Source organism: Nicotiana sylvestris, chromosome 2, assembly GCF_000393655.2.
Source record: "Nicotiana sylvestris chromosome 2, ASM39365v2, whole genome shotgun sequence".
Lineage (NCBI taxonomy): Eukaryota > Viridiplantae > Streptophyta > Magnoliopsida > Solanales > Solanaceae > Nicotiana > Nicotiana sylvestris.
In genome coordinates, this window is record NC_091058.1 from 63,492,602 (window position 1) to 63,564,690 (window position 72,089).

The following is a 72,089-nucleotide window of genomic DNA, read 5'->3' on the forward strand; positions in this document are numbered from 1 at the left end:
GCTCCACATTTGCTGAATGCAACATATAATCTCATAATAGAAAGTCTGAAGCTTGTGAAACCTTGTATGTTACATTGTTTAAGAACTGCAAGCGTAGAACACATGCCTCTTTATAGAAGTGCTATTGTTTTTCTTCAACTCTTGTTCCTCATGAGTTATTCACGTGAACAAAGTTACTTTTGACTAGGATTGGACAGCTACTTACGCATTTGGGATGTCAAGTCACGGCAACTTCTCTCTGCGGTATGTTATTTGTCCATGCTACAGATTTTATAAGAAATGAGTGGACAATTCAATAGACAGCTATATTTTGGCTGAGCTATTGCTTAACCCCCCAAACACACACATACACACAATGAGTGGCTGTTGACTGCTCTCCTTTTGCTCTTCATATCAGTGCATTGCAACATTTTAGAACTGAAACTCAAATTTGACTTGATGTCTCTTTGGGTTGGTTTAGCTCTTAGGACTGTCAGAGTTAAAAAGTCAAGGCTCTAGATGTACAGAATACAAGTTCCATTCCTATCACATTAGATTAGATTGGAACTGAGTTTTTGTGAGATTTCTTGAGACAGAAACTGTCACTTTTGTAAGGATCCTGTGTTACTCACTGCACTATTTTTGTGCTTCTTTTGTTTCAATAAAATGTTCACTTATGTACCAGCAGAAAGTTTCTTCTTGAAACACTAATTTTTTATGTCCTTTATTTATTGGACAATCTACTTCCCATTATTCATCAGGGCTCTTTTGATAAGCTTTTTGTTTAGAATTCCTCAAAAACTTTGTCTGTTTCGGCAAATTGAATTGTTGTCTTTGAACACTCACTTTCACCTGATATATTATCGTCCTTCGACTTCGAACTGTTAAAGTTAAAACTTTCCTGACTTAGCATTCCAATTTGACCAAGTCATACTGGATTAGTAAACAATGGTTCTAGTGTCTCATGTTCTGTGTATAAAGATAATTGGTGATGTTTCTAAAAGAAGAGGTTATTACTTAAGAAAGAAACCCTTTCTGGCTTTCATCTTTTCGTTTCCTGCCTTTTTGGTTGACATAATTATTTGTCTTACATCATATGGGTCTAGATGTGATGAATTTTTGTGGTCAGATGCTATCTTGCTTTAACAGAGCTACTTTTTCCCTGTTACATGTTACAAAATAGTTAGCTGGTTTGATAAAAAAGATTCAAGTTTAACATGTGCTGCCTACCCATCATTAGCACCATGTAGCATGTATTGTAAGTCAGATCAAGAGTGGAATGCCATAAATATTCGTAAGCATGCATATATGCAGAAACACTACTAATGCGAGAATTTGCGTACTCCTATTTGTAAAAGCAAAATCTTTGGCTGCGACAACAGATAATGAAATGATAGTTATAGTCCATGGTACATAACATTGGGATTAATTTGGGTATAAAAGAATCTCCACCTATGTCAAAGCACAGCGTTTCCGAAGCCCGGATAAAAAGTAGGGTATCGATAGTGTAGAAATAGGTAAACTACGAACAAAGGATTCATATAGCCAAACCTGTACTACTTTGGGATTTAGGCATAGCTGATGAATTACGAACATGTATTTTTTATTTATCTTAAATCGGCACGAGACATAGATCCTCAAGTACTTAAAGCTGGAATTTGGATGCAGGTTTTCTTGAAGCAGCATCTTAGCAGTGTTGTTTTTGATTCAAAATTTTCTGCGAGAGATAAGCTTTCTTTCTACTTCTCCTAGCTCTTCGGTGATAATGCCTTGGTTTGTATGACTGTATCTGTGTCCAGATAGTACTAAATATTCTCTTTCTTTAGACATCAACGAATTTTCTTCAACTTGGATTTCCATCTGCCTTGTTCTTATGTTTCCCCTCTGACTTGTGGAATATAATTTTCTTTATACGGTCCAGTACACTAAATCCTTTTAGAATTTAGTATAGGAATTTGTCAGGAGAAATGGAGACAGAATGAAGTTATCATTTTTATATATTCTGGGTAGTCTCCCATACCATATTAGCAGGCTTATGAGCATATTTGGAATTCTTTGGTCGATTTTGTGCACTACTTTTCTCTTTGATTGCCCTAAGAGTTCTTTGATTGTTTTTACTTTTTATCCATGTTTTTTCCCCCTTAGTTTAATAGATTCTACCAATTACCAAGACTATTTTCTACCTAGCTTTTTCGTCTGATCCACATACCTTCCCCTCCGTTCCTTGTTTGCCTTTTCTTCTCTTTAAGATCTAACTATCCTAACAAGTAGATGTGTCATTATGCTTGTTCAGAAGCTCAGGTACCTCCTCGGCAACAAGATCCAGATGAAACATTACAGATGGAAGAGGAGGAAGGGAAGCCGGTTAAAAGGAAGAAAGCATCAAAAGAACACGTCGGAAGCAAGAAACCAAAGACCAAGAAAAAGAGTAAAAGGTCAAAAGGAGACAGTAGCGATGCTGCTGCATAATCAGTTTACTTCCTGGAATCACCTCGATGACCTTTTACTTTACGCCACCTGTTAAGCTAAAGGACCGTAGCATATACCAGAACGCGGTGATTATCAGTGAGAATTCTTGACTTGGTTGCATTTGTATGTGCAAGTATAAAGAACACGGAAACTTGAGTGGGTATTTGCTGAATGTAAGCGCCGCTTTGTGGTTCAGGAGGGGTTTTTTGTATTATTTTTCCCAAAAAAAGAGAGGCAGGCTGAAATTAGTACCTGATCATCTTGTTTAGTCTTTGTAATGCTTGATTATACAGATGACGAAATATTATGTATTCCCATTTGAAAGGCATTTTTGGAAGAGTTTTTTCTATTTTATAAAGACAATTGAGTTGGTTATAGGCGGCTCTGGCATGTGCTTTGTTCAAGCTAAACACCAATCTTTTGAGATTAAAACAACTATTTGAAAGGGGTAAAAATGACAAAAGAGAAAAGGCGCCTGTACTTTTACGACCACAACATGATATTTTTTTTCTCCCTAAAACTATCAACTTCTCATATCGATTTAGTAATTATTTTGGAAAGTATAAAAGAAATGATGGCATTTTCTCTTACGAAGAATATCCCAAGTGATCCATTCCAAATAGGAAAAATCAATTAGGGCCTTAAAGAAAAGAGAAACGGAAAAGGAGACTAAAACAAAGTTGGACACGGATTCTTAAGATTGAATTTTCGCCAAATTCTAACGTGAAGAGAAAAAATAGCCATGTAATACACCTGCTGTAAACCTTTTTTTACTAGTCACTTTCCGTCAATACAACCAAAATTTCCTAATGTCACCAACAGTCTCTTCTTTTTCTTTAATTTTCAGCAAAGGTAAGTACAAATGAAAAAGAAGAGACTGTTTACAATTATCTTTTCATATCTTGGTGACTCCTTTCTTTTTTTATTTTTTATAACCATGCTGGATCATGATAATTGTCTAAACTTTGGTGTATCCCTTCTGGGTGAAGGTGTGTGCAAAGACATGTAGAGTTCTTATTTTTGGAATTGTTTTATGAGTTTTGCTGTAACTTACAACAATATGTATTTTAACGGGACCTAATTTGAATGGACTTTTTGGAAGGTAGTGTGGAACTAATGCTGGTTACTCCTACTCTGCTGCAAATAAGAATATGGCTGTGATGTGGGAAGAAAAGACTTTGTATGATTATTTGCTCAACCCCAAGAAGGTATGGTTAAAGTTTATCATTATGCTAGATTTTTGTGTTTACATTACCACGGAGACACGGTTGTCTGATGGGACAACCTAACCTAACCTAATTGCATAACTTTTCTTGTGGAAATTGCATTTCATATCATATCAATGTTGTAGTTCCTTTTGTTTTCTGCTTTCTTGTGTTTCCTTCCATTAGAATCCGCCTTTCCCTTATTGGCAATTAATTCTGTTGATTGTTTCTACAGTACATACCTGGAACAAAGATGGTTTTCCCTGGTTTGAAGAAGCCACATGAAAGTGCAGACCTCATTGCCTACCTGAAATCTGCTACTGCCTAAGGAATTACCGACATATATTTTCTATTTTGTAGTCTGATAGGCATGTTTTGTTGTGCGGAGGAGGATAAACCATTGGTTTTTTAAAGTAATAAGTTGACCTCTTTTGGTCTGACTCATTTGTTTCCAGAGCACTGGTTCATACGAAATTTTTTGTTACCTTCTGAAGAAGAGGTGAAAAACACTTGGCAAACAATGCCAATTTTAATATCATTCTCTAATGATTATGTCTTTGGTGGTGTGTTGCTTTTCTTGGTCTTTTCTCCTTTCTCTTATTCGATGCAAATTTAAAGGTATAAATGATCCACTGCATAATAAGTTACAGGTATATGCATTGATGAATTATGTCTTATAAGTCCAAGAAATGCAACATTCTGGATGAAAGAATGTTGCTCTAGTTTATTTGAGTTTTTAGGGTTTCAAGTTTTTAATCGATATATTTCAGCTTGAACCTTCACCTTTGCTAAAATGGAGCACATATAGTCTTGTTAAGAGCAAACCCAAACAAATTGCACAAAACTAACGGCTTCTTTCCATGTGCAATGTATGTGACAGTAGAAACGAGACCCACATTGTGACGACCCGGCCGGTCGTTTTAAAAATTTACGCCCAAATCCCCCATTAACTGCTTTCCCCAAGTTTATTTATGCTATTTTGATTTGCCGGGATGTACGGTTTTGAGTTTCGGAGAGTTTTGGGACACTTAGTCCCTAAATGAGAGCTCAAGTGTTGGAAAGTTGACCGTAGTCGGAACAATGTGAAGACGGCCTCGGAATGGAAATCTGATGGTTTCGTTAGCTCAGTTGGGTGATTTCGGGCTTAGGGGCGTGTTCGGATTGTGTTTTGGAAATCCGTAGCTAATTTAGGCTTGAAATGCCGAAAGTTGAATTTTTGAAGTTTCCGGTTCGATAGTGAGATTTTGATCCGAGGGTCGGAATTCCATTCCGGAAGTTGGAGTAGCTCCGTAGTGTTTAATGTGACGTGTGTGCAAAATTTCAGGTCATTCGGACGAGGTTGGACAGACCTTTTGATCGAAAGCTTATTTTTAGAGTTTTTGGAATTCTTAGGCTTGAATCCGATGAAAAATAGGTGTTTGATGTTGTTTTGAGCGTTCCGAAGGTTGGAACAAGTTTGGTTGAGGTCCCGAGGGCCTCGGGTGTGTTTCGGATGCTCAACGGACCATTTTTGGACTTGGGGAAACATCAGATTTTTGCTGGTATGTGTTGCAGACTTTTCTTCATCGCGATCGCGTGGGAGGATCGCGATCGCGAAGGCTTAGATGAGGTAGAGGGAATTTTGTCCTTCGCGTTCGCGTGAAGAGGAATGCGAACGCGTAGCTATGGGAAATGCTGAACCGCGAACGCGTGGGCTAGGCCGCGTTCGCGTAGAAGGAATAAGGCGGCAATGGGTTGTTATGTGTTTCTCTACGCGATCGCATGGAGTCAACCGCGGTCGCGTAGGTCTGAGGGAGCTCAGTATCGCGTTCGCGGACAGGGTTCCGCGTTCGCATAGAGTAAATTTGAGGCGCGTGGTCTTTGTTCTTCGTGATCGCGTCTGGACTTCCGCGATCACGATTAAGGGAAAAGCTGGGCAGAATATAAAAATTTCAAATCGAGGGTTCAGCCATTTTTGAGAAAACTTAAGCTTGGGAGCTCGGATTTGAGCGAGATTTTGAGGGATTTTCAGAGATATATATTGGGTAACGATTCTTAACTCCTTTTTGCTTGCAACCCATTAATCCAAACATGAATTCATCATTTAATTTCGGATTGGAGATGAAAATTGGGGAAAAGTTGGAAGAAAGTTTTTAGACCTAGAATTCGACTTTTGATTGGCAATTTGACCTTAGATTTAGATAATTCTGGTATGCATGAACTCGGGATAGTGTGAGGATTCTAAAAATATAAATTTTACCCGATTCCGAGACGTGGGCCCGAGGGGCATTTTGGTTACTTTACCTAATTTCGCGTATTAGCTTAGAATTTTATTTGTAGAATCAGTTACTTGAAGTGTTATTTACGTTATGAAATTGAATTGAATAGATTTGGGCCATATTTGGAGTCAAGTACTCGTGGCAAGAGCGTGGTTTCAGATTGATTTTGAGCCGGCTCGAGGTAAGTGACTTGTCTAACCTTGTGTGGGGGACCTTTCCCTTAGGATTGGTATATTTGGTAATTGAAATACCTTGTACGTGAGGTGATGAGTGTGTACTTGTGCTTAATTGTTGGAAATTCGGTTTTCATTAAGTAATCACTAGTATGTTCCTTTCCTGTTTTTATTACTTGCATTATTAAGCCTACTGTTAGCTTAGGAAAGCATGTCTAAGTGACTTAATTGCTTTATTTTCTCAACTTGCCTTACTTGAATTCTGTGCAGCATGCTAGGTTAGAATCATTTGTTTCCTTAATATGAAATGGACTACGGAACGAGATTTCGGTAGATCCCTGCGCACTATGAGTTGGACTACGGGACAGGATCCCGGGAGATCCATTGGATATGTATATATGGGACTACAGGACGGTAACCTGGGAGATCCCTGGTTGTTATTTTGGTGCTAGGTCGCATTTCTTTCTGTGTTTTGCCTTGTCTTTGTAATATTTGTTGTTGCCCCTTTTTATATCCTGTGTTACTTTCACTGCTGTATTTATTTATATTGTTCTGTTCTATAGTGTCAAACTTTATACTTTATTTAACCTCAGTAGGGCCCTGACCTTCCTCGTCACTACCCGACCGAGGTTAGGCTTGGCACTTACTGAGTACTGCTGTGGTGTACTTATGCCCCTTTTGCGCATGTTTTTCATGTGCAGATCCAGGTACTGCGACTCAGTCCTATCACCCTTGAGGCGAGGCGACTGCTCCAATGACTTCGAGGTATATCTGCCGCGTCCGCAGACCGAGGAGTCCATTTCTATTGTAGTTTTTAAACATTTGCCCTTCTGTATTTCTTTCCCTTATTAGATATTCTGGAGTTAGACCTTGTAGATATCCAAAGGCTTGTGGTTCCGTGAGTTTTCGGATTTTGGGATAGTGTACTTGATTCTGAGAATGTTGTGTTGTATATGCCGAGCGGCATTTTAACTATTATTTTCATTCAGTTATTTTGGGTTTTGATTATTTCTTCCGCAAGTTTCGTTTATGTTCTGCATTTGTTAGGCTTACCTAGTCGTAGAGGACTAGGTGCCGTCACGATGGTTTATGGAGGGCGAACCGGGGTCGTGACACACATAGCAGCCCATTTTCTTCAAATAACCAATTCACCTTAAGGTCCGTAACTATGAATTTTATGGCTGCAAAAGCAAAACCGCGTTGATAATTTTATGGCTGCAAAAGCAAAACCACGTTGATAAACCAGATGAATTTCTTCTCTAAACACAATGTGCAATGAAGGATGCACATGACTAGTGACCATTGTTTTAAAAGGCATTTTCGGGGCGAGCTCTGGGGCGAGGCGCATCAAAAATGCCCCGAGGCGATGGTGTGTGGCGAAAGTCTCAAGAGGCGTTACGCCCGGGCATACGCCCAGCAATTTAGGACGTATGCCCCAGGCGTTTGAGGTACGTTTTTGTAGTGAGGCGTAAGCCCTAGAGACTTTTTTAAATTAAAACAAAATTTGTTGAATAAGTCTTTCATATAATACCCAAATTCTCAAAAGTCGGCTCGTAATTACTCAAACGTTTTAAAAAGGAACTGAAATGTATTAAATTTAAAAGTAAAGACCTTTTTTATTGCTTGAAGCCCTAATTTATAGTCTTTTCAAATTCTTTATCTTGTCCGCTAGTCTGCTAATATCTCCCGAAAGCAGCAAATATTCACTTTTTTTACAAATACAAAGAGACCTTCGTAGCATCAAGTTCAAAGTTCAAATTGCAGGTTAATCATCCTTTTTGTTCTTCCATGTAGTAAACTTTATTCTTTTCAACTCAAGTTATTTATGCTTATAAGTAGCGTATAATAGATTGTTTTGATTGGTTTTTTGTGGAGATGGAGCACATCTATATATATGTTTTTCACATATTTATAGTTTTCTTTAATTTTTATGCAATTTTACTTGTTTATAAATATTTACTGTAATTATATTATTTTATAAAATATTAAAAATTAAACACCCATGGGGCTTATGCCCCGTGCCTCGGGGCTTATGTGTAACGACTCGGCCGGTTGTTTTGAATAGTACAATCATGTTTCCCCATTTACTACTAAATTCATACTTTATAGTTCTTATGTAACTTGCTGCGGTAATTGGTTTGGGTCGGTGAGGTTTTGAAATGAATTGAGATACTTAGTCTCCAAGAGGAGAGCTTAAGTTGAATTAATTAATCGGATAGTGAAAAATGTGTAAACGACCCCGGAATGGATTTTTGATGATTCCAATAGCTCCGTATGGTGATTTCGGGCTAAGGAGTGTGTCCGAATATTTATTTCGAGGTCCGTAGCTAAATTAGGCTTGAAATGGCGAAAATAAGAAATTTAAGTTTGGAAGTTTGACAGGGGGTTGACTTTTTAATATCGGGGACGAAATCCAGTTCTGAAAATTTTCATAGCTTCGTTATGTCATTTATGACTTGTGTGCAAAATTTGAGGTCAATCCGATTTGATTTGATAGGTTTTGGCATCGAATATAGAAGTTGGAAGTTCTTAGTTTCATTAAGCTTGAATTGGGATGTGATTCGTGATTTTTGCGTTGTGTGGTGTAATTTGAGGTTTCAACTAAGTTTGTATGATATTTTAGGACTTGCTTGTGTATTTGGTTGAGGTCCCGAGGGCCTCGGGTGAGTTTCGGGTGGTTAACGGATTATTTTTGGACTTTGGATCATGGCTGATATTTACTGGTGTGATGCTGCTGGTTTTTCTTCATGATGTCATAATCGAGGTCATGATGATGTCATGGCCGAGGTCCAAATCGAGATCCTAAAAATCAAGGTCCAGATCCAAAATCGAAGTCCTAAAATCGAGGTGGTCTAAAATCGAGAAAAATGCCTACTAGTGGATTAAATTGGAGCAAGTCGAGGTAAGTGACTTGTCTAACCTTGCGTGAGGGACTTTTTCCTAGGATTGGTATTAATGTGATAATTGCAATGTGTTGAAAGTCACGTACACGAGGTGACGATTGTGTACACGGACTAAATGTGGAAGGTTATACTTTTAAATTGTGTAGATCACTGTTGCATATTAATTATATCATTTATTCATGTTATATTCATCATCATTGATTTATTTTCATATTCTTAAAAATTTGTCTGACATTTTCTTGCTATTTGCTTACCTGTTTAATTGAAACCTTGTTCCTTTTATTTGTGCTCATTATTTGAAGGTTGAGTTTCTTAATTTAATTATTATTAATATGAAGTATTTGACATTTTTAGAATTTGTATTGAGTCAAGGTGTTAAATTTGTGGAATATTATTTGTTGAGATTTTTACACTCATTGTGATTAAGCCGTGAGCTCCTTATTATGGAAAATATTGTTGTTGTTGATTTATTTTGGCAAGTGAAAATATTTGCGCATTTGAGGTGCAGATTGTGATATATTGTAATATTGATATGCATGCGGCGGTATAAGGTCTGAGTGTTGAACCGCATGCGGTGAGATAAGGGTGGCTTGATATGCATGGCTAGTATCGGTGAGATAAGGGTGGCTTGATACGCGTAGCTAGTAGGGAAACTTACTAGAAGTCATGCGGTGAGATAAGGGTGGCTAAAATGCGGGATGCTATTTCGGGAAAAATATTTTCTTTAAAATTAAATGTGAAGGCTCCCGCGGTGATATAAGGAAATGAGATATTGTGAATTTATTTATGACTTGGGACTACAAGGCGGTACCTCGGGAATGTCCCTGTTGATATTCCTTTATGGCTGCATTTACTTTCCAGTTATTCTACAATTTCTTTATTTATTAAATTGACGATTTCCCTTCAGTGAGTTATTATTTGCTCTTATTCTGTGTTGCTAAATTTTGATACGTTCCTTATATGACTCTTTCCATTTTCATTACTGTTGTTATATTATTAAACTTCTTGCCCTGTCTTTAATTATTTTCCAGTAGGGCCCTGATTTGACTTCGTCACTACTCAACCGAGGTTAGGCTTGGCATTTATTGGGTATCGTTGTGGTGTATTCATACTACGCTTTCGCACATCTTTTTGTGCAGATCCAGGTACTTCCTATCAAACCAGGTTTCAGTGAGCTAGTTGTACGTAGAGACTTTAAGGTATATTGCCAGCGTCCGCAGACCTCGGAGTCCCCCTCTATCTTTACTATGTTGTTTCTTTATCTTCATGAGACTGCTATTTAGAGCTATTTAGAACTCCTTCTAAGAGCTTGTGACTTATATTTTCACCGGATTTTTGAGAATTTCTTTATGTACTGAATGGTTGGGCTTTTTAAGAGTTTTTAAATTGTTATTTGATTATTCCGCATGTTAATAGGCTTACCTAGTCTTAGAGACTAGGCGCAGTCACGATATTCTACGGAGGGAAATTTGGGTCGTGACATTATGCCTTGCTGAAGCATATGTAAAACGCCTTGCCTTACGCTCAAGCCTTTTAAAAAAGTGCTAGTGACATAATCCCAAAAATGGGCAAAATTAAACTATACCATCAGTTCTTATCTTAAAAGAAGTGTTGAATTTTCGCTTTAAAATACTTTTCTCCTTTTTGAGCTTTCTTTCATGACTGCAAGATAAAAAGCATGTAGCTTCGCATGTCATTAGGGATTAAGGGTGAAGAGAGAAAAATGGTGATCTAGGAAGACAAACCTCTATTTGGCTCATGTTTTTACTGTCATTTGCAAATTGCAATACACATGTGATGGGGCTGTTAGTTACATGCATTCTGTTCGTGCCTGTCGTTAAGTTGGTCTCATGTGCTTCATTTTAATAAAGATAAATTTGACAATAAGTGCTCAACGTGAAGTATCAAGTACAAAATTAGATCTAGTCCTATACTTAAGGGATAATTTTGGTTAAAAACTCGTTTCGAAACATTAAACATTCCCTATGAGGAGAAACGTACCTGCATACCTCTTGGCTTTGATAGTTGTATGCTCAATGTCAATGGGTTTGATGATTGTGACTCAGGCAAAGGCAAGGATCAGCGTGTTACTAAAAGAATCGGACAAATAAACCACTACGCCAAATTCTATTGTCACACAACCGCATGTGAGACGTTATGATTCGACTCGCTGTGAACCAAGTGCCAACCAAGCAACCTCTTTTTTATGTCAAGTATCATGAAAACAAGAGCGTATGGTTAGTATCATTCATATGGATAACCAGTAAAAATAACTTTAGTGACATTGATAATTAATGTTGTTGAATCATGGAAAGAACTTGTGTTTTCAATCCTTGAGTTCCTCAGCTTTAGAGATGGTTTCCCTCGAGACAAGCAACTGTACAAGTTTAATCTTGAAGAAACAAAAGGTGACACTTTCTTAAATGGTCTTGTTTGCCAAATCGAACATTTATTATAGATGACAACTCTATGTACAATTTCTATTAAAACATTCGCCTACATGCTCCCAAAGGATCCTCCGGTGTAAGCAACTAGAAGTTACAAATTGGAACTATTAAATTCTTATTCCGCAGCAGTCCAGTATTCAAGGTTTTGACTGAGGGGGTCGACGAAGTCCAGGTATCTGCAAGCAAAGTCACGTCAAAATGCATTGTTAAAGAAAGTTGTAAGAAAATGATATGCTTACATGTAACATTGCCAACAACAACTATGCCTCAAATCCCAAACATGTAACCCGATTAAACTATGCTTTATTCCCAAAGGAAACCAAGATATTGAAGAGCAAAAGCATTTGGAATTCGATGAGGAACAGCCTAGTGATAAAGACCATCCACCTCTAACAATAAAGCTGGAGGTTTGACTTCACTATGGTCAAAGGGACATGGGGTGGAGTCTTACCATACCCAAAAAAGTAAAATAAGGAGAAACAAAAAACTTTTTGGATCTTAAAATATCATGTCAGACACTTCAAAGTAGTTCGAAACTAACCTCAATTCCATGTGGGCCTATTCGATTATGGGAAATGAAATTGAGTAGCAAAGTAGCAAATTCATCAGGAACATCTTCCTGCAGTATTCAAAGGACAAGCAAATATTCAGGAGTTGCAATTTCAGTTAAAACAACTGGCATCTTAAGAAAACCAAAATGGACCTGTATAGCGTGGCCTGTGTGTCTGACAACCACCATTTGGAACTTCCCTTGCATTTGACCTATTGTGAGGGCTCTGTAACAATAAATGGACAAATTAGTTAGAACACAAACGAGAAAGATGTAGTTCATGCTTCTAGCTTTAAGCGTTCCCAGTAGCTACTACTTAAGCTTTTATAATCTTTTACTAGAACAAAATGAAATCTATTTTAACTGCAGATTCTATTTTGGAGTATCTCATTGATGACAATGGGTTGCAAAATACATTATATATGGACAAATATATTGATAGAGTCTAACAAATTCAATGGTATATCCAAGCTTTAAGCTAGAATGGAGACTTCTTTTTCTTCCTTTTTGGGGTGAAAGAAAGTAAGGTAGTTACAATGAAGGGTATTCCCACCAGAAAACTGTTGGTGTGCAGTAAAAATCACAGAGACATCTATCTACTGAAAACTAGGTAATTTTCACTTACATGTTCTGAAAGTTAGTTGTTTACGTGAGATTTGGTTGGGAACCCTATATAAAATGGTTAAAGAGTGTTAAACACAAGCACACCGTTTTCTCTAATATCTTTGTATATCTATTTCAGTTACATTAGTGGTAGTAAGAAGAGCGCTAAAGGAGAATAAACTTTTCTGAGAACAAATGATAAATTCTTGGTTCATGGACATGCAATGGCAATAATAGGAATGTAATCCTTATGCGATTTGATAGACAAATGGGAGCCCTTTATTACTTCCACTGATAATTCCTCTGTTTGCTGCTTGTTTCTTCATATACTGAATAGTGACAAGTCTCAAGAGATTCTAAGCAGACTTTGGCAATTCTGCTTTGTGTAAGCAGTTAAGAATAATACATATTCCCAACTAGTAAATAGTTAACTGGGAGAAATTGGCTGGCATTTAGAGATACTTTTGCCAGAAGGAATGGCCATGCAATTCCTCATTACAAGTGAATCTGCAAGTACTATATTGTTTAGGAAAGCCATGCGCATCAATTGTTCCAACATGACTCACTGAGAAGTAAGATCAGAAAAGGAATATACAGAAGAACCATCTCTTACATAACCACAGAACAGAAAAGGAATATACAGAACCATGTCTCATACATAATCACATAATGTTGAAGCTTCGCATGCATGCTAACAAGCATATGCAATTATAGAATTCCACATGACCTTCGATACAGAGAGAAGTACACAACCTGTCAAGTCTGTCTGTCCCAGCTAACAACAATATCTTTGGAACAGGAGATGACAAAAACTTTTCTGAAAGGCCTTCGTACCTGAAACAAGAGCATTATAATTTGGGAAAATTTCACATAAGAACAACTGGGCTCCCTACTTTTCAACTTTATAGCCCACATTTCAATTTACAACCAACTAGCCCAAAAATAATAGGCTAATACTCAAACATTCAACTCCAATAGATTCTCAAAATTCCTATTTAATTTTTAAAAAAGATTGCTCCAGCTTTAAGTTAATTTTTGAATCTATAACTGTGACTCAAATATTAGTTCAACAAACCAAATCCATTTGAGCGGTGAAAATTAGATTTTTAACAAGCTTAAATATGTGGGTTTAAATTTCGAATTTGATTTTGTAAGAAATTTAGAGTGGGTGTTATTTAGACTTGTTAGAAATAGTATAAAGAGGTTATATATAAAATTTGAAGTCATTTAATGGAGATTTGGACTGGTTTTGAACAAGAATTGTAACTGAAAATCGTGGAAGAAGTTCGTCTACAAGCGCCTGTATAAATGTGTATAAAAGTATATAATAGGGTATAAGATGTGTTTATACACTCATATACACTATTATACATAATTATACAAAAAACCGACTTCGTCTTCTACCTTGCGTCTTTTTTGAAATTTAACTCAAATCTTGCTCAAATCACTTCAAATTTAAATTTTGAACTCCTTTTGATATTTTCAATCTATTGGAACAACACCCAATCCAAACAACTAACAAACTCAAAAAATCCTATTTTCGAAAGCAAAGCTTTGAATGGCCTTCAATGGTGGACTTCTACTCTTCAATTTTCTGACATTGCAAATAGGGGGAGAAGCAGAAAATACAATGCCCCTTGAAGCATATGTAGAAGAGGTGAGAAGAAGAGAGAGTGAAACTAATGGTTGTGAGAATACAGATTTAACTCCATAGCTTTTAGAAGCAATGGTTGTAAGAACACAGATTTTGAATTTGCTAATGCTTTCAAAATATGTACAATATGGGCTAGGTAGGGTAAAACTTAAAAATATGGGTCATTTTTTGTTATGGTGTGAAGTCATGTGTATTTTCTTGTAATTCTTTCTTATAATTTCAGGTTCAAATTGACATATGCTAGAAAATGGAAAACAAGATGCTCAGCTTCCTGATCAGCACTAGGTGTCAGACCTCTGGAAGCATGACACAGACTGCAAAATTAAGAGAACTTCTCGGGTCTACATATAGTCGATGCCATTCTAAAAGGACCGTAGCAGTTAGAGAAACCCTGACGGAATAAAAAGAACAAATTTAATTGAAAAGGAGCTTTAACTTGTGCAGCAGGTGCTATATTGTGAGACTAACTAAGAGATTATCAGTCATTTGTTTTGCATTGCAATCATGTGATTAATTTGAGCGAACACACACTTAGAGCAGGACCACAAGCTTGGGGCTCGACGATCATAAAAATTTAACAATTAGTCCTTTTCATTCTGAGTGCTTTTAGTGTTCATAATAAATGGCAAAAGTATCTTGCTCTACTACCTTTTGGTTTGGTTTTCTTTAAAGGAAAGAGTTACAAGAATACGCACTTCTACCAATGTAGAACACTAAGCATTTTGCAGACAATTCAATGATTGAAGGCCACTTCAATTATAACTCAAAGTAAGGATAAGTTGCTGTTGGGATTGACTTTGTTTGGGCAACATAGATGCCTTCCAATGTGAAGGCAGCTGTAACCAATTGGGTCGGAAAGAAATCATTGGTGTTCTGAAGAAAGATCAGAAGCAATATCTAGTGTAAATTTAGAAGTCTTCAACTAATGAATATTTGGTGTAGTAAGAAAAGTTACATGATTTAATCAATGTATCGAACTTCAGAGGCCCCTTACATATTTAAAGGAGCAAGTCCATTAAAATCTGTAACTTCCCAGTGCTTTCTTGGTGCTGTTTAAAATATAATTCATGTCTTACTTATCATAAAAAGACTAAATATTCATTCTGTTTGACGTAATAATTTTCAGCGTGACCGCTATCTAGCTGAATGAATGACGACCATAACCTTCAAGATCACAAGCAAAGGAGAATAAAAATAAAAAAAGGCTTTTTCTTTTTTAAATTGTTAGAGAACCAAAAAACATTTTTTTTTTTGATGAAGAGAATTTCATTAAAAGGCATCAAGAAGATGCATAGCAAAACAATACAACATAAGAGTCTTCTCATGTACAAAAACTTACTGAATAGCTAAAGAGCAGACACAAACTGAGGCATAAACTGTGCAGACCAGAACGCAGTTTTTTCCCCCATAAACTGAGGCTAATTGCAAAAAAATTGATGCAGCACAGTCCCAAATGGTCTCCTAGGACCCTAAATACAAGATTTAGTGTTTCTAAAACAGCATAATATGTCAGGATATGCAAAAGATCTAGATTGGGCAAGCAAAAAAGAATAGCTCGTACCATTCTCTCCAATACTGCTCAGTTTCTTCCAGTCTTGCTCTATGCGTGTAACTGCAGTATCAGTGTTTGGTGATGGGAATTAGCAGCATCAAAAACCAACACCCAAAAAAAAAAAAAACATACAGAAAACCTATTCTAATCACCAAAGTCCGAAAACAGAACTGAAAGAAAGAAATCCAGCCCCCTTCCCCAGTACCATCCCAAAAATAAAAAAGAAAGAAAGGAAGAAATGCCAAACATATGACATGGTTACGTACCATTTTTTTGATTCATCATATTTCAATGTGTTGGGGATTGATACACGAGCAGAGTCAATATTTCTCAAAGAGCCTGATTTGACACTCCATTCAATCTGTAGATGCATAAAACTTCCAAATAAAAACTTGAGAGCCTCAACAGATCTAAGGACTCAGAGGAGCTTAAATAAAACTCATATCCTAAGTCTAACCAAGCAGAAGCTCAATATAGGAAAAACAAACATAAACCATGATGTTTTCTGGATAAGTCAGATAAACCGTGATATGTTAGAGGGTAGGAAATAGCTTTATGAGTTAAACTTCACAACGCAATGGTGTCGAAGTTACCTAAGATGACAAGAAAATGTCATATCGTAAATTTATGTAAGATTGTTCACCTGATTAAATGAAATTGGTATTGGTGGTCAGACTGTCTTTTTCAACAAAAAATAACAAAAATAAGTGACTAGATTGATTATCTACTCAATGACGTGCACTTATTATGATGCGATTAATCAAGCATCTGTTATATACAACCTTATGTTAAGAAAACAGCAGGAACATAATATACATAATGAAATAGAGACTACTGCATTGTACTCCCTCTTGCTGATACTGAATTTCATATTTTCACGGCAAAATAAGTTTCTTTTTTTGGTTGGGCGGGGGAGGGGGCGGGGATAGATTAAATATAAAGCGTTCCTGAGAAACAAGGCCACCTGAGTAAAAAACAACATAATAAAAAATTTGCTCAATATGATAAGGTGAGCACGGCTGCTTGTCACAAAAAGGGAAGAAGTTCTGAGCATTGGTTACCGCTTTTTCAGGGGTAGAGAAATGCTGCATTCTGTTCGACAGAATCTTCTGCATATGAATCAACGATGCCATTGCTGAACCCTGATAACTCCGGAAATCAGTACATAAAAAGGGCAGCCCGTGCACAAAGCACCCCGCATTCACGCAAGATCTAGGGAAAGGCTGCACCCCAAGAGGCGTGATATAGATAGACTACCCTAATGCAAGCATTAGTGGCTGCTTCCACGGCTCGAAACTGTAACATATAAGTCACACGGAGACAACTTTACCGTTGCTCCAAGGCCATTCTTCCCGGAAATCCGTACTTAATGAAACAAAAATCATATCTCTAACAAGTTAGAAAGATTGACAACCTCAACAACGTCCACAACCACCAAGCCAGCCAAACTTGGAAATGATTTTTTTGCAGCAATGTGAACTGCAACTGCACCTCCCATACTGACATAATCAGAAAACTCTAAGTCCAACTATTTATTGTTAAAGACTAGAATGATATGTGCACACACATTACTCACAAACAGAAAAGTGAGACAGAAAGAAAGAGAGAACAATTCACAACTTATTTGTGGTACAGAAAACTTCTAACCTAAGCATGCAGTTAATTAAAATAAAAAGCAGAAATAGTTCATTCATAGCAGGACTAAAACTTCTTTTGAGGGAAAACGTACAAAGGTTTACATCCTATTCTTATACCTATCAAACCATTTTCATTCTTGGTAACAAATATATGGGAACAAATGAAAAGAATCCAGACCAACCAAGAAAAGGAGAAAGGAAATAAAGATACATTTCAGGACTCTTCGGACTGGAAGAAAACGGGAAAAGGCGAAGAAATGCGGCACATCAATGAGTTAAAAGTTCTAAGCAACTATAGATCTGATGGATGCAACAGAGATCGATTTGGTTTACAGACCACTGCAACACTAATACAACTAACTCCATTATTAAATTACTGAGCTAGCGCTCTTTCTCACAAAATAAAAATAAAAATACTGAGCTAGCGTAAACAATGCCAGGGAAAATTGCGTGCAAGTGAAAAGCTCTGTGCCTCGTAGCTTGCAGCTACTTAGCAATGATATAACACAATATCTTTTATTTAGCTAAACACAACAGAGATGAGAGCGAGAACATCCTCCAAAAAATTTTGCATGAGCAGAAATGGCTTCCTTAGATTTGTATACCAAGGCCAGAATGTAATATACTATCTCCGAAGAACTGATCCTTTATTTGTCCTAAAACTGTTAACCTAAAACTTATTTGGTACTGATCTCCTATGTGTTGTTCCACTCAGCAGTGCATAAACCTTTAGTGCTATAAGTAGACATTTCACTACTAAATAAAGTTATTCCAAACATAGTAACTAGTCAAACAAAGGTGTGAAAATTTGAATGCGAACTAACTTCATGAAGAGAGTACAACCTGTGGCCAACAAGCACAATTGCAGGCGGAGCATCTCCATACATTGTCTTCAAAACAGAAAACACATCACCGCATAGCGTCTGCAACCAACAACACCACCATAACATGGAAATTGGGAAAAAAGAGTTTCTCAAAAGCATCAAATACTGAAGCTCATAGTAGTAAGATACATCTTTCGAAAGTACCTCAATGGACAAATCAACGTCATTTTGCGTAGCTGACTTTCCATGTCCCCTGAGATCCATGGCTACTATCCTAGCTTTCTCCTTAAGTTTGCTTGCTGCCAATGCAAATGAGAGCCTGAGAAAATAAAACCGCACAGATTTAACATAATGTTTCTCGTTAATTGCCATTTCAAAACTGATGCTTAGCTACAAGATATAGATAGACGAGAGAGCAAGCAAACCATTCACCAACAGGCTCTGTACCTTCCAACAGAATACAAATTTTCCAAGCATCTAGGAATTAACTAAGGAATTCACCAGAGAACTGACCACAATGAATAAGAACATTGGCACAAAGAATGTCCTAAGACTGTTTACTGACATCTATTCTCCTAAAAAGGGAGTCAATAAAGTTGATTCTTGAACAGAAGAGTGTTGGCAAAGCAACATAACTGACATTTAAGTGAAACCCATAAAGTGGTTGTATTATATTCGACTATATTCTCAAAGACACCATGTAGATTTTTACTAGCTCCTTTTCTTCATTAAGTTTCTCATTCGTAAGATGAAAGCTTCCATATCTCCTGAAAGTTTCTTGTGCCTTTTTGGGAATAAATTAAATAAACTTCATTTAAAGCACACCAGATGATGTCAAGAGCATATAAAATATAAATTTTTGGTTCAACCACAATTGGAGCTACGGACGTTGGGCTTCTCCTTGTTCAACGTCTCTTGGGTTCTCTCAAGGACAATGGATTGAGTCTTAGCTAGATCAATGATACAGACATTTGCAGAGATAGGAACACAGCTTGGAGGACTATCTCACTATGTCTTCTTTGATCTATTTAGAATTGGAGAAAGAAGAGATTGTTCCGTACTAGCAAGTAATGGTGTTAGGAGTAATAAGAAAATCATTTCTTCTTTCATTAATTGTTTTGGTCTAAGCAGTGAATTTTGCCTTTTAAACCATTAATATGCAGCAGTTATACTAAGGACAAGGTTCCCCCTTCAAACTGTATCAGCATACCATTCTCCACTCCTTAACCATACCATTCGGAAACCAAATACTGTTTTCTACCAAATGTGAGAACAAAGAAGTGCACGTTTTCCCATTTGGCTCTTCCTAATTCCTCTTTTTCTTAATCTTTCCGGAATCTTCTGCACTTGGTCTATGCTACATGGCCTCAGGTAGTAATGAAGCTTACAGATGCATGTCTGATTTTCCTAGGCTTTTTATTTAGAACATGTGGATGATGCTAAAAAATTTGGCAGAAGCAAGTTAGGCACAGTATGCATCAATTTCAAACTAAACTATTATCATTTTAAATAAAGGAGCTGCTATACATCTTTTTCTGGATCTTCTTTCTCAGGTTACTAGGTTAGGCCATAAAAACTGATCCTCCCCTTTTCCCCTCCAAGTCACCTGCTTCTAAGTCCAGCAAAGCTCCTTATTTTTGGTGGATTTTGTTGTATTATTAGTCCGTTAGCGCAAAAAATTGTGCCATAGATACAAGAGACATGCAGAGTGAAGAATACTCCCTTATTTGAATGTCATGATTCGAATTCTTTTATGGTTATGATTTCTTAAAAGAAAATTGAAATGTTCATTTCCTAACTTTTTAAATGTTTAGCAGGAAAGGTGAAAAAGTATGGTTCAAATGAAAGTTTGTTCCCATGTCACTTTTTGTTAGTAAAGACCAAAGAGAAAGCAAAAATTAAATGTCTTTGTTATGATCTAAAACTCATATGGAACAAAACCTAAAGTGAAATGTGGCTCTACACGTTGTAAATACAACTGCTGAAACAGAACCATAAGAAAAGCTAAGTAAAAAGAGTACACCTACCCGCAATAACCACCACCATGCAGGCAAAAAACAACAGGCCCTTCAGTCCCTGCCATATAAACATGAAATACCTGAAATGACAAAGCAAATAAAAGATGATCTTGCTACTTGACTACGAAAAAAAGAGCATAAAAAAGTAGTAAGGGAAAAAAACAAAGTAATACTATTATACTATGATAAACTCTCAGGCAGACAGAAATATTTTTGTCAAGAAACAGCTGAGTTTTCAAATACTAAGAAAATGCAACAGAAGTTAGAACCAACATCATCTGAGTCCGGGATCTGAATATCATCTTCTCGATCGAAATAATCTGACCAATCTAAAGGTGCATATTTCTGTGAAGATGTCCTGCAGCAATAATTAAGACAAATTTTCAGTCAAAAATATGTGATTAATAAAAAACAATAAATTTCGTGGACCAAAAAAAAAAAATCTACACTTCTACCATTCTGGTGTTTAATTGCAAACAAAGACACCTTTGTCTAACCTAAAGCTCCTAAAAGAGCTCCTAAACTGTACTTGAGAAGTGCATATATATTAACAGAAAAAAGTATTGAGTCTGCTCCTAACATTGTAGGGAATAGGAAAGTTCCAGAAAAGAATTATCATTGTTTCCAATAGTCAGATTACATTACACCAGGAATTTAACAATTTGTAAACATCTAGAGCAAAAATTAGCTAGAGTCTCGTCTTCAAAACACCTGCAGTACAGTACCTTGGCGATTCTAGGTCCCTCATATTAGTGTTGTCAAAGGAAAAAACTTTAAAAAGCGCTCTAGATCTCTTGCCGATTCTAGGTCCCTCTAGATCTGTTGACAGAGGCGGATCTACAATTCTACATTCTACACAGAGGCTCGGGTGTCACGAGAAGTCGTTAGCCTACATACTTTAGAGCCCGTTTGGCTCAATTGATGTGATAAACATTTTCAGCACCTAAAGTTAATTTAAAAATAAGGACTTACCTTTTTGGATAAAAGTATTAAAATTAACAATAAACAACTGAAGTATTGAGTATGCGAAGAGTTTTGTTTTAAAAATAAGTATTTTAGGGATATAATAGTAAATATTTTGGTCAAACCTAAAGTACTTATAAGCTGAATTTTGATAAGTTTTGGGAGACCAACTTTTGGCTTATTTTTAGCTTATAAGCACTTAACTTATAAGCACTTTTAATTTTACCAAATGCGTAGATAAACCAAAAAGTGCTTATAAGCCAGTTTGACCAGCTTATAAGCTTAGCCAAACAACCTCTTAGTAACCCGTTAAATAATTTTCTTGGCCCCCTCAATGACTAAATGCGGGCTGGAGCGATGATCTTTTGTGTTGCATGAGTTCCGTCACTTAGTTGACGTCTCGGGTACGAAGCCAGCTCCTGTAAATTCGCCTTTTTAGTTGTTTTCCTTTTTGTTTTACTTTATATAATAATGGGGAATATGTTCTAGTACTATTGTACAACACTATATAATAGTTGATTGATTTATATTTTTTATTTTTTTTAATCTGAATTTAATTATTGTAATAGTTGTACATAATAGTCAACTTCATTATTTTATTCTTTTCAAAAATCCTACCCCCAAAATCAAAAACTCCAAGAGGCCAAAATTCAAAATCGTCGCTCCTCGCTCCAAAATAGAGCCCTTCTTCCTTAATTCCTCTCATTACTTTGAAAAAGTAGCAGACATCAAATCTTTGGTTAGTGTTGCTCCTACTTTGAAATTTATTTTTTATTTATAAGAGCATGAATAATTGGAGATTGAGATTATAAAATTTTATTTAGGTTCAAGTTTTTGGTTCAACAATTGCCAGCAAAGGCATTCTTAATAAACTCTAAATCTATTATTCAAATAATTTTGTTGAGCTCCCATTTTTTCTGAAACGGAGTGGTCCCTTGATTTATAGGCTATATTTTTTTCATGGATTTTGATTTATAACATGTTTGAAAATTAGATAACTCTTAAAAAAGTTGCACTGTCCATAATGTGATTAACTTTTGGAATATAGCGTATAGGTAATACTATTATTGAATATCACTATGCATTATTAATGTTGTGTGATTTTCGAATATAACTCTATTTAGCATGTTTCTTAATGTGTTGGCTTGTTCCTATTATATTCTCTGTTTCATGTTTCACTTATCCAAGAGTTACTTAATAATTGTAGTATTTGCTTTATTCTTGATAAAAGGGTTGTGTCTCTTCTATTGATGTTGTGTTTGCTTGTATTCTTAATGGACTCTTAAATTTATCGAACCCGTTATTTTGTAGGAAGTTTTTGTTCTTGTGAATTAACATGGATGTATTTTCGACGAAGTTTAATTCTTATTGAAAATTTATTCCAATTTAGTCCATGTGTGCGCATGGATGTGCAGGAAAACGTATTTATTTATTAGAAAGCTTATTTTAAAATTTGTATTCGCAGGTCAATTGGGAAGTCTTGATGAAATCAAAGCGTAAGCTCTTACTTTATTTTTGCCTTTTGCTTAGCAAATTTATATTATATAGTGAATTATGCTACTTATTTGGTCTATCCTAGAGTTAATATGTATTCTTTTATTGGCTAATAAAGTTTTGGGTAAGTCACTCTAATGGTAGTGGTGCCCCCGTCATATTAAAATTCTGGGTCCGCCTCTATCTGTTGGGGTTTTAAGTGCAAAGCGCAGTTAAAGTATGGGCTTTAGTAAAAAAAAAAGATGCAATGAGGAAAAATAAAAATATATTTGTAATGCAAGAAAAAAGTTACAAAATCATTCATAGCGTTTTCTTTAACAATTATTATATCTCTTTGCTGATTATATTTTTATTGTTTATTAATGCTTTATTGTTTATATTTTTATTTTATCTGATTATGGAGTTACACCAAGGATATGCACTCAGCCCATTCTTATTTACTCTGGTGATGGACACAATGACACACCATATTTAAGGGGAGGTGTCATGGTGTATGTTATTCGCGGATGACATAGTTCTGACTAACGAGACGCGGAGCGGCGTTAACGAGAAGTTGGAGGTTTAGAGACAGGCCGTTGAATCTAAGGGTTTCAAATTGAGCAAGACGAAGACGGAATATCTTGAGTGCAAGTTTAGTACCGAGTCTAGGGACGCAGGCATGGACGTGAGGCTTGGATCGCAGGTCATTCCCAAGAGAGGCAGTTTCAAGTACCTTGGGTCGGTTATCAAGGGGATGGGGAGATCGACGAGGATGTCACACACCGCATAGGATTGGGTGGATGAAATGGAGGTTAGCATCTAGAGCCCTGTGTGACAAGAAAGTGCCATCGCTTCTCAAATGTATGTTTTATAGAGCGGTGGTTAGACTGACCATGTTGTATGGGGCTGAGTGTTGGCCAGTTCAGAACTCGCATATCCATGAGATGAAAGTAGCAGAAATGAGGATGTTGAGGTGGATGTGCGGACACACTAGGATGGATAAGATTATGAATGAAGGTATTCGGGAAAAGGTGGGTGTGGCTCCCATGGATGACAAGATGCGGGAAGCGAGGCTCAGATGGTTCAGACACATGAAAAGAAGCCCAGATGCCCCGGTAAGGAGGTGCAAGCAGCTGGCGTTGGTATATACGAGGAGGGGTAGAGGACGACCTAAGAATTATTGGGGAGAGATGATCATGCAGGATTTGGCGAGGCTTCATATCTCTAAGGATATGGCCCTCGATAGGAACCTATGGAGGTCGAACATTAAGGTTGTAGATTAGGAGGTAATTGAGCATATTTCTAACTCGTACCAGTGTGAGACTAGGCAATTTTGTCTTAGACTGCTAGTGGTCAATGTTGTGTTCACACTACTCTTCCATTTTCATAGTGTCAGGCCTTATTTACTGGTTATTATTTTTGCTTTCCATCTATTTATTGGTTCTTGTGATGTTGTTATTTCTATGGTTTTTATTGATGATACTGATATATTATCTCTTTCTTGAGTCGAGGGTCTATCAGAAACAACCTCTGTACCCCCTCGGGGTAGAGGTAAGGTTTACGTACACACTATCCTCCCCAGACCCCACTTGTGAGATTTTACTGGATCGTTGTTATATTAATGCTTGATTCAACGTAGGATACGTGGCCTATAAGGGGTACACCTTAATGCCTTGCCTACACTGAAGCGTAGTTTAAGCGAGGCGAAGCGTCCTCCTTGAGCTTTTTTGAGCTTCAGGGCTTAAGCGCGTTTAAATGAGCCTTTGATATTAGACACTTACTGAACAGATTCTAATCTCTTTTCAGCGAAATTTGTGTGATGAAAGCTTCCTGAAGGGAAATCCATTCAAACATGCTGCTCTAGTAGGTGCCTTAGTTATGCATTCTATCTTCCATGGACGTTCTATATTTTATGTTATCCTCTCTGCTTAAACTTTTATTGCAGGACTCACTATAAATTTTCCCATCTCTATTCTCTACTTGCTTTACATTTTATATTGCCAGGGATCTTCGATACTTCACTTCTCCGATCATACTAAGTAGTTCTGCCACTCTATCAACCTCCCAGTCAATCATCCTTGCAGTCTGCAATCGCTTCCTCCTGATTCAGCACTAGTGGGTACTTATGTAAGAGAGGTGAGCTTCAAAGGTTGATGATTAATTCAACCATCTTGCCACATTCTTATCTTCCTTCCATCACCTACTTGTAGTTGACCTTTTGTTGAAAATCTCCTCAAAAGACTGCTTAGATGCTTCCATAGACCCACCCCGCTGAGCAGGTTCCAGTACTCCAAAAACCACAGATACATATTTTATCACATTTTGATCTCTTTCCACAAAGTCTAGTTGCTCATCGTCAAACCCCTATAGCCATTTTAAGGGTATACTTTAGGTAATTTCAGATATTTTACTCCCAAGCCTAACCATTGTAATAATCCAAAATATTTTTTTTTAAATACTTATTAATTGTGAAACTAGAAAATTAATTTTTATTTATAGTTATTGAGTCAAATATTAAGCTAATTGAGGAAACTTACTACTCCTATAATTGTATACAATAGTGTACAAGTAAATTTTCTGGTGGGCCTAGCCCTATTCTGAAGTAAAAATAGCACGGTCTAGTCAGTTTTCGGACTGATCATTCAAAAATAGTCAGCATTTACCAAGTCAATAAAAAATAGCCACTATTTTGCTGCAACAGAGACCAGTCTATCATAATAAGAGTTCGGTACACCTGTGTATGAACTTACAACATATTATGCTGGACTGGTATACTTTGCTGACTTCACTATAATATACTGGAAACTGGAGCCCGGTGCTCCAAACTCCAGTATACTATGCTGGAGTATTTTTCGGATTTTGAACAGTGTTTTCGTTCAAATTTATCTTTACATGAAAAGTGGCTAAATTTCGATTACTTTTAAAATTGGGCTATTTTTAAATAATCATTTGTAAATCTGGCTATTTTTAAATTTCTTCCCTACTGTGAAAGGTCATGTGTCAGATTGACCTTAGAGGATATAAGTGTTAGGTCTGTTCATCATTAGGAATAAAACAAAAAAAAGAAAAGAAAAAAAAAGGAGGACTTCAGAAGAAAACTGACGCGGCAGCGTAAACGAGCTCAAATTGTGGTGTCATTTCTGACGAAGCCAAGGAAGGGAATAAACTTGTAGGCTTCAGGTATGTGTAGTGATTTTGGTAAGGATTTTGAATAGAATTTTTTAAAGTAATAATTAAGGGATTAGGGATATGTTTCGTTGCATAGTTTTTAAGAAAAGAATTACTGACTTCTACTACTACAAAGTCTAGATTTTTAGGGCACCAAATTGGACTTTCAGTGATTAATTAATGATTAGCCCATAATTTATAGATAAAGTAATGATGATTCAATGATTAGAATGGTTTATAATGAGATTGGGTAAATTAAGGCATTGTAATGCATTCTACAGCTGCATTGCTGCGGCATTCATGTTCTGTCGTCTGCTAATTTGTACAGATTTTTAGTAATTGGACCAGGGGTTTACTTTGATTTTGACTTGTTCAAAGATTATGAAAATTATTCACCTAGATTAATTAGGAAGTGTTATTCAATATTTTGAATGAAGCCATTGGAGGCAGTTTGGTTAGTGTTCTAGGCATTGCAAGATTGGGGAATTTTCCTTTAAGCTTTGATGCTTGTTTTTTTAAAATACATTTTGGAAGTATGTTTTTTTCTACCTGGTCCATGTGTTGGAACGAGCATGTACTTGGCAAAATCGGTGGTCTTTGGCCAGCTGCAAATATATATTATTTTGTAAAAAATTAAAATTATTTAATAAGTGATTTATAGTGTAGGTGTGATATGGCGTAGCCTTGTGCTATGGCGTTGGAGCGTTAGAAATTATTTCTTCGCTGCCGTAATATATTTGAGGCATTGTGTATACCGCCGTAATAGATTTTGGGGCATTGTGTATGCCGCCGGTATATATTTGGGGCATTGTGTATGCCGCCGTGATAGATTTGGGGCATTGTGTATGCCGCCGTGATAGATTTGGGACATTGTGTATGCCGCCGTGATAGATTTGGGGAATTGTGTATGCTATCGTGGACTTGTTGGGGTCAGGGGCGAAGCCACCTTTTACAAAGAGTGGTCTCACCGAAATATTACGAAAAATTACACTGTGTATATAAGTAAAATACTGATTTTAGATGTATAAAATATATATTGAACACCCTTTGTCGGGAATTTCTTTTTAGTTCTTTCAAGTTTGAACACCCTTGGAAACATTTCTGGCTTCACCACTGATTGGGTTGTTTGGTTAATTTCCTACACTGTCGTTAATGACAAGTCCTTAGTGTATATTGTGTTGAGATATATGTAGTATTGTTGTTGAATAATTATTTGGACCTTATAGAGTAATTATATTATAAAAGAATTTCTGTGCATATTATATGTGTGCTCATTGTGTGTTTGTATTTTCTAACACTTGTTCCAGAGGTATTCAGAGTGGCGGGTCGAAGATCTTACTGGGTTATATTTACGTATAACTCACTCCTTACTTGCATGTCCATGCAGATACTATTGATGAAGACGAAGCTAGTAGCCGATGAGTTCGCTAGAGTTGATCCAGTTATTGAGGTGAGCCGCCACATTATTCGTGGAGGCTGCCCAAAGAGTGTTTATGATTTATTTATATGAGAGCTTTTGTAATTATCTTAGATGCTCCATGGTCTAGTGTGAGATTTGGGCTAGAGTTTTAATCTAATATTTTGAGATATTAATTGTTCGTAATAGTTATCAGATTATTTGGGTACTCATTTAATTAATCAAATGCTGCAAATTAATGGCTAAGGTAAGTAAGTATAGTTCGCCCGACAGGTGGTATTAGCTGGGTGCCAGTCACGTCTAGGGGTAGTTTAGGACGTGACAACCACCTCCTAGGTGTTATTATTCTAGACCATTTTATTCTACTGGACATCTTATTTTAGTTGCTTTTGCATAAGAAGTACTCCCTCTGTTTCAATTTATGTGAACCTATTTCCTTTTTAGTCCGTTCCAAAAAAAATGACCTCTTTCTAAATCTGAGAACGATTTAGCTTAAACTTACAATTCTACCCTTAAGGAGAAGCTTTTATAACCACACAAGTACTCTGGGCCCCTTTTTGACTTGTTTAGGACCACAAATTCTAAAAGTCTTCATTTTTTTAAACTCTATGCCCAGTCAAACAGATTCACATAAATTAGAACGGAGGGAGTACGTCATTAACTTTGTTCAGTCGTTTGACAATTTTTTGGGGAATGTGGTGCAGTGACATATAGATAGTGGAGCATCAAGAAGTTCTTAACACTAGAACAACTTAACAGTTCTCTTCCGTAATAAAAAAGAAAATTAGTAGTTTTCTTACGCAAATTGAACTCGCGCTATCTATGGACAATGGAGTGGAGTGACTATTCTTATCAATCCTTTTCCTATATCCTCCTTTTTGGCATTGGTCTACTATGGGCTGACTTGACTGAGCATTGTCATTAAAATATATTGCTTCACATTAGTCAAGTATAGACCTCAACTCTGCTATAGCATATATGTTACTATCGTAAGTCATTGTGCTGTCAAAAAGTACTTGAGCTCCATCATTTCCACCCTACCGTCCTCACATAAGATGCAAATAGTCGGTCACCCACCTTCCAACAATAAGGGAGCCTTATAAAAGGGATAAATTATAGCTCTACCTGTTTCGTCCACCTCTCAAAAATGAAGGGGACACTTCTGAGGTGAAAAGTACTTACTTCCTCTGTTCCAATTCATGTGGTATTCTTTTCTTTTTAGTCAGTTCCAAAAAGAATGACAAGTTTCTATATTTAGTAATAATTTAGCTCTAAACTTTCCATTTTATCATTTATAAGATGATTTATAGCCACAGAAATTTCTTTGGCTTGTTTTAAACCACCAGTTTCAAAAGTTTTTCTTTCTTTCTTAAACTTTGTGCCCCGTCATACACCAACACATAAATTGGGATGGAGAAGTATCAAATTTCCTATACTAAAGGCCAAATCTCTAATCAAAATGCAGTTAACACCCCCTTCCCACTGCAATTGTTCACACCATTCACCAAATACATGATATCTACATGCAAATTCAGAATTTTAAGCTTATGGGTTCCTACAACAATCTCAAGTTAATCTAAATGATAATTGGATCAACGAACTGAGTTCCAAGCTAAATATTCTTATACTTTTAATAAATTTTTTAATACAAATACAGAGTTTATGCAAAAGTTACTGGGTTCACGGGAACCCGTATCCTTTTCTCTGGATCCGTCCTTGTCTACATGTCCAGCAATTTTTCTACTTCCCAATATTTCCTTCGATATAAATAACTAAATATGTGTGGAGCCACTGTGCTTTTATAGGCTTTTCAATTGTCAAACAACATCAGATCATATTTTCTTAAAACTGTGACATTTAGAAGACTACAATTATGGGTCAAAGGAAGTAAAAGTTGAAACTCCTTCTACAAGTTGCAAAATGAAACATCAAGTACTTTTTTCAGCTTCCTCAAATTAGCACTTCTCGTTCTTGCTTCTGCTCGTCATTCCATCTGACAGGATTCCCCATCGAATTTATTTGGAATTTGACGAATTTTTACATCAGCTTTCCATCCAACAGAAGAAATTCTTCAGATAGTTATGGTAAAAAAAAGGGACAGCCCGGTGCACTAACTTCCCTCTATGCACGGAGTCCGGAGATCTACATCTATTTAACAATGATGTTTAGGACTGATAATCTAATTCTCATACCTCAAACCTATATCCTAATATCCCCACTAAAACTAAAGTCTCCCTAACAAAGAGGCCTTAAACCCATTAGTGAATGGCATTATTCAGTTGCTTGTCCAGTTATAGCAATCCCAACTAGGTACCTCAAGAAAACTAAATGGGTACATCATAACAATTGACCGGATGTTCCAACAATTAAAATGATCTCATTGGTTTACCAAGATCCTTTATTTACAAATATATACTCTCCCTTGATAAGTATTTCTCCCTAGTAAAAACTAATCCACATTTACAGAACCAAAGGTAGCAAAAAGAGATCATCATAACAGCTTCTGTACTAAAGAAAGACTAATAATAAAAACTCCATAAATGTACAGAGCATTATCAGTAACTCTAAAATGCCAATCACACAATTCAAATAATTTTATTCCAAAATTTCATACTACACAAACATAGGAAAAAAACAAACACCAAAAAGTTCCATTTTTTATTTTTATTTTTTGGAAAAATGGACAACGATGATGAGCTTACTGAATGGGAAGGCGAGCAGGGATAGAAGAAAAGGCAGAATGGAGATTATGGGTTTCTTCTGAGCCTTCTTCTGGAAGTGATGTAAGGTTTGATGAATCCATATTTAATGATCACTCGAGAGAATGTGTGAACGTTTGTAGGCACTCTGCTATTTTAAGATTGTGAATATTTGAGGTTTATTTTTTAGTCTTCCTGTAATTTGATGCTTACTGTTAGACCTCCGCCAATTGAGCTCGACTTGACAACAAAAGTGTTGTCATGAGGCAGCAAGAGTGTTGCAAAGCTAGGTGCATGAGCAGCACCAATGTCAAAAATGGGAAACGGGCAAGTGATGGCCAAGGCTTTGACGGAGGCGAGGCAGCTTGGCAAAGGCTTGACAATGAGTTGCGGGCTAAGGATGACACTTAATCATGGCAAAGACATCAAGGCATGAGGCAGTGATGCCAAGGCAAGGCAAAAACGGATGGGCAAAGGCAAGCAAATGTGCAACGGGAAGGCAGTGCGCGGACAGACTTGTCAAGGCATTGAGTTGCGGCAAACGGGCCAAGTTCGTGGGCGATGGCAAGGCAAGTTGCGGCACAATGCAGCTGGATACAATGGCATTGGCGCCTGGTCCAAGCTATGGCACGAAATTGGGCAGCAAGTCTTGGATTGACAAAGTCAAAGGCGGTTATCGGCATATGCTGTGCACATGGGCAGCAGTTGAGCCTTGTCCAAAAAGCTGGCAGGAGTTAGCACGTTTTTGGGGCCATGATCTCTTTATCTTTAGCATGATTTACATGATCCTAGTAGTTGGGGGTGTCAACTACACTAAGCTAAAGTAGTGAGCTGAGTGGGCAAGTGCCTAAGCCTAAATATAGGCAACTATTGTGTAAATGGGGTTGGTTCATGTATTATAAATGGACAACACCCTTTCCGTTTAGAAAATAGAGTGAAAAACGTGTGAGAGCACACTATTGAGTTAGGAAGGAGTCCTAAACCTATTTTCAAGAGTGAAAACAACCTAAGGTTAAGAGTAGTCTTGTGAGGGTCAAGAGTGATCTTCATTTTGTACGCGGATGTACTTTGAGTTTTGAGTTTTCTTTGTATTCTCGAGTTAAATACAAAGTTGGGAAAGAGTTTCCTGTATATTGTGCCTTTTGTTCACTTTAATTTTCTGTCCCTTCATCGATTTTTCGTTGCCTAAAATCAGTATCTACTTACTACGTTGAAAAGTTGCCTAAATAAATCTAAGTCCAAAGTGGCAGAATTTTGGCCGAGTGTTGGAGCAGGCTGAAGTCAAGTCGAGACTTGGCTGCCGCGCGGGCTGTTTTGTGTGACATAAAACACGCCTGTGACAACTGGTATTAGAGCAGAGCAGGTTCGTGACGGAGACACGACGGGCAGTGGCAGATTTCGTGGTCTTGTTCGAGAACATGGCTGGTGGTAACAATGAACTGCGGGAAAGGCTAACGAAACTGGAAGCATTGGTGGGAAATGTTCCTGATGGTGAAGAAATTCAGACCCTTATGACAACGCTTGCCTACCTTGAGGTAGAATTGGCAAGGCTAAATCGAGAGAATGTGGATCTGAGGGCCGAGACAGTGGTGCTACGACGTGCTGTGGGCGAGGATGCTCCTCAACGTGGTACTGAACGTCTCAAGGTGAGAATTCCTGAACCTAAGGCATTTAGTGGTGCAAGGAGTGCACGCGAGTTGGAGAATTTTCTTTGGGATATGGAGCAGTACTTTCATGTTATTCGTGTGCAAGACGAGATGGAAAAAGTAACCTTGACTAGCATGTATTTGAGTGAAGATGCTAAGTTATGGTGGCGCACTCGTGTGGCTGAAGATGAAAGTTTGGGTAGACCAAAGATTGAGTCGTGGGAGCGGCTTAAAAAGGAATTGAAGGATCAATTCCTTCCTAGTAATACATCTTGGATTTCTAGGGACAAACTGAAAAAGTTAAAACACACCGGATCAGTTAGAGCATATGTGAAAGAGTTCACATCTTTGATGCTGATCATCAGCAACATGTCGGAAGAAGACAAGTTGCACAACTTCATGAGCGGGCTGCAACAGTAGGCACAACTTGAGTTACGAAGGCAGAATATTCAAACCTCGCAAGTGTTGTGGCTGCGGCTGATGCATTGGGCGATTTTCACTTGAGTGATGAGGCTTCTGCTTCAAAGTCCAAAGACGGAAAGAAGGACAAGACAAAGGAGTGGAAGAAATGTGAAAATGGAAATGCAAATGAAGACAAGGGGAAGGGAAAGCAGGAAGCTGGAACTTCAAAGAGTAAGGAGAAGGGCAGCAAATTCAGTGGTTGTTTCCTTTGTGATGGACCACATCGAGCGAGGGACTGTCCGAACAAGGCAGTGTTAAATGCTATGACTGCCGCGGAGTAGAGGGCTGCATTGGAGGCGCTGAATAGTGACAAACAAACTGTTGGTGTCAATGCAATTATAGCTGAAGAGAAAGGGGGTCAAGGTGCGTTGATTGTCAACCCCTTAGGACTCATACATTGAGTTGACCTCGACGAAGACGTCGAGTTTCAAAGGGTGTGGGCGGTTTGTTAGACCTCCGCCAATTGAGCTCGACTTGACAACAAGAATGTTGTCATGAGGCAGCAAGAGTGTTGCAAAGCTAGGTGCACGAGCAGCACCAATGTCAAAAATGGGAAACAGGCAAGTGATGGCCAAGGCTTTGACGGAGGCGAGGCAGCTTGGCAAGGGCTTGACAATGAGTTGCGGGCTAAGGATGACACTTAATCATGGCAAAGGCATCAAGGCATGAGACAGTGATGCCAAGGTAAGGCAAAAACGGATGGGCAAAGGCAAGCAAATGTGCAACGGGAAGGCAGTGTGCGGACAGACTTGTCAAGGCATTGAGTTACGGCAAACGGGCCAAGTTCGTGGGCGATGGCAAGGCAAGTTGCGGCACAATGCAGCTGGATACAATGACATTGGCACCTGGTCCAAGCCATGGCATGAAATTGGGCAGCAAGTCTTGGATTGACAAAGTCAAAGGCGGTTATTGGCATATGTTGTGCACATGGGCAACAGTTGAGCCTTGTCCAAAAGGCTGGCAGGAGTTAGCACGTTTTTGGGGCCATGATCTCATTATCTTTAGCATGGTTTACAAGATCCTAGTAGTTGGGGGTGTCAACTACACTAAGCTAAAGTAATGGGCTGAGTGGGCAAGTGCCTAAGCCTAAATATAGGCAACTATTGTGTAAATGGGGCTGGTTCATGTATTATAAATGGACATCACCCTTTCCGTTTAGAAAATAGAGTGAAAAACGTGTGAGAGCACACTATTGAGTTAGGAAGGAGTCCTAAACCTGTTTTCAAGAGTGAAAACAACCTAAGGCTAAGAGTAGTCTTGTGAGGGTCAAGAGTGATCTTCATTTTGTACGCGGATGTACTTTGAGTTTTGAGTTTTCTTTGTATTCTCGAGTTAAATACAAAGTTGGGAAAGAGTTTCCTGTATATTGTGCCTTTTGTTCACTTTAATTCTCTGTCCCTTCATCGATTTTTCGTTGCCTAAAATCAGTATCTACTTACTACGTTGAAAAGCTGCCTAAATAAATCTAAGTCCAAAGTTGCAGAATTTTGGCCAAGTGTTGGAGCAGGCTGAAGTCAAGTCGAGACTTGGCTGCCGCGCGGGCTGTTTTGTGTGACATAAAATACGCCTGTGACACTTACCATGATTCTCATACGTATCGGGTAAATTTTGCTTTTTCTGTTTTGAAGCCTTTGGTCCCACTAGTAAAGCCCAGTCCACAAATTGTACTGATTTATTGTCGGCCGAAAATGTATCAATATAGAATAGGACAAACAATTCAATGTGAGAATGGTCAAGTGTAACAACAAAAATGTAACCAAGTGTCAAATTTTAGAACAAACTTCCAATAAATTTAAAGATTTTATTACATTAAAAAAAGCGTATGAGACAAAAATATTAAACAAAGTAATATGCTAATAAAAATTTCTATTAACAATGTAATAATACTATACATTGGATAATATCTATTTATATAGAATAAGAGAACCATTTCAATGTGATGATGACAAGTGTAACAACAAATATGCAACGAGTGTTAAATTTTAGGACAAACCTCTAATAATTTGGAGATTCTATTATATTAAGAAAGAGTAGTAGACAAAAATATTAAATAAAGTAATATGCTAATAAACATTTCTATTAATAATTTAATAATACTAAATATTGGGGTAGGCGGGCGGTAGTCCGCACGGCCATCCAGATCTAGCTGCTTCAGTACCTTTGAAGGTTGGCGGTAGTCCGCACGACCAATAAAGATTCGAAATATACGGGAATTCTATTATAGTTTAATGACTGTATGGAAGAATCTATATCCTTTTACTCAAGCAAGGGGCCTGTCTAGGTCCGATACATATAATTAAAAAAATACATAATAAAAAAGTTATTCGATGAGTATATAAGTCCCTTTAATTTAATAAAGATTTTATTATTGAGTACGTATTGACAAATAAGACGACAATACAAATGTATTAAAGAAATACGGTCACGACCCAACTCCCATCGGAGACGCGACGACGTCTAACACTACTTTCTAGGCAAGCCAACCATTCCAAAATAACAGTAAATTCAGTAAAACAGAATTTATAAACTCAATGGCGGAGATATCAGGAAATAACTGCGAAACAATAGAAATACTTCTACAACCATCCCAAAGATCTGGTGTCAATGAGTACATGAGCTCTACTGAATATCAAAATACAAGGCCAAATCCTTAGTGCAACTATCTGAACAATAGAACAGTAACAACATGCATAAATGAAAGAGAACTTCATAGTCTGCGGACGACATATCAGCTACCTCGTGTCTCCAAAAGCAGGTACCCGTACAACTCCCGTATCCGAAAGTACCTGGATCTGCACACGAAGTGTAAAGTGTAGTATGAGTGCAAGCGACCCCATGTACTCAATAAGTAACAAATCTAACCTTGGGCTGAAAGCAGTGACTGGCTTAGAAGAAATAGTTAGTGACTAATATCAATAACCAGTAACAACTCAGGAAATAGTATAAGCAAATAACTCAATGATATCGTGTTCAACTCGTTCACATTACATGAATTTAGATATGCTTGCCAAGAATAACAGTTAAAGCCCAATACAGATAAAATATTTTATTTATCAGCTAGCATGAGGAAAGTACATTTCTATGTCTACATGTCAAATATTCATGGCAACTCAACATCATCACAGTAAAACCATAAGGAATATCCACACTTAGCAAGCTCACGGTGCCTGGCACAAGGTCATCACCATCACACACAACAACACTTAGCACTGTACGGGTGTTTGACATAAATGCCCTTTACCAAAGTGCATATATATAACAATGTGCTAGCTCTCACTACTGACATGTCAGACTCCGGAGGGGCAAATTCTGGCCCAAGCGCTAATCAAAACACATAGTCCAATAGTGGGGCCTGGTGCATGCGTCGCCCCAAATCATTATTACTTAGCCCAATATAAGCCTGGCGTACACATCACCTCAAAATCAATATCAAATCGGCTCTATGGCCCAAGCTTAGTCATCAAACGCTCAAGTTTCAGTTAACCACATCTCACAATACTCAATTCAATAGTGTTACACATATGATGCATCAACAACATATGAGGAATCAAATAAGAAAGTACTGAGATAGAGATATCATGCACGAATATAGTATTATTACTGAGATTATGTGTACAATTAAGGCAAATAGCCCAAAAATAACAAGAATAGCCCTATCATGTCTCAAACAAGTAGCACATAGCCTAGACATGATTTCTAATACGAATGAGAACTCAAATAATCATACAGGTTTAAAAACACAGATATAACGAGGCATGATAGAAAAATAAATCCCATAATAGTAAAATCCACCTCAAATCATAAATACTCTTGTGCACGCATACACGTCCATCACCTAGCACGTGTGTCACCCCAATATCATATAACATAGTTTCCAGTGTTCATTACCTTCAAATCCAAGTTTAAATATGTTACTTACCTCAAAACACAGAGATCAATACTCCAAAAAGGCCTTCCACTATGAATCGACCTCCGAGCGACCCGAATCTAACAAAAACAACTTAATATCATAAATAGAAGTCATCAGAAACAATTCTGAATGATAAAGCTAAGGTCTTGAATCAAATATGCAAAGTCAACTCCAGGCCCGCACCCTAGGAATCCGACAAAATTCACAAATTCTGAATACCCATTCAAATACGAGTCCAACCATATCAATTTCATCCAATTCCAACGACATATCGACCCTCAAATCATCAAATCACACTGTGATGTCCCTAAAGGTCATCACTCATTTTGAATGTATATTCTATGTTTTGAGGCCTTAAAAACCTCTTTTTGTCTCACCTCGATTTGTGTGCACAGCCAGGGCGCATTTCCGGAAAGCTTTTATGTGAAAACTAAGTAAAATAAGAAAATTGGCTTTTAAAATTGATTAACATTGACTTTGGTCAACATTCTTGGTAAACGGACCCGGATCCATGATCCGATGGTCTCGTAGGGTCCGTAGTAAAATTTGGGACTTGGTTATATGTCCGGAATCGAATTCTGAGGTCCCAAGCCCGAGAAATAAATTTTTTAAAGAAAATTGTTTGGTGGAAAATATAAAGGTTTTTAGAAGAGAATTTATGAAATTTCTTGATGGTATCGGGCTTATATCTTGCTTTTGGAGTCCGATACAAGTTTAAAATAATAATTAAGTTGAATCTGTGAAGTTTGGTAAGAATCGGAGTCCGTTTAGTATAAATCGGACCTTTATTTGAGAAAATAGAAAATTTGATGTTCTTGAGTGATTTCATGAATTTGAGGTTTAATTCATAGTTGTTGATGTTATTTTTATGATTTGATCGTACGAGCAAGTCCGTATGATGTTTTTTGACTTGCATGCATGTTTGGTTTGGAGCTGCCACAGAGTGAATTGGACTTAGAGAAATGGTTGTTGTAGGTTCAACTGTGTTACAGGCTCTGATCTCGCAATTGCGAGGTCAGGCTTCGCAATTGCGAGCCCAACAGGCTTGACAATTGCGAGGGCTTGATCGCATTTGCGAAGAAAGCCCAGACCTGCCAATGTTCGCAATTGCGAGCCATCCTTCGCAAATGCGAAGTCATCAGGGGAGGGCTAGTATCGCAATTGCGATGATTTGTTTGCAATTGCGAGGTTAGAAGACAATGCACAGGTTCGCAAATGCGAGGCCTGGTTCGCATTTGCGACGGGTGCGACCAATTAATTGGGACTTAGACGAAATTTTCTTCATTTTTCAAACTTTCTCAAACCTAAAGCTCTCTTGGGCGATTTTCTAAAGAAAAGTGTCACACCTCTTTTTTCTCACGCAACCCTATTACGAGGTTGAGTTTGAAGAGTTTTTCCAACTAAAGTGACGTTTTGAAAGGGATTATTTATTATTTAGAGTTGCCACTTGGAATTGAATTATGGTGTTCCAAGTCACCTTTTATCTTGAATCCCTTATCAAAAGGAAGGTTTGACTCCTAACTTATGGTCTATGAAAACAGAAGATTGAGTAAGGAATTCTGTTGACCGAGGGGAAGGTATAAGACACCCCCCGAGTCCCGTGGTTATAGCACGGTCACTTTATTGATTAATGTAAGGCTTAAATCAAATTTTGTCTATTCTTGTATTTTATTAATTATGACTTGCTTATTACCACTTAATTTTTTATAATACAATATTAATTACTTTGCCCTAGATGCGGTATGCACGCAAGGTACTTCTTTGAAATTAAATGTTAAACAAAGGTACGAAATGTACACATGATTATAACACAATTTTTTAATTTAAAGGCGTCGAGACGGGGATGCGTACATGACCCTTTTATTATTTGAGCATATCAATCCAAGTTTCGGGTATGAACACATGGGATTATATTTAAAGATCTAAAGTTTTTCTAACGTTTTAGAGTATTTCAATTATTTTCAGATTCAAGACATTTATTTTATGTTTTCTTATTATTTTCTAAAGATTGTAAAAGTAAAAATTGAACAAAGAAATAAAACGAACTAACTGATCTTAAAGCTAAAAAGCATATACAGAATATTCAATTTATCATACTTGAAGGAATTCACCACAACTATATACTAGTTACTACTTCTTCTTTGACTAAAGCTTGCAATTTGCACAAAAATTAATGTGCAAAGTTTTACGTGAATTTCTACATTGAAGATTTTTTTTAATGCAAAATTGATAGTTTTAAAAGACTAATGGGAAACATCTGGACATATATTCTTTACCTATGTTGAGGAAAATGGAATGAAAAGAGTATACTGTGATTCTCTTTCAAATGATGCCATAAATTAAACCAAGAAAATCAAAGTATATCGGGTCTTCTCCTTAACCCATGTCAATTGCTTAATTATATTCTACATTTTAACAAGATAAATCATTTTATTCGAACAAATAAGTATCAACAAACATCCAAACTGATTACAACTTTTACCGAAAGATCACCCCACCACAAAATATTCTTGTATCAAATAAGAGAAGTAAAACACATAAAATAAGAAGAGGACCTTTATATTGATGAATAAAGCTGAAAATTTGCAATTTCAATCGGATTAAATAGAGCAATGACCTTTAGACTGTAATGTCGTAGCTACGAATTAGAAACTCGACTAAAAACCTCGCCGAATAAGACCTTGACTTTCACTTAAACTCCATCCTTATCAAACTCTACCTTGATTTTCTTCATTAATTTTGAAGAATTAATAGGACTCTCAAACTAACACGGAAAGAAATTGTTTTTCAAAAAACTTTTTCCCCTCAAAACCAAACTTTTCTTTTTTTGAATCTCGTTCCCCCTTCCAAAATAATGTAAAGAAGAATGACTTTATAAGGTAAGTTTGTGCGTGATCATGTGATTGAGGGGGGTTTGGACGTGAGATAAAAGAGGAAAGTGTAGGTTTGTATTGTGTGACGTGGGTGAGATCGTGTGTAGTGGAGGTAATTTGTGAGAGAGAGTTTTTACAAAATGACGTGATGGAAAGGAAATTGTTAGGGGATAATGGCTTATGTTTAACACATATATTATTTTATTACTTTTTATTTATTTATTTATTTATTTAAAGAAAGGTAAAGTAACATATATAAATAAAAATGCTAACCCACTTCTTTTAGACAAAGGAAAAAGATAAATAAACTAAATTTAATATATATACACTATAATTTGAATGATACAAAGAAAAATATATAAAGTGACTAGCTTACTGGTAAAATTGTAAATTAAAAGGAAACCAAATATATATATATATATATATATATATATATATATATATATATATATATATATATATATATATATATATATATATTATTTTTGTTGTAAATTTTCTTTTTCTCCTTAAAAATAAAAAATTATTTACTATAAGTATATGACCATTTTTTAAAAAAAAATTCAAAAATAAAACCTATTAAAAATGAGATAAAAGTTTAAAATATGTTCATTAGACCTAAAAGAAATATTACGCTAAAAAAGTATAGAATTCGATGTGGTCAAAAATTAGTTGTTCACATCATGTCCCTCTTTGCTTGGAAACATGAAGAGTTTTCAAGTATAGAAAAATGAACAAGGTGTCAAATTTTTGACCGCACTATTATTTAGAAAGGAAAAGAATATAAAAGAAAAAGATTTGACCGAACCTTGGTTTTAGGCATCCTACATATCCCGGGTTGTAAGTGAATGAGGTCACGTGTAGTTCAAGTGAAAGAAGAGTAATGGAGTATTCTTAGAGGGAGAGTCGAGTGAAGTTCCGTCGAGGTTTCGATCTGCGCTTTCTACTATTACATCAAAATAAAAAGAAAATTACATACTCTTGAAATCTAAGAGTTACAAAATTCCTATCTAAATGCCATTTGGAGTCTTGTCTTGATTCTTGACTTGCTTCTCCTATTGGCTTTAGACTGAAACTTGATGCTCTCGATGCAACAGACTATGAAGTATTCTTGCAGGCTTGTTTCTTGATTAGATGATGGGAAAATGGATCTTGACCCTATGTCTCCGCATGCATTACGTCAAAGCTTGTTACGGCTGGTATTGAGATCAAACGTTTCACTTTCTTTGGAAGGAACTGAAATCTTATTTTTGCATAACCAATCCATGCTTTGCAGAAAAACCTACAAGCCATCACAAACAAACAAAACGAACAAATATTTTCTGCCCCAGTTTGCACTAGGAAATTGTTGTGAGTTATTGAAAACACATTAAACTATCATTGCTATTGCAGAATAAGGAATTGAAAAAAATACCTTTTTTTAAATAATAGGTAATGTTATACCCTGTCTTAACAAGAAGGAAGGCAACCAGGGGATGCAATACCCTGTGTTGACGATAAGATGAGGCTCGTGGCACTTTAGGATGCTACTAGGGAATGTAGTACCATATATTGGCAGAAAGTAAAGCAGCCAAGGGATGCAGTACCCTGTGTTGGCAATAAGGTGAGGCTCATGGCACTCGGGATGCTACTAGGGAATGTTGTACCCTATGTTTGCAATAAAATGATGCTCGTGGCACTCTGAAATGCTACTAGGGGATGTTGTACCCTATGTTGGCACAAAATAATGCAGCCAGGGGATGTAGTACCCTGTGTTGGCAATAAGACGAGGCTTATGGCACTCTGGGATGCTACTAGGGAATGTTGTACCCTATGTTTGCAATAAGAAATGCAATCAGGGAATGTAGTACCATGTGTTAGCAATAAAGTGAGGCTCTTGGCACTCTGGGATGCTAGTAGGGAATGTCGTACCCTATGTTTGCAATAAGGTGAGGCTCTTAGCACTCTAGGATGCTACTAGGGAATGTCGTACCCTATGTTTATAATAAATAATGCAGCTAGGGGATAGTACCCTGTGTTGGCAATAAGACGAGGCTCGTGGCACTCTAGGATGCTACTAGAGAATATTGTACCCTATGTTGGCAATAAAATAATGTAGCCAGGGATGTAGTACCCTGTATTGGTGGTAAGATAAGGCTCGTGACACTCTGAAATGCTACTAAGGAATGTCGTACCCTATGTCAGCAAAAAGTAATGCAGCCAGGGGATGTAGTACCCTATGTTGGCAATAATATGAGGCTCAAGGCACTCATAGGATGCTACTAGGGAATGTCGTACCCTATATTTGCAACAAGAAATGCAACCAGGGGATGTAGTACCCTGTGTTGGCAATAAAGTGAGGCTGTTGGCTCTCTAAGATTCTACTGGGGAATGTCATAACCTAAGTAGGCAAAAAATAATGCGACCAGGGGATGTAGTACCCTGTGTTAGCAATAAAATGAGGCTCGTGGCGCTCTGAGATGCTACTAGGGAATGTCATACCCTATGTTAGCAATAAAATTAGGCTCTTGGCTCTCTAAGATTCTACTAGAGAATGTCGTACCCTATGTAGGTAGAAAGTAATGCAGACAGGGGATGTAGTACCCTGTGTTGAAGATAGGGTGTTGGTTCCCTATAATGAAACTAAAAATAAAATAATTACATGTATATTAAAAAAATAAAAAAATAAAAAAATCAAGGATTTGAGAACTTCACTGGGTGGTGTTCGTCTTTTCACAAACTGTTTTCTAAAATTGTTCTGTTCTTGTTCTAAACAAAGAAAGATTCATTAGTTTTAAAATGGTGGTCGGTTTGTGGCCTTGACTATTTCAGTCTCTTGATCTCGACTCATTTATTTTAATGATTTCAACTGCAACTGGTTATTTCTTGAATACCAATTTCATTTCTGACTCCAAAGAACCTTTGGCTTTCCCAAACTTTACCATGGCGGTACTTAACCTTTTTTAAATTTATGTTGCCTTTGTGAGCATTTCGCTTTTGACTTCTTTCAAAGTTTTCCATTTCAAAGCATCGGCCAATCATGTCTTGTCGGGGTCGACTTGATGCCCTTGTCGAGGCTTGGTGCCTTTTGGAATATATCAGCTCGCTTCAAACGAGAACCCTGTAAATCGGTCTTGCCGTCTTTTCCTTGCCTTATTTTTGGAACAAAGTTAGACCGAAAGGGATTTAAAGAAAAAAAACAAACAATGGAATAGAGAATGAGTTTAAAATAAGAGGTGTCCTTTTCGGGGAACAGAAATACAGACTTATCGAGGAGTACAGACAGATTTCAATGAACATCACATGCCTTTTGGACTGGATGCCTGATCTGTATAAACCATTTGATTCTCAGAAACTCATCACAATTTTTGACTTGAAAGCGGGAAACCTTGATCATGATTGTGTTGATGCCATGGCTGCGTGGATCCTCTTTTCGATCAACAATGCCCTTTACGGGTTTTCACTAGCTGATCTCTCTCATTTCTCTTCTTGCCATCGTCTTATAGTGCCCTTTGCGAGTTTTCACTAATAAGACTCTCTCATTTTTATTTTCTCTACTCACCATCTCCCTACAGTGCCCATGGGGGTTTTCACCTATAGGACTCTCTTATTTTATTTCTCTCATTTGGTTGCATCTGATCCAAGTAACATATCCTCAAATTCTTGAACATTCTCGCTGATTGATCGGAAGGACTTGAAAGGATTTGGGTAAAAAGAATTTGGATTGAATTACAACTTTGGAACCTTTCAGAAAAACCATCGCCGAATCATTATAACATCAGCCCCAGTTTTCACCTTTGGGGAATGTGGATTTTTATTTTGGTGTGACTGAACCTCAGAGAGAGGCTGCCTACGTATCCTTTTGGAATCAAGCCGAATATAGTTCAGGGAACTCTGTTTTTTATTTTCTCTTATTTTTGCTCTTTTTTTTTCTACTTTTTTTTCTTTTTTTCTTTGTTATTTTTAACTTCCAGGTTCCAAAGAGGGTAATCAAAGATAGGGAATCAACTCAAAGGGTTTGCAAAAAGGTTAATGGTGTTTGGGTATTGAGAAAGAAAACTTTCGTCATCCCAATTAGAGAATGTTAATACCGAGAAGTGAGTCAACCATAGTACCTTCTGACTGCATCTGATTTGACTATTGTCTCGGGGACATTTCCTTTGATATCTCCCAAATATAATGCTCCATTTGGAAATACTCTTGTTACAATGTATGGACCTTTGTAATTTAGAGCAAAATTTTCCTTAGCTTCTTCATGGTGCGAGAAAATATGTCTCAGGACGAGTTGCCCCACTTCAAATTTCTTGGGACATACTTTTTTGTTGTAAGCATAGGCCATTCTTTGTTGTACAACTTCCCATGGTAGCCTCTGTCCCATCACTTTCATCAATCAAAGACAATGTTTCAATCGGGTCTTGACTCAGTCTTCATCATCAATCTCGGTTTCAACAATGATCTGAAGAGAGGGAATCTCATTTTCGTTTCAGTTCTTTGTTTATTTTCTTACAAGCCTTATCTTCAACACATTATGCTTCTTGGTTCATTATTTCGAAATCTAACAACGTTTTAGAATCAGGGCATGAAGTCCGCAAGCATGTCATGTTATTAAAATCTGCAATTACAGAACTGAAAAGAGAATAAGAAAGATGAAAAGATTAAGAAAAGAGACATTCATGGATGATGAAATATTGATTTCATTTATTTAAATATTTTAAAAAAAAGATAGAAGAGTTTACATCAGAATATAAGACAGTAAAGTAAAAACATTCGGATGACACAGTGAAATAACTCGAAAGGCAAAAAAGATAGTAAGACCGACTACCGAGACTCCCGTCTGATAGGGAAAATTTTTGGGTTGGCACCCGTTTTTTTGTTTCTCTTCTGTCGCGACAATGGCTACTATGACTTTTAGTGCTTGATCAAATTCCCCATCATCAAATCATCCCGAGCAGGCCATGTCCTATTGCTCAAATTTGGTAAAGTCAACCCCACATTTACCTTCATTTTTTAATTTTTCACCGCCAACTTGCCTACTTGCCTTTTCGTGAGTTTGGATCAATAACAATGGTGCTTGTTCCATTTGTTGAGAAGATGCTTTTACTTCCGAGGATCTTGGATGTTTGCGTGACTCGCCATTGCAAACCAACAAACCGACCACCTTTAATTAGCTTTTATTTCAAAACAACAAGCATGTTAGAATAAACACTCTCTTTTTTCTTTTTTTTTTTCTTTTTTTTAACCACTTTTTCTCTTTTTCTTTTTAACTTTTTTTTTTTCAAAATGATTCGATCGAATCTGATGTGGGTTGCCTACGTATCATGTGGAGAGATGAATCAGATCTTGCGTAGTTCGTGAAGATCAAGAATAAAATAAATAAACTAACTTTTTTTTTTACTTTAAAAAAATCTAATCGTAAAAGCTCCTAACAAGGAAAATATTTTTGAACTTTGAATTCTCTATCTCTTTTTTTTATTTAAAATTTTCGAAAGAAAGACTTCTAAACAAGAAAGAAAATATTTTTGGATTTTCATTTTTGGTAATTTTCAAAAGAAAGAATTTTTTTTTTGGATTTTGATTTTTTTTTTGTATTTTTTGGGAGAAAGACTTCTAAAAAAAGGTGGAAAATATTTTTGGATTTTTGAATTTGACGTCTTAAAGAAAGACTTCTAAAGAAGGAACTAAAGGAGAATATTTTTTTTTGGATTTTTGAAAATTAGGGGCCGGACCCGATGAAGGTTGCCTACGTATCTCACATCCGGTGAGAATAAGACCCGCGTAGTTCGGTTAAAATAATTAAAAGGAACTATTTTAAAAATTATAATTTTATATACCAAAACCCTTCAAAATTTTATTAAAAAAACGGGTACTTCATAAAAACATGGGGGAAATTTTCTCTTTCTCTCTTCTATGTTCAATCAATCTATCCTAAAATCGGTCAACATTTAAGTGAAGCCTACCAAATAATGTTACATATAGCACATAAAGATGAACATATTGGTCCGAAAAATTGGTACATGTCGTAGACGGGCCCGACTCCTGTGCCGAGTCCCGTTACGTTCAATGAACATAATACAAATAAAGCGTAGCCTACTAGGGATATTCATTTCTTGTGACTTGTTCTTCTAAGTTTTCAAATCTTAAAGGAGATGGTATCTAGACCTGGCTTACCCGGGTGGACAACCCGAGCCGAGGAGCGTCAAGCGTCACCAGTAGTAGGACAACACTGGCTAGCTAACGACTCTCCCGCCTAAACATGTGTGACTAAATCTTTCACCAGAAGCTGGTAGGCTAACCGGCTTTATCTTAAGACATAAATTTTATGATGCTGGTAGGCACACACAACATAACTACCTATCAGAAGACCCAGAGGGGTGCGAGAGAGGATACAGTTTATATCACAGTTCAAATAAATATTAAACCGGTAAATAAGCGACAAATAGCACATCAGGCTTCCAAAGTCAATAATATCCAAAACATGATAAAAGCCAAACAAGAATCAATATACAAAGCTCGAATTCTTATTAATTATTCCCCAGCAGAGTTACCATAACTGTCACGCCTCTTTTTTCTCACGCAACTCTATTACGAGGTTGAGTTTGAAGAGTTTTTCCAATTAAAGTGATGTTTTGAAAGGGATTATTTATTATTTAGAGTCGCCACTTGGAATTGAGTTTTGGTGTTCCACGTCACCTTTTATCTTGAATCCCTTATCAAAAGGAAGGTTTGACTCCTAACTTATGGTCTATGAAAACAGAAGACTGAGTAAGGAATTCTGTTGACCGAGGGGAAGGTATAAGACACCCCTCGAGTCCCGTGGTTCTAACACGGTCACTTTATTGATTAATGTAAGGCTTAAATCAAATTTTGGCTATTCTTGTATTTTATTAATTATGACTTGCTTATTACCACTTAATTTTTTATAATACAATATTAATTACTTTGCCCTAGATGCGGTATGCACGCAAGGTACTTCTTTGAAATTAAATGTTAAACAAAGGTACGGAATGTACACATGATTATAACACAATTATTTTTAATTTAAAAGCGTCGAGACGGGGGATGCATACATGATCCTTTTATTATTTGAGCATATCAATCCAAGGTTCGGGTATGAACACATGGGATAATATTTAAAGATCTAAAGTTTTTCTAGCGTTTTAGAGTATTTCAATTATTTTCCGATTCAAGACATTTATTTTATGTTTTTTATTATTTTCTAAAGATTGTAAAAGTAAAAATTGAACAAAGAAATAAAACGAACTAACTGATCTTAAAGCTAAAAAGCATATACAGAATATTCAATTTATCATACTTGAAGGAATTCACCACGACTATATACTAGTTACTACTTCATCTTTGACTAAAGCTTGCAATTTGCACAAAAATTAATGTGCAAAGTTTTACGTGAATTTCTACATTGAAGATTTTTTTATGCAAAGTTGATAGTTTTAAAAGACTAATGGGAAACATCTGGACATATATTCTTTACCTATGTTGAGGAAAATAGAATGAAAGAGTATACTGTGATTCTCTTTCAAATGATGCCATAAATTAAACCAAGAAAATCAAAGTATATCGGGTCTTCTCCTTAACCCATGTCAATTGCTTAATTATATTCTACATTTTAACAAGATAAATCATTTTATTCGAACAAATAAGTATCAACAAACATCCAAACTGATTATAACTTTTACCGAAAGATTACCCCACCACAAAATATTCTTGTATCAAATAAGAGAAGTAAAATACATAAAATAAGAATGAGGACTTTTATATTGATGAATAAAGCTGAAAATTTGCAATTCAATCGGATTAAATAGAGCAATGACCTTTAGACTGTAATGCCGCAGCTACGACAGAAACTCGACTAAAAACCTCGCCGAATAGGACCTTGACTTTCACTTAAACTCCATCCTCATCAAACTCTATCTTGGGTTTCTTAATTAATTTTGAAGAATTAATAGGACTCTCAAACTAATACGGAAAGAAATTGTTTTTCAATAAATTTTTCCCCTCAAAACCAAACTTTTCTTTTTCTGAATCTCGTTCCCCCTTCCAAAATAATGTAAAGAAGAATGACATTACAAGGTAAGTTTGTGCGTGATCATGTGATTGGGGGGGGGGGGGTTGGACGTGAGATAAAAGAGAAAAGTGTAGGTCTGTGCTGTGTGACGTGGGTGAGATCGTGTGTAGTGAAGGTAATTTGTGAGAGAGTAAGTTTTTACAAAGTGACGTGATGGAAAGAAAATTGTTAGGAGATAATGGCTGATGTTTAACACATATTATTTTATTACTTTTTATTTATTTATTTAAAGAAAGGTAAAGTAACATATATAAATAAAAATGCTAACCCACTTCTTTTTTGACAAAGGAAAAATATAAATAAACTAAATTTAATATATATACACTATAATTTGAATGATACAAAGAAAAATATATAAAGTGACTAGCTTACTAGTAAAATTGTAAATTAAAAGGAAACCATATATATATATATATATATATATATATATATATTATTTTGTTGTAAATTTTCTTTTTCTCCTTAAAAATAAAAAATTATTTACTATAAGTATATGAACATTTTTAAAAAAAAAATTAAAAATAAAACCTATTAAAAATAAGATAAAAGTTTAAAATATGTTCATTAGACCTAAAAGAAATACTACGCAAAAAAAGTATAAAATTCGGTGTGGTCAAAAATTAGTTGTTCACAAAAAGTTCTTTTCCAAATCAATTGTAAGTCATTTCTAACTCACTTTGTTCAATCTATAACATCTTTTAACATGATTTCAATTCAAAATCAAGGGTTTTCATGGGGAAATTGGGTGTTTTGGGTAGAACTTAGGATTTCGATTTTTGGGGGATTTGGACCTCGATTTGAGGTCCGATTTCAAAACAAATTATATATTTGAGTTCGTGGGGGAATGTGTAATCGGGTTTTGGTTCGAACCTCAGGTTCTGACCATGTGGGCCCGGGGTCGATTTTTGGACTTTTGGGGAATCTTTAGAAAACTTATTTTCATGCATTAGAATTGATTCATTTAGCATTCACTGATATCGTTAAATAAATTGTGGCTAGATACAAGCGAATTGGTGGTGAAAACAAGAGGTAAAGCGGTAGTTGAGGCTTGAATTGTGTTCGTGGCTTTGAGGTAAGTGTTTGGTCTAACCTTAGATTGAGGGATTAGGAGTTGTGTCTTATTTGCTATATGTTAGTTGTTGAGTGCGGCGTATAGGTGTGGTGACGAGTATCTATACGTCGATGTCAAGCATGCCCGTGAGTCTTATACTATGATTAATGTGACTCCGTTTTGTATTTTCCATGCTTTATATGAAGATTTCTAATGTTGAACAAGGCTTGTGGAAGTATTCTTGGTAATTGAACATTGTAGAGCGTTGGCTCAAGTTGAGAATTGAATTGTGAAGTAATTGTGGAAAAGAGAAGAGGTTTACAATATTGTCTCCCTTGCTAGGATGTTATTGCTTTGATATTGTTTCCCTTATCGGGATATTATTGATATACTATTGTTTCCTTGCCGGGATTCTATTATGATTTATTGATTTCCTTTCCCGCATTGTTGTGTGATTGTTGCTTGGGATAAGGAAGAGTATAAAAGCACGAAGGGTGATGCCGTGCGTGATATTTGTGAGAGAGTGTTAATGCACTAAGGGTGATGCCGTGCCGATATTGTAAATGCAAAAGCACGAAGGGTGATGCCGTGCCATGATATAAGTAATAATGCATGAAGGATAATGTCGTGCCATGATTATGTGAGGTAAAAGCATGAAGGGTGATGCCGTGCCGATTATATTGATTCTTATGGTGAGAATGGGAGTAAAAGTACGAAGGGTGATGTTATGCACTTGTCATTGATTTTCTTATTCTTGCTTATAGTTGAATTTTGGTGTTCCGTATGCTTTTACTAAATTTCTGTTTGTACATGATATTTCCCCCAATAATGTTTCCCCTTCCCATCTTTAACTGCTAGTTTCTGTCATTATTATTTGTTGTATATGCTATAATTGCACATGTTTATTTGGTAGTCTTGTCCTAGCCTCATCACTACTTCGCCGAGATTAGTCTAGACACTTACTAGCACATGGGGTCGATTGTGCTGATACTACACTCTACACTGTGTCAGATCCCGGTGTTGGAGCTTTTGGACCACAATAAGGTTGCTGCCTTCAGTCCATCAGGAGACCCGAGATAGTCCTGCAGGCGTCCGCATGCCTTGGCGTCCCCCTCTATCTTTTCATTCTGTTTTTTTATGTAATCCAGAAACAAATTTGTATTATTTTCCTTCAGACCACTGTTTGTAGTATTCGTAGATAGTCAATAACATTATGACACCAAATTATGGGTAGAGTTGTATTTTGGATTTCCGTATTAGTATTTAGTGATATTCTCAGATTTCGTCTTTCGCATTTATTTTTATTATTATGGTTATTCCGCTGTTGATCGCCTGTTAAATTGAATTGTTAAAAAGGTTAAGGAAAAAGGTTAATGAATCTATAATACTTGGCTTTTCACGAGTAGGCGCCATCACGACTCCCGAGGGTGGAAAATCCGGGTCGTGACAAGTTGGTATCAGAGCTCTAGGTTGCTTAGGTCTCACAATTCACGGACAAGCTTAGTAGAGTCTGAGGGATCGGTACGAAGACGTCTATATTTATCCCCTAGAGGCTATAGAGTTAGGAAAAACTTCACATCTATTCTTTCCTGTCGTGCGACTTGATTTCTTAATGCTAACTGAACTTCCACTCTATTCTTTCACAGATGGTGAGAACACATACCGCTTCATCAGCTGACTAGCAGCCCGAGCCCCCAGTAGCAGCTCCTGCGAGGGGTAGAGGTCGAGGTCGTGCTAGGGCCCGAGGAAAAGGCAGGGCTCAGCCTAGAGCTCGAGCAGTAGCACCAGTGGCAGAGCCTCATGTTGAGTTTGACAATGAGGTTCTAGCCCAGACAGTTCCAGCAGGACTAGCTTAGGTCCCAGAGGGGTTCATCGCCACCCTAGTACTTCAGGATGCTCTGGTCCGTTTAGTGTGCCTTATGGAGAGTGTCGCCCAGGACGGCTTGCTTCCTGTAGCACCAGCCGTCTCTCAGGCTGGAGGAGGAGCCCAAACTCCTGCTACTCGTACTCCAAAGCAGATGACTCCCCAGTTTCAGACTCCAGTATCTCAAGCAATTGGGGTAGTTCAACGTGGTGTTGTGGCACAGACCGTAGAGGGGCTAGCTATGTCTATTGATGCCTTGTAGAGATTGGACAAGTTCACCAAGCTCTTCACTACTACTTTTGGTGGTACATCTTCTAAGGATCCCCAGGATTATTTGGACAACTATCATGAGGTTCTACGAAACATGAGGATAGTGGAGACCAATGTGGTCGACTTTGCTGCTTTTCGTTTGTCTGGATCCGCCAAGACTTGGTGGAGAGATTATTATTTGGCTAGACTAGCTGGGTCACTAACTTTGACTAGGGATCAATTCTCTCATCTATTTCTGGAGAAGTTTCTTCCTATCACTCAGAGAGAGAACTATCGGAGGCAGTTTGAGTGTCTCCAATAGGGTTCCATGACTGTCACTCAGTACAAGACCGGATTAATTGACTTGGCCCGTCATGCTCTTCTTATACTTTCCATTGAGAGAGAGAGTGAGGAGGTTCATTGAGGGACTCATTCAGCCTATTCGATTGCAGATGGCTAAGGAGATGGGGAGCGAGATTTCTTTTCAGGATGTGGCCAATGTGGCCAGGAGAGTTGAGATGGTTCTATCACAGGGGGTGGTCAGGGGGTCTGACAAAAGGCCTCGTCACTCGGGTAGATTCAGTGGTGTGTCATCTGGAGGCAGGGATTCTTTTGGTAGGGGCCATCCTTCCAGGCCGTTTCATTCAGCACTTCAGGCTTCTCATGGTGCTCCAGGTGGCCATGGTTCTCATATGCAGTATTCTAATAAGTTGCCCTATAGTGCACCGCCAGCTCCTATCAGTGCGCCTCCGCTCCAGAGTTTTCAAGGTGGGTATTCAGGCCGTCAGGGTCAGCAATCTCAACAACCGAGGGCTTGTTATACTTGTGGCGATACGAGGCATATTGCTAGATTTTGCCTCGTGCATTGAATAGATCTTAGCACCAGGGTTCCCGTGCCATGGTTCAGGCACCGAGTGTTCCACCACCCGCCCAGCCTGCTAGAGGTGGAGGTAGAGGTATTAGAGGTGGAGGTTAGGCCATTAGAGGTGGAGGCCAGCCAGCAGGAGGCCGCCCTAGAGATGTAGTTCAGAGTGGTGGGGCCTAGTCCTGATGTTATGCTCTCCCAGCCCGGCCTGAGGATAAGGCCTCCAATGCAGTTATCACAGGTACTGTTCTGGTTTGTAGTAGAGATGCTTCAGTTCTATTTGATCCAAGATCTATATACTCCTATGTGTCATCTTATTTTGCATCGTATCTGATCATGCCTAGTAATTCCTTGAGTGCTCCTGTATATATGTCTACACTGGTAGGTGATTCTATTATGGTAGATTGTGTCCATCATTCATGTATAGTTATGATTGGGGGTCTTGAGACTCGAGTAGATTTGTTACTTTTGGATATGGTTTATTTTGACGTCATATTGGGGATGGACTGGTTATCACCTTACCACGCTATCTTGGACTGTTATGCCAATACTGTGACCTTAGCCTTGCTGGGTTTACCTCGTTTAGAGTGGAGGAGGACTCCTGGTCATTCTACCAGCAGGGTTATCTCATATATGAAGGCTCAACATATGGTTGATAAGGGATGTCTAGCCTATTTGGCGTATGTTCGTTATTCTACTGCCGAGATTCCTTCTATTGATTTTGTGCCGGTTGTTCATGAGTTTCCTGAGGTAATTCCTTCAGACCTGTCGGGTATGCCACCCGACAAGGATATTGACTTCTACATTGATTTGTCTCCGGGCACTCAGCCCATTTCTATTCTGCCATATCGTATGGCCCCACCTGAGTTGAAAGAATTAAAGGAACAGTTGCAAGACTTGCTTGATAAGGGCTTTATTAGACCTAGTGTCTCGCCTTAGGGTGCGCTGGTGTTGTTTGTTAAGAAGAAGGATGAGTCGATGAGAATATGAATAGATTATTGGCAGTTGAACAAGGTCACAGTTAAGAATGAGTATCCATTACCGAGGATTGATGAATTGTTTGATCAGCTTCAGGGTGCCAAGGTATTTTCGAAGAATAACTTGAGATCTGGCTACTATCAGTTGAGGATTAGGGCATCCGATATCCCTAAGACAGCTTTTCGCACTCGGTACGGGCATTATGAGTTCTTGGTGATGTCATTCGGGTTGACAAATGCCCCAAAAACTTTCATGGATTTTATGAACCGAGTGTTCAAGACTTACTTTGATTCATTCGTGATAGTCTTCATTGATGATATTCTGATCTATTCCCGCAGCCGGGAGGAGCATGAGCAGCATCTGAGAGTTGTTCTTCAGACTTTGAGAGATAGTCAGTTGTATGCTATGTTTTTGAAGTGTGAGTTCTGGTAGAGTTCAGTTGCATTCTTGGGTCACTCTATTTTAGCAGAGAATATTCAGGTGGATCTGAAGAAGATAGAGGCAGTCAAGAACTGGCCTAGACTCGTGTTAGCTACAATGATCCAGAGTTTCTTGGGTTTGGTAGGCTATTACTGTTGGTTTGTGGAGGGGTTTTCATCTATTGCAGCCCCGATGACTAGGTTGACCCAGAAGGGTGCCTAGTTTAGGTGGTCGGACGAGTGTGAGGCGAGCTTTCAGAAGCTCAAGACAGCTTTGACTACAGTGCCGGTGTTGGTATTGCCTACAGGTTCAGGGCCATATACAGTTTATTATGACGCATCTCGTATTGGACTTGGTACGATGTTGATACAGGATGACAAGGTCATTGCTTATGCTTCGCGACCGTTGAAGATTCATGAGAAGAATTATCCAGTTCATGATTTGGAGTTAGCAGCCATTGTTCATGCGCTGAAGTTTGGAGGTACTATTTATATGGCATGTCATGTGAGGTGTTTACGGATCACAAGAGTCTATAGTATTTGTTCAAGCATAAAGAGCTAAATTTGAGGCAGAGAAGGTGGTTAGAGCTATTAAAAGACTATGATATCACCATGTTATATCATCCGGGGAATGCCAATATGGTGACCAATGCTTTGAGTAGAAATTTCGCTAGTATGGACAGTCTTGTGTATATTCTGGTCGGTGAGAGGCCGCTTGCTTTGGATGTTCAGGCTTTAGCCAATCAGTTCGTGAGGTTAGACGTTTCCGAGCCCTACCGTGTGTTAGCTTGTACAATCGCTCATTCTTCATTATTTGAGGGTATCCGAGATTGACAGTATGATGATCCTCATTTGTGTGTCCTTAGGGACACAGTGCGGCACAGTGGTGCCAAGCAGGTTACATTGGGAGATGATGGAGTTTTGAGGATGCAGGGTCGAGTTTGTGTGCCTAATGTGGATGGACTTCGAGAGTTGATTCTAGAGGAGGCCCATAGTTCCCGGTACTCTATTCATCCTGGCACCGCTAAGATGTATCAGGATTTGCGGCAGCATTATTGGTGGAGGAGGATGAAGAATGATATTGTTGCATATGTGGATCGGTGTTTGAATTGTCAGCAAGTAAAGTACGAGCATGAGAGACCTGGTGGTTTGTTTCAGAGGGCTGAGATTCCTAAGTGGAAGTGGGAGCGGATCATTATGGACTTCGTTGTTGGACTCCCACAGACTCAAAGGAAGTTCGACGTAGTGTGAGTTATTGTTGATAGGCTGACCAAGTCAGCGCATTTCATTCCTGTGGCAGTTTCCTATTCTTCTGAGTGGCTGGTAGGGATCTATATCTGGGAGATTTTTTGTCTTCATAGCATGCTCGTGTCTATCATTTCTGACTGAGTTACATAGTTTACCTCACACTTCTGGAGGGCAGTTCAGCGTAAGTTGGGCACACAAGTGGAGTTGAGCACAAAATTTCTTCCTCAGATGGACGGGCAGTCCGAGCGTACTATTCAGATTTTGGAGAATTCTCCAAGCTTGTGTTATTGACTTTGGAGGCTCGTGGGATCAATTCTTTTCTTTAGTAGAGTTTGCCTACAACAACAGTTACCAGTCGAGCATCCAAATGGCTCCCTATGAGGCTTTATATGGTAGGCGGTGTCGGTCGCCGGTTGGGTGGTTTGAGCTGGGAGAGGCTCGGTTGTTGGGTACGGATCTAGTACAGGATGACTTGGACAAGGTTAAGATCATTCAGGATATGCTTCGTACAGCTCAGTCCAGGCAAAAGAGTTATGCCGACCGTAAGGTTCGTGATGTGGCATTCATGGTCGGTGAGCGGGTGTTGCTTCGGGTGTCGCCTATGAAAGGCGTGATAAGATTTGGGAAGAAGGGCAAGCTAAGACCTAGATTTATTGGTCCTTTTGAGATTCTTGACCGAGTGGAAGAGGTGGCTTATAGACTTGCGTTACCACCGATTTTATTAGCCATGCATCCAGTGTTCAATGTGTCCATGCTTCGGAAGTATCACGGCGATCCATCCCACGTGTTAGACTTCAGCACTATCCAGTTGGACAAGGATTTGTCCTATGAGGAGGAGCCAGTAGCTATCCTAGACCGGCAGGTTCGTTAGTTGAGATCGAAGAGTTTTCCTTTGGTTCATGTTTAGTGGAGGGGTCAGCCTGTTGAGGCAGCGACCTGAGAGTTCGAGTCTGATATACGGAGCCGATATCCCTATCTTTTCTCCGACTCAGCTACTTTTCTTATGTCCGTTTGAGGACGAACAATTGTTTTAGAGGTGGAGAATATGATGACCTTTTAGGTCATCACTTGTTTTGAAAGTATATTCTGTTCCGAGACCTTAAAAACCTCTTTTTGTCTCACCTCGATTTGCGTGTGTAATTTGGGCGCATTTCTGGAAAGCTTTTATGTGAAAACTAAGTAAAATAAGGAAATTGACTTTTAAAATTGATTAAAGTTGACTTTGGTTAATATTCTTGGTAAACGGACCCGGACCCATGATCTGACGGTCTCGTAGGGTCCTTAGTAAAATTTGGGACTTGGATATATGCCCGGAATCAAATTCTGAGGTCCCAAGCCCGAGAAATGAATTTTTTAAAGAAATTTATTTGCTGGAAAATATAAAGGCTTTTAGAAGAGAATTTATGAAATTTCTTGATGGTATCAGGCCCATATCTTGGTTTCGGAGCTCGGTACAAGTTTAAAATAATAATTAAATTGAATCTGTGAAGTTTGGTAAGAATCGAAGTTCGTTTAGTATAAATCGGACTTTTATTTGAGAAAATGGAAATTTTGATGTTCTTGAGTGATTTCATGAATTTGAGGTCTAATTCATAGTTGTTGATGTTATTTTGATGATTTGATTGTACGAGCAAGTCCGTATAATTTTTTTGGACTTGCGTGCATGTTTGATTTGGAGCTGCCACAGAGTGAATTTGGACTTAGAGAAATGGCTGTTGCAGGTTCAACTGAGTTGCAGGCTCTGACCTAGCAATTGCGAGGTCAGGCTTCATAATTGTGAGCCCAACAGGCTTGGCAATTGCGAGGGCTTGATCGCATTTGCGAAGAAAGTCCAGGCCTGCCAGTGTTCGCAATTGCGAGCCATCCTTCGTAAATGCGAAGTCATCAGGGGAGGGCTAGTATCGCAATTGCGATGATTTGTTCGCAATTGCGAGGTTAGCAGACAATTCACAGGTTCTCAAATGCAAGGCCTGATTCGCATTTGCAAATTGCGAAGCTCCCGTCACAATTGCGACATCTGCAACCAGTTAATTGGGACTTAAAACGAAATTTTCTTCATGTTTCAAACTCTCTCAAACCCTAAGCTCTCTTGGGCGATTTTCTAAAAAAAAGTTCTTCTCCAAATAAATTGTAAGTCATTTCTAACTCACTTTCTTTAATCTATAACATCTTTTCACATGATTTTAATTCAAAATCAAGGGTTTTCATAGGGAAATTGTGTGTTTTGGGTAGAACTTAGGATTTTCGATTTTTGGGGATTTGGACCTCAATTTGAGGTTCGATTTCAAAACAGATTATATATTTGAGTTCGTGAGGGAATGGGTAATCGGGTTTTGGTTCGAACCTCGAGTTCTGACCATGTGGACTCGGGGTTGATTTTTGGACTTTTGGGGAAATCTTTAGAAAACCTATTTTCATGCATTAGAATTGATTCATTTAGCATTCATTGATATCGTTAAGTAAATTGTGGCTAGATACAAGTGAATTGATGGTGGAAACAAGAGGTAAAGCGGTAGTTGAGGCTTGAATTGTGTTCATGGATTTGATGTAAGTATTTGGTCTAACCTTAGCTTGAGGGATTAAGAGTTGTGTCTTATTTGTTATATGTTAGTTGTTGAGTACGACGTATAGGTGTGGAGACTAGTATCTATACGTCGGTGTCAAGCATGCTCGTGAGTCTTATACTATGATTAATGTGACTCCGTTTTGTATTGTCCATCCTTTATATGAAAATTTCTAATGTTGAACAAGGCTTGTGGAAGTATTCTTGGTACTTGAACATTGTAGAGCGTTGGCTCAAGTTGAGAATTGAATTGTGAAGTAATTGTGGAAAATAGAAGAGATTTACGATATTGTCTCCCTTGCTAGGATGTTATTGCTTTGATATTGTTTCCCTTGCCGGGATATTATTGATATACTATTGTTCCCTTGCCGGGATTCTATTGTGATTTATTGATTTCCTTTCCCGCATTGCTTTGTGATTGTTGCTTGGGTAAGGAAGAGTATAAAAGCATGAAGGGTGATGCCGTGCGTGATATTTGTGAGAGAGTGTTAATGCACTAAGGGTGATGCCGTGCCGATATTGTAAATGCAAAAGCACGAAGGGTGATGCCGTGCCATGATATGAGTAATAATGCACGAAGGATAATACTGTGCCATGATTATGTGAGATAAAGTACGAACGGTGATGCCGTGCCGATTATATTGATTCTTATGGTGAGAATGAGAGTAAAAGCACGAAGGGTGATATCGTGCACTTGTCATTGATTTCCTTATTCTTTCTTATAGTTGAATTTTGGTGTTCCGTATGCTTTTACTGAATTTCTGTTTGTACATGCTATTTCCCCCGAGCATGTTCCCCCTTCCCATCTTTAACTGCTAGTTTCTGTCATTATTATTTGCTGTATATGCTATAACTGCACAGGTTTATTTGGTAGTCTTGTCCTAGCCTCGTCACTACTTCGCCGAGGTTAGGCTAAACACTTACTAGCACATGAGATCGGTTGTGCTGATACTACACTCTACACTGTGTGCAGATTCCGGTGTTGGAGCTTTTGGACCACAGTGAGGTTGCTGCCTTCAGTCCATTAGGAAACCTGAGGTAGTCCTGCAGGCGTCCGCTTCTATCTTTTCATTCTGTTTTTATGTAATCCAGAAACATATTTGTATTATTTTCCTTCAGACCACTGTTTGTATTTTTCGTAGATAGTCCGTAACAATGTGACACCAAATTTTAGGTAGAGTTGTATTTTTGATTTCCGTATTAGTATTTAGTGATATTCTCAGTTTTCGTCTTCAGCATTTATTTTTATTATTATAGTTATTCCACTGTTGATCGCCTGTTAAATTGAATTGTTAAAAAGGTTAAGGAAAAAGGTTAATGAATCTATAATACTCGGCTTGCCTAGCTTTCATGAGTAGGTGCCATCACGACTCCCGAGGATGGAAAATCCAGGTCGTGACACTCACTCTCCAATAACATAGCTTAATATCCCCAAATTACACCTTAAATTCACATAAACTATGTGTAATAATCAATAGATAATCAATATCTATCATTAAAATTGAATAAACTTTACTTACCTCTTCAATTGCAGCAAAACATCTCCCAAAAATCGCCCTCAGCCGAGCTCCAAAACTCCCAAAATGAGAGAATATTCAAAACCTTCGAATATATGAAGTCTGCCAGTGAATCCGCATATGCGATCTCAAGCTCGCATTTGCGAGATCCCTCCTTCAACCGACCTACCATATCAGCGGTCCCTCCTCCACACCTGCGGGACCGCTTTTGTGAACCACCTTCCGCATCTGCGAACTCCTACGTCTCCATGCAAGTCCGCTTCTGTGCCCACTCGTCTGCATCTGTGGTCTCACAGATGCGGCAACTCCCTCGCACCTGCGCTCTTCTTTAACTCCATCTTCACCGCTTCTGCAACTCCTTGCCCGCACCTGTGACAGGTCCTCCTCATGTGCGAATGCACCAGCTTCAGTAGTCCTTGAGCCATGCAACACAAATCCAAACAAGTCGAAACCAATCCGAAACACACCCGAGGCCCTCAGAACCCCATCCAGACATAACATCAAGTCCTAAAACACAATACAAACCTACTAGAAGCCTCAAATCTCATAAAATAATACCAAAATCACGAATTGCACCTGTCACACCCCAAACTCGGGGAACACGACTGGCGCTCAACCGAGTGAACCCTGCCGAGCAAGCTTGTTAGATACATTCTACCCAAACTCATTCTTGAACAAAGAGAAGATATTTTTTCATTAATTACATAATGGGGAGACCATGAATACAATACCAGGTCATTTTCATTAGTTACTTCATTTTTAATGTCTCAAAATACACACTCTCATAGTTTTATGTGTAATAAACAATTCAAACATAACATAACTCGTTTGATTTTTCTAGCACCCATATATATATATATAACCCACACTATGTCTATGGAGCCTTTAATAGATAAAAAAGAGTACTACACTAGTGCCGGCAACAAGTCCCCGACAATACCTCAAGTACAATACATAAGGAACAAAAGATGCATGATCCCGAAATGAAATGAGGCTCACCAAGACTGCTGGGAGGAGGAAGTACTACTATCACTGATCAATGCTGCCTGCTGTGGAACCACCTGCATCCATTAAAGATGCAGCACCCCCGGAAAAAGGGATGTTGGTACCATCGAATAGTACTGGTATGTATAACTAAAAACCATCTCAATAGAATGAATAATAATACAAGGAGGAACAATCATGAAATCACTAGAAGCCTGAAACAATACTAAAACATCAAGTTAAGAACCACATAAGCTTTCAAGTAAATTTCCAAGTTTTTAAGATGGGAGGTCTTTAGAACCGATATACCATTATTCACAATACCATCGTACTTTTACACGGAGTCCGATCATGACCCGATCGGCTAGGCTGTCTCATTTGAGACATCAACCACAATCACAATTTCAATTACAATTTCCAGCATAATTGACACCATGTGTGTACTGCCTGATCGGCTAGGACGTCTCACTCGAGACATTACCGTTTCTATCAATCATCTCATTTCATGATTCTTTCACATCTTTCAATTCATCGGCACTAGTGGCCACAATTGTTATATCATACTTGGCACTTGGGCGTATTTCATAATTCAAGTTCTTTTCCACATTCCAACATCATTATCATCATCAACAACAACAAGTCTTTTCATTCAAGACTTTGATTAGGCATGTGAACAATTTAGAATCTAAGGCTCATAGAGACTATTCACACAATTTGGCATAACAACCTTCATTCAAACTTGACTTGAAGTCTTAATATTTTTAAAACATATCCAAAGCTATGAGCACAACTCGATGTTACACCCCATATATTTGTACATGAAAGTACGCCATAAGTAAATTAATGAAAGCTCAGAAATGAGATGTTACATCTCGCATTTTCGTACATTAAAGTTTCATCGTAAGTTAATCGACATAAGTTCAGGATTGAGATTAATTTGAGATTATACGCATTGTGCTATTTCAAACAAGTGATGAGTAAATTCGTGAGGGAGAGAGGGTAAGCAAATCGAAGAAATTAAGTTTCGTCGAAGTTTGATATTTTGGGATAGAATACGCCCCGATCTAAAATATCCGGTACTTATGGACTAGTACCATACAAGGTATCACATGACATGATAGTAGGGTACATAAAATGTGTCAACTGAGTAGTATTTTAAGTTATTTGAGATAATTTTTAATTATATGGGTAATTGGTTAAATATTAGATTAGTGGGAAATTAATAAGTTGATTAAGGAGTCGATGGATGGTTAATTAAGGTCTTTGGATAAAGACTAAGGAAAGCTAACATGGCATAAAAAATCTTGTCCAAATTATGACTCTTATACTATGAGTGAAAAGGTGGCACATTTAAGTAGTATATGGCTTAGTCATACCATTTAAAGCCCGAGACTTATCTAATTCAAAAGAAAGGTCTTACATCAAATTGTTAGGCAATGGAGATTCACACAAGAATTCAAGAATTCAAGCAAAAAAATTTCCATAAGCATCTTAGCAACATGACTCTAAAGAAGCCCAGTATAATCTTTCTCAAGAATATCATACAAATTTTTCCCTACTCCGATCTTGCCGTCACGAGTTTTGTCGCAATTGTCGTGTGTTAGAAGGATTGTCAAGAGAACCGGCTCAGGTATGTTAAGGCTAAACCTTTCTTCATTTAGGCATGATCTAGTAACTACATGTGTTTGATAACGAGGCATAAAGAGAAGTTCACATTTCTAAATTTATGTACATTTTTCTAGTCTCATAAGGTACAATATTCTCCCTTATTGGAACTTCATATTTAGTGTAGTTTTGTCTTCGTCTAGCCAAGAGAGCAGAGAGTCTATATATACAGTATTATATTATTTTCACTACCATCGAGCTATAATCGATAGGCATGCCCCTATTGGGCAACCTCTAATCAGATGGTAAGTTATATACCGAGCCTACTGTGGAAGAACGCCTATGAGCTAGGCCAGTTGGCCAAGATACTGAGCCTAGTATGGCCGAGCGCCTACAAGTGAGACTACTACGGCAGAGCGGTTATATATATACCGAGCCTTATAAGCCCGGACAACTATTTTACTTACTCTATTGAGAGAGTTAAGTCAATATCAGAAGGTGAGTATATCTTCAAATTATCTTTGACTCATAGTTACTTTCAGTTATTATATTATCAATTCAGTTTCAACTTTCAGTATATTACCTTACATACTCGGTACGTTATTTCGTGCTGACGTCCCTTTTTTGGGGGCACTGTATTTCATACGTGCAGGTTCAGACAGACAAACGGGTAGACCTCCTCATTAGGTGTTGCCCTAGTACAGCTTGATCGGTAAGCTCCATTTCCTTCGGAGTTACAGGGTCTAAATCTTTATGTACATCTTATGTATATATGTATATATGTTATGAGTAGGTCGGGGCCCTGTTCCGATCACAATATATCCATCAGTAGAGGCTTGTTGACATATCCTGTCAGTTAGTACAGTATGTTGGGCTTGTAGGCCTTGTATGTATATTTTGTTGGTTTGCCAGCTGTAGTAGTTATGACGGCCTAGTCGGCCCAGCTTTATATTGATGTTTAGTCAGGGTTTGCAAATTGTCTTGCAATGTGGCCTATGGACAAAGTATGACATTGTATGTTCATAGTCCCTTAATCACAAGTTAGTACACAAGGATAGGTGAGGCACTGAGTGCCGGTCTCGCCCTCCAGGTTTGGGGCTTGACACTCGAGAGGTATCAGAGTAGTTCTGTCCTAGGGAGTCTACAAACCGTGTATAGTAGAGTCTTATTTATTGGTGTGTCGTGCACCACACTTATAAGCAGGAGGATACATGGCATATGGGACTGTCACTCTTTCTTCTTACTCTAGATCATGTGGTAGAACTCAGTTGTAAGAACTCAATTTCCTAAACTCTATCTTATTCGTATTACGACGATGCCTACATTTAGAAAGACGGTTGGTAAGAGATATAGCTGTGAAAGTGTTGAGTCAGAGGAACTCGATTTTGCATCATTCTTATGATGAGTAAACGTGAGGTCTTCAGCAGCTCATGTATGTACTAAAAGGTGTAAGGTTCTTGATAAGGAGCTTTAAGGCAAGAATACTTATCCACTCTTACAGAATCGGAAGGAAGAAGCAAGTTTCAGCAAGTAAAAGAAGCAAGGTGAAGAAGGGTACGAGGTACCCAGTTAATGAAGATTATCATTATTTACCATTTAGGAAGAGAAATATATGCCTTTTGAGTTACCTTTAATAATAGCAGAAGTAGTATAAGAGAAGGACGATATCAGGATCCGGCTGGGGTTAATATGACCCAAAATGGTGAATGGATTGTTTGCGTTAGTTAACATTTTCGAAGGATAATGTAAATATGCTAATAGATCTCCTTGTGAGGCACCCAAATGGTGCATTCTAAAATAATACAGCTAGATATGAGTACTACAAAGATGGGCACTGGAAGCCTGGAAGGGATAAATATTATCTTAGTGTGGCTCCCGTCCCTACTAGAGAGAGAATGTTAGGCAACTCGAAGAGATAATGGATAGAGCAAGGGGAGTTAAGAGAAAATGAATATCTTGTTCGCGTTTTCAGAATAAAGTGATAGACATAAATGTTAGCGAGAAATAAGAAGAGAGTTAATGAAGCATTATGAGTAAGATGTGATACATGGATGACAACGGTAGAAAAAAATGAAATGACAGTATTACATAGTCTACAATCGAAGAAAGGAAAAGATGAGAGGTGTCAGACTTGGAGAATACAAAAGAGTATAGGCTATAAAGTTGTATCCTCTTTTCGAGAAATAAGTTCGTGACTCCAACGCAATTGCCAAAAGGAAAAGTTATACCCTAAAGTAATAGAAATCAGCATGGGCTGGTGAACGAGGTAAGCTAAACATGAGTTGGGGACTGAGTAATTCGATAATAGTTGGTATCATGGGAATTTCAGGGATTGCATTATGACAATAATAGAATGGAAAGCAGAAGAATAACCCTTAAAGGTCATTCAGGAGGATGCTTCCCTAAAGCAAACAATGGGAGCAAAGTTAAGCTTAATGAACTCTATGTGCCAGTTACACTAGGTGTCATGCTCGTGAATAAGGAATTTTATTATCCTTGGTACAAAAGGATTTCCACAAGGCGAGTAAGGGTCATCAATGATGTGAAAAGAAGCCAAAGATAAAGAGGTAAATCATCTATACGTAGATCATCGTAGCACTAAATCTTAGCACCTTCCTAAAGGTGGGAATATGGAGTGATGTGGCATTAAGTTAGAATTAAGTGGTTTTAGTAATTATGGAATGGTAAAGGAAGAATGCGACAATTTTTTTTTTTAAAAAAGGGATGAGATTGCACTTATTCAAAGCCTGCAGATAGGCTACGATTCTAGAATATTATACAAACACGACATCAAGGAGAGAAAGTGAGGATTCCTTCCCGAGATGTTATTGATAAATAAGGAGCCAGTATGAGATGTAAGTTAACACGAAGAAAATAACCTAAAAAACGATTGCGCTGAACATTGATATGAGAATGGGCCAACGAGTAGTTGGTAGTTGATTCGGGAAGAGCCTAGGTATGGCTAAATAAGAGGTTAAAGATGAGTCAGCAGATCATGCAATATAAACATAGTAAAACCTCATATAATGAATTCGGCCTCGCAGTAATTGTCGCGTCCCCCTTTTTCCTCACAGAATCGGGTTCATGACATTTTGGTTGGGACAACTCTTTCCTTTTGGGAAGGGGTTCTTGCAATTTTGGAGAGTCGCCACCTAATAATTTTAAGGTGCGTTAGGGCATCTATATGGTTCATTTGCAGCTACGTTTTGGTAACCTGAGATAGGGTAAGAGCTTGAATGTATCCTAAAGGGAATGTGTTAGGCACCCGTCAGGATCCACTAGTGTGGTTCCCGGCCAGACAAGTTTTTTGTGAATTTACGCAATTAGCAAGTAGACAAATAAGACTCACATAGTAGGGGATTTAGGTTTAAATACACAAGTGTTTGAAAACGATTAATGAAAAAACAAGACTTTTGAAAAGAGTTACAAACTAAGCATGCTTATGAATATAAAAGGAAGTCCTAGGTTTGTTTGTAATATGGATCACATCAATGCAATACCCGGTATGACACTCCTCAAAGAGGGGATACACATGGTATTAGCACACTGGTCATCATATCTATATCTACACTTTCCCGTCCCGTAGAGGTAATTAAAGAAAGGGTTGGTATCGACCCTTATTGCATGCTGTTACCCGTCCCTTCCTATCAGTCCCGGAGGAGTTTAGGACTTCTATCCTATTAGGGAAGTTCTAGGCAGACCCTCAGGTTTAAAGGCAAAATACTAAGCGACAAGAAAGAATATATAGGACTACATTTTAGGGAAAGGACAAAAGCAAATAGAGGGCTCAGGTACACCTCTACATGTAATGCATATAGACAACATGACTCATACACAAACAAGGTCTGAATGCAGAATTCTAAGCATGGTATCTAAATGATTACAACAGAATTAGATCTATCACATGATCAGAAAAGAAGTCCGAATCAGGCTTGCCTACTGATTTTAACATACTGGCAGTTAAACAAGGACAATTCTATTTTTTATTTAAGCGGTTACCTAAGGCTTGCCTAGGCATAAGTAATGTGCAGTAGTTATTCCGAGTTATTAAAACAGTGGGAATTATATTTTTTACCCTAAGAGCATGTTGTTCTAGTTGATACGAATGCAGAGATTATTACCGATTATTTTAGACAGGATAATCGAGTGTGAAACCATTTTTACCTCTTTTATAATCAGCAGTTTGCACTAAGTGTGAATGCAAGCACAAATGAGGTCCTAAAACATGGTATCTAATATGCATGTATAAAACTCATGATGCAGAATTCCTAGAGCAGGATTTCTAAATGCGTATAGCAGGATTGCAGAATTTCCTAAGAGTAGGATTTCTAAATGCACATGGCTGAGTAGAACATAATAAAGTACTAATTATTAGCAGGTTTTAACGCATGATTTTGTAAGGATACACATGCTGAAACAATAAACATGAGACCTAAGGGCATGATTTCTAATGCCTGTATTGCCCTAAGCATGGTTTCTATCGCGCAATTAAGAACATAAACCTAATAACATGTTTTCTACCCTTAACGACTATAACATGGATATTTAGCCCATCCTTTTTCACTAGCCACCCCAATACTTGTTTACAAATTATTACAGACCAACATTGAAATGAATTATATAATGAAAATAAGAAGTTACACTATAGGAAGCCTGATTAGGACTTCCTCTCTGAGTTATGTAATCAATCATCTCAAGTGCCAAGATTGTTCATAGCTTTCCCTCATATCTAGGTGTGTCAGAGTTCCCTAAGGACCTCAAGGGATCCCGGACAGTGCTCATACCTAGATTTCATAGCCAAGATAGAGTAAGTGCAGTGTGGAAAGGCCAACTTTCATGTGTCCAAGTTCAGAGGGAGCTCAAGGGTCCCAAGGCAAGGCTCAAACAAAAGGGGGCAGAACCTAACATTCTAAGAGTATAGTGAAAGTGCAAAACACATGTTTGAAAGGAGTTTGTTAAAAACTAGACTTACAAGTCCATTTTGAAAGCAATCAGTAACAAAGATGATTGAAAGCAGTTGTAGTAGTAAAAAGAACTCAGACACCTTAAGATGGGATTACACACAGAATCAGTAGTCACACATGGGTCAAGGGATTTGGGGATACACAGACATTTGACTGTAAACACATAACCCCAGCAAGGGTCTTAGGACTGGTTTGGACATGCTCAGTAATAGTTGGTACTAGCATAATCCCAAACCATTCAGAAAGAAAATAAATACATAGAAGGGACAGGGATTTGGGATTTATAAGATGGTAAGTACATAGTAAGTGATTGACAAAGTATGCTTTGAAACACACATATAGGGGATGCATTAATTTAAAGGGCAGGGGAGGCATAATAGCATGTTAGTAATGTAACTCAACTGCAAGTTTCACAACCGAACCACAAGTAGAAGTAGACAATAAGAGAAGCATGTTGTTGTTGAGGCTTTAAAATTAAACTAGGACATACCAGTTGAGGAAGCAAAGTGCAGAAAGGTAAAGCAAGTAGAATTCCACAGTCTAGCCTTAGCTTTCAGGCAGCTAGACAAGCAGTAACACAAGTAGTAGAGAAAGAAGAGAGAGTTTGAGTGTGTATGTGTGTGTTCTGAACTAATTTGTTCGTGTGTTTAAAGAAGAAAGGGTAGAGCATTTATAGCTTTGAAAAATAGGTGGAAAATAAGGTAACAAGTAAAGGTTTAGTACAAATATGGAAGTAATCACAATTAGAATCCCATTAATACAAGTACTCCCCTTTAAACAAGGAATTACAGCCTAACGAATACTAACAAGGATAACTTAAGGAAAGAAAATCAATTTTAAGAAAGATTGGTTTTGTACCATATAAGGGGTAATAAAAGTATAGAGTATATAATTGAGTCTAAGTATATAATATACTTAATTTGAGGAAATGATTCAGCAATAATGAAGCACCACAGTAAATAAGGGAATGGAATCAATCAACTTAAACAAATGAGTAAAATTTAGGGGTTTATAAGAAAACCTTGCAATCAAACCGTAATTTAAGGAATTTAGGATCAATCAAGAGGGAGTCACGATTCTGCACTTCGACATATAAATAAAGAAGGTGTATCAGACATGCAAGGCCAGTCATATTGATAAAAGGAAGCAAACTAGATGAACACAAACATACAGAAGTGACATGAGTAGGCTAAAAACTTAGCGGTAAAAGAACCCACTCGAAGCATGGTAATCAACAAGTCAAGTAGTCATGGATAACACATATAACCAGAGTGAAGAAACCAATCTAACACACAACAACAGGTAAAGAAGATCAGGCCAACACACAGAAACAAGTAAAGAAAGTGTTTAAGAAATCACAGTAATAAGTGAAGAAAATCTTTAAGAAATTAGGGTTTTAAGAGTTAAAAAGTGGTGAGAACTTAGAATCAGTCAAGATAAACAAAGAAAAGGATCTAACCATAAAGAACTCAATCGAAATAGGTATACATGCAAAATAAACAAAGACAGTTCCAGGACGCCGGATAGAACCAAAAATACCTAGGGTTTTCAACATGATGAACCAGGTAGAAGAAAACATAACCAAACCGTTTAAACATATAAAATCATATGACAATACTGAAAATTATAGGAGAAGTCTTCTTTCTAAAAGAGGTTAAGAAAACCCTAATCTTGAAGACGGAGAGTCACTTCGAAAAATCAGGAAAACCTTTGAGGAAAATATCAAAAGGTTCATAATATTCATAGATCTAAGATAGATCTGAAAGAAAATAGGAAAATCTTTAAAGTTAGGGTTTCGGAGAACCTAGAGAAAGTAAGAAAACCTTGAAAAGTTACCGGTTTAGCTGGAAAAGTCACAGATCTTACTCGACCATCCATGGATGGCCAAAAAATGGCATGAGAAACCATGGGAGGCGAGTGAACCGCCTCTGGTTCACTTGAAGGCCTCAAAACAGTGACACACGTTCAAGAGGGAGCCATAACGCTGGTAGGTGGTGAGACCACCATGGATTCAGACAAGGAGATGGCCAGAGAAGGTGGGTGAAGTTCATCAGAGAGGAGGGGAGGGGAGAAGGTTCTAGAGAGAACCAGAGATAGAGAGAAAGAGATGAGAGTCGATTAAGTGAGGAATGAGAGGTTTTGGGGGGGGGGGGTCGTTTGGTTTAATTTAGGAAAGGGGAATGGGGACCGTTGATCTGAATGATCAACGGTCCAGATTGAACGGGGTAGGTGGGGATCCGGGTTTGGGTATTGGTTAAAATTGGGTTAGGGTTGGTTTTCAATTGAAATTGGGCTGGGAAATTGGGGTTTGATTTGGGCTATGATTGAAAGCCAATTTGGCTAAATTTTAAATAGCCATTTTTCCCATTTAATTTATAGAAAATAGTAGATAATTTCTAAAAATAATTTTAAAATGATTAAATGATTTACAACACATAATTAGCAATTTAAAAATATAGGATCCAATTTTGTGCATATAAAACCTAATTAAACCTTAAAAGGGCTAATATTGCAATTATGTGCAATTTAGCTTTAAAAATAGTAAATGTAATTTTAAAAAAATATGTAAAAATTAAATTAGCCTTATTTTGGCATAAATATATAAATTAAATAGATAAATTATCAAAATAACAATTGTATAAATAATTATTGTTGTTTTATGAATAAAAAGGGGAAAATAAATCAATTTAAACCTTTTAAAAATTATAGAAAAATAATAAAAACCTTGGATATGCTTATGTATGCATATATATGCTATTTTGAAGGTATTTTGTATATTAAAAATATAAGAAAAAATTGGGTATCAATAGCTGCCCCTCTTTACCTAGGAAAGATGAAAGAGTTGTCGGGTAAATATATGATGACCAATTTTGACCGAGCGAAATGGTTTGAAGAAGATTTAGGCCACACCCTGGCTTCTGAGATGCCTACATATTCCTGGTTTCATAGGAATCATGCCGTATGTAGTTCAGGATCCAACGACGGAGTATACCGATGAGGACCTTTCAAGAACGGACGCAATATCTAGGGCCGGGTGAGTGGATAGTTTATGGAAATAGTTAGGTTTGATATGTCTGTGGGAACTGGAGCAGGATCGCTCCTGCTGGGATAGCCGTTGCTCGCCGATTTACCTGCAAATAAGCAATACAAGGATATATTGTGCGTAAATTTAAATATGATGCAAATTCTCGTTGGACCATGAAGGTTGTCTTCGGACGATGACGATGATGTCCTTAGACCATGATGTCTTGGGCCATGAAGCGTATGATAAAGGATTTACAGGCTATAAAATAATGTTCTCGGGCTATGAGGATGGTGCCTCCGAACCATGATGCCTTTGAATAATGATATGCAAATAATTGAAAGAGATCCTCAGGCCATGACATGGTGTTCTCGGGCTATGAAGATGGTGTCTCTGAACGATGATGCCTTTGGATGAGTTGACAATATTTCAGCCCATGAAGGATGCAGTAGTATAGACAAGACCGAGCTTAGTCTTGCGAATTGAAGGCCAGAGCTTAGCCCGTAAGAAAAGTGAGATAAATAGTGCTTGAGATAGTGCTTAGTTTCTAAGAAAATTGGAGGCAGAGCTTAACCTCGAAAGGCAGAAAGTAGCCTTATGCAAAGATACGAATGCAGATGGAGGTAGAGCTTAACCTCGGAAGGTAGTATGGTAGCCTTATGCAATGTAGATTGAGACAACGTTTAGTCTTGAAAGGCAGAATGGTAGCCTTATGCGAATCGGAAGGCAGAATAGTAGCCTTATGCAATGCAGATGCGGATGGAGACAGCGTTTAGTCTCAGAAGGCAGAATGGTAGCCTTATGCAAATTGGAAGGCAGAGTAATAGCCTTATGCAATGCAGATGCAGATGGAGACAACATTTAGTCTCGGAAGGCAGAATAGTAGCCTTATGCAAATTGGAAGGTAGATTAGTAGCCTTATGCAATGCAGATGCAGATGGAGACATCGTTTAGTCTCAGAAGGCAGAATGGTAGCCTTATGCAAATTGGAAGGCAGAATAGTAGCCTTATGCAATACAGATGTAGATGAAGACAACATTTAACCTCAGAAGTTAATGGTAGCCTTATGTATATTGGAAGGCAGAATAGTAGCCTTATGCAATGCAGATGCAGATGGAGGTAGAGCTTAACCTCAGAAGGCAGAATGGTAGCCTTATGCAAGTTGGAAGGCAAAATGATAGCCTTATGCAATGCAGATGCAGAGGGAGACAACGTTTAGTCTCGGAAGGCAGAATGGTAGCCTTATGCAGATTAGAAGGTAGAATAGTAGCCTTATGCAGATTGGAAGGAAAAATAGTAGCCTTATGCAAGGCAGATGTGGATGGAGGTAGAGCTTAACCTCGGAAGGCAAAATTGTAGCCTTATGCAGATTGGAAGGCAGAATAGTAGCCTTATGCAATGCAGATGCAGTTGGAGGTAGAGCTTAACCTCGAAAGGCAGAATGGTAGCCTTATGCAAGTTGGAAGGCGGAATGATAACCTTATGCAATGCAGATGCAGAGGGAGACAACGTATAGTCTCGGAAGGCAGAATGGTAGCCTTATGCATATTGGAAGGCAGAATAGTAGCCTTATGCAGATTGGATGACAGAATAGTAGCCTTATGCAGATTGGATGACAGAATAGTAGCCTTATGCGATGCAAATATAGATGGAGACAGCGTTTAGTCTCGGAAGGCAGAATGGTAGCCTTATGCATAAATAAAATAACAAATAATTGTAGAGTTTTCTTAGCTGATAGCAGATTGCAGCGTTGTGATTACTGGGAGCATTGTGACATACGAGACATCACTGGTGCGTGCTGATAGCAAATGTTTGCAAGTGCAACGGTTCAGAGAGTCGTATTCTTGAACAATGTTTGCTCCATGGGTGTACAATATGTTTAATGATTTCTCAATCCTAGTGCCTGAATCCAAAGAAAAATCGTGAGTTTTGTAAAGGGGGAGGTTAGTTCGTATCCCTGCTGGCCTTGCTTGACTCGTTTGACTTTGATTTGGTGATACCGTCTGCATCATTGGGGTAGCATTGCTAAACAAAACAATTTCAATAATAAACATGCATGATTTTGTAAAAGTATGACACAAATGTATAATTAAAAATAATTTTTAGATGAACCGACGATTGTGACGTAGTTCATGACATTACAACCTCTCCTGCTACGGAATTTTGAGGGTCCTCAAAATTCTGCCCTAGTTTGATGGGTTGATGCTTTTGACTGCCACTCGTGTGGTGATCGGCTGAAATTACTTCGGAATTTTATGGGCCTCCTCAAAATTCTGCCCCAGTTTCCAATTGGGGGGGGGGGAATAAAATTTTTATTGAATTGTAACCGAACCCATAGGGTTGCCTACGTATCCCCTCTTAAACGGGAATCAGGTCAGGTGTAGTTCAACTTACATCATATAAGGAAAGCATAAAGATTACACATAGTAGTACCTGACTGTATCTGAATTGATCGGCTTTGGCCAGACTTCTCTGTCCATTTCTACAAGTATGAGGGCTCCTCCTATCAAAACCCGGTGAACCATGTATGGACCCTGCCAGTTGGGAGAGAACTTCCCTTTGGCTTCTACTTGATGCAGAAAAATTTTCTTTAATACCAGCTGCCCTGGTGTGAACTGTCTTGGCTTTACTCTTTTGTTGAAGGCTCTGGACATTCTATTCTAATAGAGTTGACCATGGCAAACTGCATTCATTCTCTTTCCATATATAAGGGCTAGTTTCTCATAACGGTGTTTCACCCACTCTGCGTTGTCGAGCTCAGCTTCTTGTATGATCCTTAGGGAAGGAATTTCTACCTCAGCAGGCATGACAACCTCTATACTGTAAACCAGCATATAGGGGTTGCCCCGGTTGATGTGCGGACTATGGTGCGATACCCCAATAGAGCAAATGATAACTTCTCGTGCCACTGCTTATGCTTCTCTATCATTTTCCTCAATATCTTCTTAATATTCTTGTTGATGACTTCTACAGCTCCATTCATCTGAGGCATGTAGGATGTGGAATTCTTGTGTCTGATCTTGAAAGTTTTACACATAGCTTTCTTCAAGTTGCTATTGAGGTTGGAGCCATTATCAGTAATGATTGACTCCGGAATTCCGAATCAACAAACAATGCGGTCGCAGACAAAGTCTACCACGACTTTCTTAGTCACTACTTTGTAAGAGGCTGCTTCGACCCATTTGCTGAAGTAGTCGATGGCTACTAGGATAAACTTGTGTCCGTTGGAAGCAGCAGGCTCGATTGGTCCAATAACGTCCATTCCCCAGGCAGCAAACGGCCACAGCGAGCTTGTCGTGTTAAGATTGCTTGGAGGTACCTTTATCATGTCTACATGAATCTGACAATGATGGCATTTCCGGACATACTGGATGCAGTCTGTTTCCATAGTCATCCAAAAGTAACTAGCCCAAAGTATCTTCTTTGCTAAGACAAAACCGTTCATATGTGGACCGCAGGTCCCAGCATGAATTTCCTCTAGTAGCTTGGATACTTCCTTTGCGTCGACACATCTTAATAGTCCCAAATCAGGAGTCCTCCTATACAGGATTCCTCTGCTGTGAAAGAAGTTGTTGGACAATCTCCGAAATGTGCATTTCTAAATTGGATTAGCAAGTTCCGGGTACTTTCCCTTTGCCAAATATTCCTTGATATCATGAAACCAAGGCTTTCCGTCTGCTTCCTCTTCGACATGGGTACAGTAAGCTGGTTGATTATGGATTTTCACCGGAATGGGATCAATGAAATTCTTGTCTAGATGCTGTATCATAAATGATAGGGTAGCCAATGCATCGACAAACTCATTTTGGATTCTG

At 37.9% G+C, this 72,089-nt stretch overlaps 1 protein-coding gene, 2 long non-coding RNA genes and 1 pseudogene across 6 annotated transcripts; 3 read left to right on the forward strand and 1 right to left on the reverse strand.

Annotated features, from left to right (window-relative positions):
* LOC104210161 (uncharacterized) overlaps nt 1-2,823 on the forward strand; it is a 9,648-nt pseudogene extending 6,825 nt beyond the window's left edge.
* A 452-nt stretch (nt 2,824-3,275) lies between these two features.
* On the forward strand, nt 3,276-4,209 carry LOC104210162 (uncharacterized). Of its 3 annotated transcripts, none has more exons than XR_011405008.1 (3): nt 3,276-3,437; nt 3,551-3,656; nt 3,889-4,209. It is a non-coding gene; the product is annotated as an uncharacterized lncRNA (long non-coding RNA). The 3 variants fall into 3 exon arrangements; XR_011405007.1 differs by having other exon boundaries at nt 3,277-3,437; nt 3,555-3,656; XR_011405006.1 differs by lacking the exon at nt 3,276-3,437 and having other exon boundaries at nt 3,456-3,656.
* A 7,042-nt stretch (nt 4,210-11,251) lies between these two features.
* LOC104210163 (uncharacterized) lies at nt 11,252-21,206 on the reverse strand. Of its 2 annotated transcripts, XM_070167926.1 has the most exons (13): nt 20,998-21,200; nt 20,546-20,630; nt 20,282-20,352; nt 18,459-18,573; nt 18,274-18,353; nt 17,208-17,292; nt 16,855-16,935; nt 16,060-16,154; nt 15,803-15,853; nt 13,341-13,421; nt 12,138-12,210; nt 11,976-12,053; nt 11,252-11,610 (listed from the first exon to the last, which is right to left on the reverse strand). In XM_070167926.1, exons 1-13 carry the CDS (start codon nt 21,018-21,020, stop codon nt 11,572-11,574), a joined length of 957 nt encoding a protein of 318 aa, XP_070024027.1. In that variant the 5' UTR covers nt 21,021-21,200; the 3' UTR covers nt 11,252-11,571. The 2 variants fall into 2 exon arrangements, with proteins under 2 accessions (XP_070024027.1, XP_070024028.1); XM_070167927.1 differs by lacking the exon at nt 16,855-16,935 and having other exon boundaries at nt 20,998-21,206.
* Nucleotides 21,207-25,756: 4,550 nt separating this feature from the next.
* On the forward strand, nt 25,757-27,675 carry LOC104212139 (uncharacterized). The gene is made up of 2 exons (XR_707296.2): nt 25,757-25,888; nt 27,264-27,675. It is a non-coding gene; the product is annotated as an uncharacterized lncRNA (long non-coding RNA).
* The last annotated feature ends 44,414 nt before the right edge of the window (nt 27,676-72,089 follow it).

Coding starts and splice junctions, on each gene's coding strand:
- LOC104210163 (XM_070167926.1), bottom strand. CDS start 21,020: ATGAGGGACCTAGAATCGCCAAG. Junction 18,354..18,458: donor ACGTTGATTTGTCCATTGAG/GTACTTTCGAAA, acceptor TGTTGGTTGCAG/ACGCTATGCGGTGATGTGTT. Junction 13,422..15,802: donor GAGCAGTATTGGAGAGAATG/GTACGAGCTATT, acceptor CTCTTGTTTCAG/GTACGAAGGCCTTTCAGAAA.